General features: G+C 44.0%; 1 protein-coding gene, 1 long non-coding RNA gene and 1 other non-coding gene across 4 annotated transcripts; 1 reads left to right on the forward strand and 2 right to left on the reverse strand.

Annotated features, from left to right (window-relative positions):
* Positions 1 to 31,495: 31,495 nt before the first annotated feature.
* Positions 31,496 to 32,947, reverse strand: LOC139830645 (uncharacterized). Of its 2 annotated transcripts, none has more exons than XR_011743605.1 (3): positions 32,618 to 32,947; positions 32,145 to 32,530; positions 31,496 to 31,851 (listed from the first exon to the last, which is right to left on the reverse strand). It is a non-coding gene; the product is annotated as an uncharacterized lncRNA (long non-coding RNA). The 2 variants fall into 2 exon arrangements; XR_011743606.1 differs by having other exon boundaries at positions 32,654 to 32,939.
* Positions 32,948 to 32,966: 19 nt separating this feature from the next.
* Positions 32,967 to 33,721, forward strand: LOC127294926 (uncharacterized). The gene has a single exon (XM_051324831.2). The coding sequence runs from the start codon at positions 33,147 to 33,149 to the stop codon at positions 33,507 to 33,509; it is 363 nt and encodes a 120-aa protein (XP_051180791.1). The 5' UTR covers positions 32,967 to 33,146; the 3' UTR covers positions 33,510 to 33,721.
* A 214-nt stretch (positions 33,722 to 33,935) lies between these two features.
* Positions 33,936 to 34,053, reverse strand: LOC127297858 (U5 spliceosomal RNA). The gene has a single exon (XR_007849540.1). It is a non-coding gene; the product is annotated as a U5 spliceosomal RNA (small nuclear RNA).
* Positions 34,054 to 72,089: the final 38,036 nt, after the last annotated feature.

Raw genomic sequence — 72,089 nt, forward strand, 5'->3', positions numbered from 1 at the left:
ATTTGTTTTCTTACAAGATTCGGTTGCATAGAAATTGGGTTAGACTTAAATGTGTTTGGTATTTGCTTTTTGATGCTCTCTTATATTCAACTCTCATCTTTATAAGAGCATCATGAAAATTATCATGCCTAGCTAAAAGGCTTTAAAGAAAAGCGCTCTTGGGAGACAACCCATTGTTTTATTTCTGCAATTTTTGTTTATTTTTGAGTCAAGGTACTGCCTACTACTGTAGCAATACCTTTGTATCTTTATTTTCTTGCATTGTTGTTCCAAGTAAAGTCTTTGATAGAAAGTTGATACTAGATTTGGATTTCTGCGCAGAAACAGATTTTTAGCTGTCACGGTTTCGAGTTTTTCTCTTTGTAGAAAAATCTAAAAATCCTGAAAAAAATTCATGAGTAATCCTCAGATATGTACGCAACTTCATTCAACTGGAGATTTTCCATCTGAGCATGTTAAGTGCCTCGAAAAAATTCGTCTTTACAAACTGTTCTGTTTTTGACAGATTCTGCCTTTTATTTCGCATTGCCTCTTTTACTGTGTTGAGTGGATTTCTTTGCTCCATTAAATTTCAGTAACCTTGGGTAATGTCCAGAAGTGTTGGAAATGATTGTGTCCTTGCTGAACATGTGAATTTTTGATTATTCACTAACCCTCTAATGAGATTGCTTTGAGTTTGGTGTGAAGGAAGTTTTCAAGGATCAAGAGAGGAGGATGATATAATATGAACAAGAAGATTGAAAAGTCTAAGCTTGGGGATGCCCCCGTGGTTCATCCCTGCATATTTCGAGAAGACTCAAGCGTCTAAGCTTGGGGATGCCCAAGGCATCCCCTTCTTCATCAACAACTTATCAGGTCACCTCTAGTGAAACTATATTTTAATTCCGTCACATCTTATGTGCTTTATTTGGAGCGTCTGTGTGCTTTTATTTTTGTTTTGTTTGTGTCAATGTTTTATAGCTCATGAGGAAGTATGTGGTGTTTTATCTTTCAATCTTGTTGGGCAGACTTTCACCAATGGACTAGTGGCACATCCGCTTATCCAATAATTTTGCAAAAAGAGCTGGCAACGGGGTTCCAGCCCCAATTAATGAACTTTCATTAATAATTCTCTTCACATGTTTTGCCCTGATTCATCAGTAAGCAACTTAATTTTGCAAATAGACACTCCTCCATGGTATGTGAAATGTTGGAAGGCACCCGAGGATTCGGTTAGCCATGGCTCTTGAAAGAAAAAGGTTGGGAGGAGTGTCATCCATAAATAAAACTAAAGTACATGTGTAAACAAAAGAGAAGAGGGATGATCTACCTTGCTGGTAGAGATAACGTCCTTCATGGGAGCCGCTCTTTGAAAGTCTGTTTGACAAGGGGGTTAGAGTGCCCACTACCATTCGTTGACAACAACAAACACCTCTCAAAACTTACTTTTATGCTCTCTATATGATTTCAAAACTTGAAAAACTCTAGCACATGATTTAATCCCTGATTCCCTCTACGAAGGGCCTTTCTTTTACTTTATGTTGAGTCAGTTTACCTACTTCCTTCTATCTTAGAAGCAAACACTTGTGTCAACTGTGTGCATTGATTCTTACATGCTTACTTATTGCACTCATCATATTACTTTGTGTTGACAATTATCCATGAGATATACATGTTGAAAGTTGAAAGCAATTGCTGAATCTTAAATCTTCCTTTGTGTTGCTTCAAAACCTTCTATTAAGAATCTATTGCTTTATGAGTTAACTCTTATGCAAGACTTTTTGATGCTTGTCTTGAAAGTACTATTCATGAAAAGTTTTTGCTATATGATTCAGTTGTTTAGTCATTATCTTTTTGTTAGCAAACTATAGACCATTTCTTTGAGTCACTTCATTCATCTCATATGCTTTACAATAGTATTGATCAAGATTATGTTGGTAGCATGTCACTTCAGAAATTATCCTTTTTATCGTTTACCTACTCGAGGGCGAGTAGGAACTAAGCTTGGGGATGCTTGATACGTCTCCAACGTATCTATAATTTCTTATGTTCCATGCTAGTTTTATGACAATACTTACATGTTTTATTCATACTTTATATCATTTTTATGCATTTTCCGGGACTAACCTATTAACAAGATGCCGAAGCACCAGTTCCTGTTTTCTGCTGTTTTTTGTTTCAGAAATTCTACACAGGAAATATTCTCGGAATTGGACGAAACAAAAGCCCACAACCCTATTTTCCACGGAGTGTTCCAGAAGATCGAAGAAGAGTCAGAGAAGGCCAGCAGGGGGGCCACCCCATAGGGCGGCGCGACTGGGCCCACTGCCGCGCCCATGTGTGGGGAGGCCACCCCCTGGCTCCCCCGACGCTGCCCTTCCGCCTATATATTCTCCCAGAAGTAAAAACCCTAAAGAAGCCAGTCATATTCCACCAAGGGTTCCGCAGCGCCACCGCCATCGACGACAAGTTTCGGGGGACAGAATCTCTGTTCCGGCACGCCGCCGGGACGGGGAATTGCCCCCGGAGCCATCTCCATCGACTCCACCGCCATCTTCATCGCCGCTGCTGACTCCCATGATGAGGAGGGAGTAGTTCTCCCCCGAGGCTGAGGGCTCTACCGGTAGCTATGTGGTTCATCTCTCTCTCCCATGGTGTGATCTTTATGTGATCATGAGCTTTGTAATCTAGTTGAATATGTAGATGTTACTCTTGTCTATTATGCACTCTAGAGGTTACTTTAATATGAACTCCGGAGTCACTCTCCATGGTGTGATGGTGACAGCGTGCGCATCGTGTGTGATTCCTTTATGACGTTGTACTCCGACTTGAGGTGTGCTTTTGCAGCCCTACACAATGAATGGTGTTTGTTATCCAACAAGAGAGTGTTTGATGGTACCATTTATTTATTCAATTATGTGATCATTGTTGAGAGTTTCTACTAGTGAAAATATGATCCCTTGGCCTTGTTTCTAAGCATTGAAACACCGTTTCCAACAAGTTCTGCTACATGTTCGCTTGCTGCCATTTTTATTTCAGATTGCAATTACTACTTATAATCATCCATATTACTTGTATTTCACTATCTCTTCGCCGAACTAGTGCACCTATACATCTGACAAGTGTATTAGGTGTGTTGGGACACAAGAGAATTCTTGTATCTTAATTGCAGGGTTGCTTGAGAGGGATATCTTTGACCTCTACCTCCCCGAGTTCGATAAACCTTGGGTGATTCGTTTAAGGGAAACTTGCTGCTGTTCTACAAACCTCTGCTCCTGGAGGCCCAACACTGTCTACAGGAATAGAAGCGTGCATAGACATCAGGGTCTCATGAAGCAAGAGTTCAAGCAGAGTTTTCATACCAAGGATCCGTCATGGAAGCCTATTTATAAGAAAATAGGTTGTAGTAAAGGCGTCGCTCCAAAACCGAAAGGGGACAGAAGCATGAGCTAGCAAAATTAAACCAGTTTCAACAATGTGACGATGCTTTCGTTCGGCTAAACCATTCTGTTGATGTGTATGAGGACAAGCCACACGGTGTGAAATCCCAAGTTTCTCGAAGAAACTACTAAGATTGCGGTACTCACCCCCAAATCCGATTGTACATGAATAATTATGTGCTGTAGGAGACGCTCAACATGTTCTCGAAATTTAAGAAAAACATCAAACACATCAGACTTGCGCTTAAAAAGATAAATCCAAGTAAAACAACTATTAGCATCTATGCAACTGACATAGTACTCATGACCACTAATAGATATTTGGGCAGGACCCCAAACATCCGAAAACACAAGCTCAAGAGGAGTTTTGACTACATGACTAGAAACAGAAAAAGGTAACTGATGACTCTTTCCGTGCTGACAAGTATCACAGACTAAAACATCTGTAGTACTAGACACAGACGGTAACTCATGACGATGAAGAATATGGCGGACAATGGCAATGGCAGGATGGCCAAGACGGGAGTGCCACTGTGATGGGGACACTCGAACACCACTGAGAACTTGGGAGACAGCTGGGGAGACAGAACACGGCACATCAAGCGCATATAGTCCATGGAGAAGTCGACCTCTAAGAAGTACGTCCCTCGTAGCCCGATCCTTTATAAAGAGAGCAAACGGGCGAAACTCACAAAACACATTATTGTCATAAGTAAGTTTATGAACAGAGAGCAAATTACGTGCAACGGTGGGGACTCGAAGAACATTCTTAAGATGCCACTTTCTAGATGTATGTGTATGAAGGGATGCATGGCCAATATGAGAGATGTGCATACCTGCCCCGTTGGCTGTGTGAACCTTGTCATTCCCGTGGTAGGCCTCACGCATAGCAAGCTTGTCCAGCTCACTCGTCACGTGATCAGTAGCACCAGTGTCCATGTACCAGGTGGGATCAACGGTACATGATGGAGTGTGTCCCTACTGCTGCGTCATGTTGGCTTGACGCTCATTGCCCTTGCCATTGTTACCAAGGCCAAGAAACTCAGTCTTGAAGCGGCGATGACAGCGAGACGCAATATGGTTAGCAAGACCACGTAGCTGACAGGGTGCAGCAACTCCGCAAGCAGCGCAGCAAGCGCGCGAGCGCCCGTTCTCGAGGACGATGTTGGGGCGCAGCTGGGCGGGAGCGGGAGCAGCAGGCGCAACTCCCTTGCCCCCTGCAGGAGGCGTCGGTGGTGGTGCAGAGGGACGGCCACCCCCTTTGCCGCCACGATAGGCAGCATTGGCTGAGGGGTTCCCGTCCGGGTGTCGTCCAGCAAGGCACTGCTCCGTCGGGAGAAGGCACTGATAGAGCTCCTGTGGCTTGATGGGGATTGTGCGCTCCTTGATCACCTCCACAAGAGAATTATAATCAGCATCAAGACCTTTGAGGATGTACGCAGTGAACTCCGTGTCACGAAGGGGCTTGCCAATAGAGGCAAACATGTCAGCCAAGGGCTTGATCTTGTTGAAGAAGACGGTGCCGGAGTGGTGATCCTTATGGGTCTCATTGAGCTGGGTACGGAGCGCCATGGACTGGGACGACGACTGGGCGGAGAAGCTAGACTCTAGCACTTCCCACGCATCATGAGACGTGGTAGCAAAGAGCACCATGCCGGCGACGCCCTCGGTGAGAGAGGACTGGATCGCCGAGAGGATCACTTGATCTTGAGCAACCCATGGCCGGTACATGTGATGGGCCGGCGAAGGACACATCAGGGTGCCATCAACAAAACCCTCCAGGTAGTGACTACGAAGAAGGGGAAGAATCTGCGCGCGCCAAAACAAGTAGTTGTCCATCTTTAGTTTCACCGGGAGAAGGTGACTGAAGTGGAACGGCGGAGACATGATGACGTCGAGGGCAAAGTCATAAGGTGGTGCAGGTGCAGCATCATCATCGGCAGGGGCCACGGCCGCCACGGCAGAGGCCAGGGGCGCATCTGGAGGAGGCGGTGGTGGCGGAGGCGCACCGTAGAGGGCATGGCCCGGGAACGCCGCATAACCGGCGCCATACGGAGCACCGTAAGGGGCGCCATGGGGAGCACCATAGGTAGCACCATAACCAGCGCCGTAGGAGGCGCCGTAAGGAGCACCATAGGGCACGCCATAGGGAGCACTATGGTAGGCACCGTAGGCGGCATGGTCGTATGCAATTGGCGGCTGCGGCGCGTAGGGCACCATCGTGCTGTAGGAGGGCCGCAACGCCGGGGATCCGAAAGGAACCGAGGAGGTCGCCCTGGAGAACAGGGCCCCCGCCGATCTGGTTAGTAGCGGTATAGACGCAGTTCCTACAAGGAGGTTGGATAGGAACGGTGGGAGCGGCAGCGCATGGGCCGCTGGGGCGCCGAAGAGCACATCCCCGATCACGGAGGCGATGGGAGACGCTGACGAAACCGGGCGACAGAGTCGGCCGGCAAAGTAGCGGCGACGAGCGTGACGGAGGTGGCCGGAGGAGAGGCGGCGGCGTGTGTCATGACATCGGCCTCCGTGAGGGCAGCAGAAGACGAGGAGGACATGGCGGCGGCTAGGTCTAGGTCAAGATCGAGTCGCGTCTGATACCATGTGAGACAAACAATATTTGGGTGTTGTGGGCTTCAACATCTCTTGGGGTCGGCCACGGAACATATATATGGCAGGTACCTCATTGGGTACAATTACAATGTTACAAGAGTTACAATATAATTACAAATATAACATAGAGCGTTCACGGAGACGCAAACCTGACGCATATTTGAGTCAGGTTTACTTCACCGCAGACACTCCAGTTACTTTGCGTCATATCGCTGAAGCAGGACCCGACGCTCGCCCCCTTGGAGATGCCCTAAATGGCAATAGCCATTGTGCCCCCAGTTGTCCAGAATCTCCCGCTCCCACTCCCGGAACCGACACCTACAACTGATCCTATCCCTACAGTATACAGTCACCCAGGGCCGGCTCTGGCCCAGGGCAAGAAGTGCGACGGCCCGGGGCCCAACCAAAACGGAGGCCCATTATTTCTGGCATAGTACATATAGAAAAAGGTAGAGAATTTTTTTTAGGTCCATCTAACATGCACGCAGCCTAAATAGGGCCCATTTATAAAGATTGCCCTGGGACCCTCCAAATGGAGCCGGCCAGTCACCTAGGCCCAACCGGTCGATCCTGCACGAGCAATCGAGCATGCAGTCCGTTTGCCACCGGCGAATCCTATTTCCCGCTTATAGCGGGATATATCTGGGGCTCCGCTGTTGGGGGGATAACCCCCGGTATGCCAAAGGCATGCCAAACCGGATGGTTTGAGCCATCGAGATACCGGTTTAACATTCTTACCGGAATACAAAGGTAAGAGTTTGGGCTAAGTGAAGCTAAGCCGGTATCCCCAAGGGGGTATGCTGGAATCCGGTAAAGAAGATACCGGAAAGAAGGGCCTGTCGGCGGGACTGGTCAAAGATTCTCTTCAGAGCAAGAAGACAAGGATGAGCTAAGCAAAGCGGCTTTAATCAGAGCCCTGGCGCCAAAGAGAGAGATGACGCTGAAAGAAGCCGGAGGACGTCAGCGTCCCTGATTAAAGAAGACTCTGGCGTCATCTATGATTAAAGTAGCTTTGTAAAGTAGTTTGTCCAGTCAAAGATGCCATTAGGGTTTCTTGTTCTGTAAGCCACCCTCTCCCCTATATAAGGAGAGGGGGTACTGCCTCATACAGGCGCGTGTCCACAGAGGAGATTAGATGATAGAATCTGTATCCAAGCACTTGTAATCGTGTTGAGATCAATGAAGCAAGCGATCTAATAAAGAGTTCTTCCTCTTGTCTCTCTTCTTGCATACCGGCCTTTGGTTGTGTAACCCTCCCCCGAATCCTCTAGCGTCCATTCGGCCCCAATCTAAGCCATCCTATGGCATCTGTCTGTTCACCACGACGACAGTTGGCGCCCACCGTGGGGCATGAAGTGGCGCTTGCAGGAGTTCACATTCGGGCGGGCATCCTCGAGGTCGCCGGCGAGCGCACGGTGTCCGCGCTCGTGCAGCGCATCTACGACATGGACTTCATCAACGACAACGCGGGCTGCTTTGCCAACGGCGGCATCTTCCCCAAGAACGGCCGCACCATCGAGTTTGGCAGCCACCGCGTCTACTTCGGCACCGTCCCTGTGCGCCAGCGCCTCTCGCCGGTGCTGGTGGCACCGGACCCGCCAAGGTGGCTCTGTGCTGGCCGCGCCGCCGGCAGCGTCGAGGTAATGATGACTGGCGTGGTTGGTGCAGGAAAAGAAGCTGTGGATGAAGGTGCTGGTCGTGCGGCCTCGACCCGTGCGGCCAAGCCACCGCTAGAGCGCGACGCTGGCGCTGCGGGAGCATCTTCCGCACCACCGGCAACACCACTCCAAGCGGCGATGAACATGCTGGCAACGCCCATCGCGCAGAACATCGACCCGGCAGCGGCTCAGGCGGAGCTGGAGGCACAACGCCAGAAGCTGCTCGCAAACGGCGCCGACATCGTCCGGGCACAGCGCGAGCTGAACCTAACCCTACGTGAGTATAACGCTACCCATGGCTTTGCTTCTGTTAGCGCTCATGCTGCTAGGATGCCGGAGAACCGGCTAAAAGCTCGCAACCTAGATCAGGATTTGCGCAAAGAAGTTCTTGCCGGCAAAAGTACCTCTGCATCTGTTAGCATCGTGGAAAAACCCAAGTACAGTAGCCCGGATAAAACTATAAAAGCTGCTAAAGCTGCAGTAGAGCTATGTGAATCGCTTTCCGGAGATGCTTTGGCAAAATAGCAAGAGCGTGTTAGAGAGCTGCTAGAAACTATTGAGCAGCAGAATGCTGAGCAACTGGCTAAGCTGAACAAGGCCGCGGCCTCAAAATCCACGCGTTCAACAAAGAATCCGGAAGCAAGTCCCATGGGCAGGCATCGTCCCCCCATCCGGACAGAAGAAGAGAAAAAGAGATGAACGCACATCAGATGACTGTGTACGATCCGGTTCTTGCCGGAAAACAACAAGCCGGGCAACACGATGCCGGTAGAAAAAGCCAAGGGGCAGGTCGAGGCTACGCCAGAGGAGGCTATGCCGGAAACAGTCATGCCGGTAAATATGAAACCGGGCAAAATTATCGAGCTGCAAGGGCAGCGTATGAGGAAATGCCACCACCAAGGTACTGGCAGGCAAGAGCCGTGGAACCGGAAAGATACGGAGAGGGAGATTCCGAAGTAGAACGAACAAGAGTCTACCGGAACCCCTTGGGGGATCGCCTGGGGGAAAGATGTTTGCCAGACCAGGATGCGAGGCACGGGCTGGACAGAGTACATCTTTCTGAAATGATCGAGTCTGAAGGTCCTCCTGGCCCGAAATGTTTTGGCCCACGGATCATGGGAGAAGAGCCACCGGTACGCAATTTCCAGCTGCCCCGAGACACAAAAACGTATGATGGCACGACCAAGCCGGAAGATTGGCTGGCGGACTATGTCACAGCTGTTTATGTAGCTGGTGGTGGAGTAAACCGGCGTTGGGCGGTGAGAATCATACCGTCCTACCTGGTAGGCCCTGCACGGATTTGGCTTAACAACTTGCCGGCAGGAAGCATTAACGGATGGCTGGACTTTGAGGAAGCCTTCGTGAACAACTTCAGTAGCACTTACAAGAGGCCAAACCGGCCCCAACAGCTCGCTTTGTGCCAGCAATGTGCCGGTGAGACAGACAGGGATTATCTTACCCGATGGAATTCCACGAGAAACACGTGTGAAGGAGTGATTGAAGCACAAGCAATTGCTTGGTTCAGTCAAGGATGCCGGAGAGGATCACCGCTGTGGCAAAAGCTGCAGAGAAGCATGCCAGCAACCTTGGCAGAGATGATACGTGTGGCGGATAGCTATGCATTGGGAGACCCATTGCAACCAGCAGTACAAGCTGAGCCGGAGCAGCGACAGGAACAATACCGGGACAACCGGAGCAACAAGAGAAGGGAAGATTTCCCGGATCGAAGGTACGCTCCGCAGCACGTTGCTGCCGTGCAAGAAAATTATGATGCCGGCAGCAGCCAAAGGCAAAAAACCGGATCGCAGCCATGGGCGGGTCCAAAAAAGCAGTGGGTCGAAAAGAAACTCTGGGGCCAGAAAAAGAATTGGCAGGAACCCGTAAAATACACCATGGAAGCCGCCATGGATCAACCTTGCCAGTGGCACACGCCAAACCCGGATCACCCGTCAAACCACCTGACGAAGGATTGTTCTTGGACCAAGTACTTGATGCAAAAGGGAGCGGTAAAGGACGCGCAGGCACAAGGGTGCTCAACAGTGTTGCCACCGTCGCAAGATATGCTGCGTCAGCAACAGCTACCACCACCGCCACCACTCACCGGAGCAAATGCTTTACCGGTACAGAATCAGCCAAATAGGCAACAATACCAGCAAGTTAACCGGGTGGAGCAAAACGATGATCAACCACCTCCACCGGTACCTTTAGGCCGGAATGTTTACGAGGGGCCCGCATCTGTGCTGTGTTGTCTTTGTCACTGAGCCGACAGACAGGCAAAGTGTGCATCGCCGCTCCATGGAGGTAAACGCCGTGATGCCGGCAGTCCCCAAATACATGCTGTGGTCAGATCAGGAAATTACCTGGTCATTTAAGGATCACCCCAAAATCATGCCGAATCCGGGTGGATATGCTCTTGTTGTGGACCCAATCATGAAAGGGCCGCAAACCCGAGTAAAATTCAGCAAGGTGCTGATAGACAACGGCAGCAGCATAAACATCATGTACAAGCATACCATGCATACGCTGGGCATAACAGAAAACATGCTTCAGCCAACACGTACAACGTTCCACGGAATCGTTCCGGGCTTGTCCTATGCTCCGGTAGGAAAAGTTCGGGTGGACGTAGCGTTTGGAGGACGTGACAATTGCCGGGTTGAAAATGTTGAGTTTGAGGTGGTGGACCTAGACAGTCCTTACCATGCGTTGCTGGGAAGACCAGCGTTGGCAGCTTTCATGGCTACGACTCATACAGCTTACCTCAAGATGAAGATGCCGGCACCTCGTGGACCCTTGACTGTGGTGGGGAACTACAAAGTCTCACTGGAAACTGCATCTGCCGGATCAAACCTAGCGGAATCGCTGGCGATCGCGGAGGAAAAAAGAAGAATGCAAACCGCGGTTGCGCTGGCTCAGTCCTCACAGTTGAGTTTAGCGGCAATGAGTGGAAGCTTGGGCTCACCGGCATTCAAGCCGACAAATGAAACAAAGGACATTGTGCTGGATCCGGCTTACCCAGAGCGCACCGTTCGCATCGGTGCCGGACTCGATCAAGCATAGGAAAACGCGCTCGTCAGCTTCCTCCGTGAGAATCGGAATATCTTTGCCTGGTCAACTGATGACTTGGTGGGTGTTCCGAGGGAGCTGGCTGAGCACTCTTTAAATGTCCGGAAAGACTCTAAGCCGGTGCGGCAACCCTTGCGCCGGTTCGCTGAAGATAGGAGGAAGATCATAGGAGAAGAAGTGACCAAACTGCTCATTGCCGGATTCATTGTGGAGGTCACGCACACAGAGTGGCTGGCCAATCCGGTAATGGTCGAAAAGAAAAAAGATGAGAACCTGGAGGCAAAAGCTCCAAAGGTATGGCGCATGTGCATCGACTACACCAACCTAAACAAGGCTTGCCCAAGAGATCCTTTTCCTTTGCCACGGATCGATCAAGTGATTGATTCAACTGCTGGGTGTGAGTTGTTGTCCTTCCTGGATGCGTATTCCGGTTTCCACCAAATTCCCTTGAAAAAGGAAGATCAAATAAAAACTGCGTTCATTACCCCGCATGGGGCTTATTGCTATGTCGCTATGCCCTTTGGTTTGCGCAACGCTGGTGCAACGTACCAGTGCTGTATGCAAAAATGCTTGTTTGATCAAATCGGAAAGAATGTGCAAGTCTATGTAGACGACATTGTGATAAAAACTAAGGTAAAGAACACCTTAATCGATGACATCCGACAAACATTCGATAACCTAAGACGGTTCCGGATGAAGCTTAATCCGGCAAAGTGCACTTTCGGTGTCCCTGCCGGCAAGTTGCTCGGTTTCCTTGTGTCAAGCCGGGGCATTGAAGTCAATCCGGTAAAAATCCGTGCAATAGAAAGAATGACTATTCCACGAGAACTAAAAGATGTGCAAAAATTTACCGGAAGCTTGGCATCGCTAAGCCGGTTCATAAGCAGGCTAGGAGAGAAAGCCCTGCCATTATATGCTCTAATGAAAAAATCCGACACGTTCATCTGGACCCCTCAGGCAGATGCAGCGTTTAAAGAACTGAAAACAATGCTGGCCACAGCACCTATACTGGCTTCACCTCTAGAAAGAGAGCCGATGCTATTATACATAGCAGCAACAAACCGGGTTGTGAGCGTAGTGGTTGTAGTTGAAAGAGAAGAGGAAGGAAAAACCGTCCAGAGGCCGGTATACTACCTGAGCGAGGTGCTCTCCCTCTCAAAACAAAACTACCCTCACTTCCAAAAGATGACTTATGGCGTGTACATGGCCGCCACAAAACTCAAGCATTACTTTGAAGAACATCCTATGAAGGTGGTGAGTGAAGCACCAATCTCCGATATCATGTGCAACAAGGACGCTAGCGGAAGGATTGCAAAGTGGGCAATCCAGATATCACCATATGTGCCAGCGTACGAAAGAAGAGATGCCATAAAATCACAGGCTTTGGCTGATTTCCTCGTCGATTGGGCGGAGATGCAATACAAACCGCCAGATCAGAGGATAGAATACTGGAAAATGCACTTTGATGGATCCAAACTCAAAGAGGGTCTAGGTGCTGGTGTGGTGCTTACCTCCCCAAAAGGAGATCACCTCCGGTATGTTTTGCAAGTGCATTTCAGGGCATCGAATAATGTCGCTGAATATGAGGCCTTGATCCATGGGCTTAAGGTCGCAAAAGAAATCGGTGTACACCGGATCATTTGCTATGGAGATTCAGATCTTGTGGTACAGCAGTGTTCCGGGGATTGGGATGCAAAAGATGCCAACATGGCCTCTTACCGGTTTCACGTACAAAAGATTGCCGGATTCTTCGAAGGGTGTGAGTTTCACCATGTGCCGCGCGCAGAAAATGAAGCCGCGGATGCTTTGTCCAAGCTGGGCTCATCCAGGCAAGAAATTCCTCCCGGAATAGCTTTAGCTCACTTAAGAGTACCATCGATCAAACCAAGCCCGGAATCGGAATCAATTTTCGTACCGGAATCGCATGTAGTACCCATGGATATCGATGAAGGAAACTCAGGGACTGCTCCGGCAAGCTCGGGGACTGCTGCAGCCGTACCGGAAGAAACGATGCTGGTAGATAGCATGGAGATAGATGCACCGGTGCTTTTGGTTCGAGAGACACCGTCGTGGGTTAAACCTATTAAGGAATTCCTGATCAACGGCACCTTGCCGGATGACGAAAATGAATCAAGGAGAATCCAAAGAAGGTCCAAAGCATATACATTCATCAATGGTGAGGTGTACAAGAGAAGCGTTACCGGCGTCCTTCAAAGATGTGTGGAACCGGAGGAAGGGAGAGAAATGCTTGAGGAGATTCACCAAGGAGAATGTGGCCATCATGCTTCATCAAGGGCACTGGTAGCAAAAGTATTCCGGCATGGGTTTTATTGGCCCACTGCTTTGGAAAACGCTGAGGATTTAGTAAGAAAATGCAACGGGTACCAGAGGTACGCCAAGCAAAATCATACCCCAGCGTCCGGTTTAAAAACAATACCATTAACATGGCCGTTTGCCGTTTGGTGCCTCGATATGGTCGGCCCATTCAAAACTGCAAGGAGCAGCATGACTCACATCTTGGTTATGGTGGACAAATTCACCAAATGGCTAGAAGTGAAACCTATCGCAAAATGTGATGGGCATACAGCGGTGAAGTTCTTAAAAGATGTCATTTTGCGGTATGGATACCCGCACAGCATAAACTCTGTCCTGGGAACCAACTTTGCTCAAGGTGAGTTCAAAAGGTTTTGTGAGGACAACAACATCCGGTTGGATTTGTGCTCAGTGGCACACCCACAAGGCAATGGCCAAGTGGAAAGAATGAATGCTTTGGTACTTTCCGGTATCAAACCAAGGCTCGTTGAGGCGGTAGAAAAGTCACCGGGGCGTTGGCTTGATGAGCTACCATCAGTGTTGTGGAGCATAAGAACAACTCCAAACCGGTCCACTGGGTACACTCCATTCTTCATGGTATACGGAGCAGAAGCAGTTATACCAACTGACATCATTCATGATTCACCAAGGGTACAGCTCTATACTAAGCAAGAGGTCAAAGAGGCCAGAGAAAATGATGTGGACTTGCTAGAAGAAGCAAGAGAGCTGGCTTTGGCAAGAACAACCATTTACCAGCAAAATCTTAAACGCTATCATAGCCGGAAAGTTAACCCGAGAGTTTTCCGGGAAGGAGATCTTGTGCTACGCCTAGTGCAGCGCACTGAAGGCCGGCATAAGCTCTTACCACCATGGGAAGGTCCCTTCATTGTAAGCAAAGTGCTTCACAATGATGCATATTACTTGATCGATGCACAGGAGTGGAAAAAAGGAAAGGCGGACAGGTCCGGAGAGGAGAGCAAGCGTCCATGGAACGTAGCTCTGTTGCGTCCTTTCTACTCTTGAAGTTGTGGTGTAAGAAGTTCCTTTTTGTACCTTAATTGCTATGAATAAAAGATGTCGGAACCTCAAATGAATCTCGGGGACTACCCCAATAAGGTTGCATGTAACTTGTTTCTTTTTTCAGTTTACCGGTTGCTTATTGAACGTTTTTTCTTTTCGGTTTAGTAGCGTGCTAAACCTACCGGAGTCTTCGACTCTGCTGCTGTCCGCAAACCGGCTTCATGGCAAGCAAGATAAACCGGTAGCAACTAAGCACGCTGATACGTCTCTGACGTATCGATAATTTCTTATGTTCCATGCCACATTATTGATGTTATCTACATGTTTTATGCACACTTTATGTCATATTCGTGCATTTTCTGGAACTAACCTATTAACAAGATGCCAAAGTGCCAGTTCCTGTTTTCTGCTGTTTTTGGTTTCAGAAATCCTAGTAACGAAATATTCTCGGAATCGGACGAAATCAACGCCCAAGTTCCTATTTTCACCGGAAGCATCCAGAACACCCGGGAAGGACCAGAGGGGGGGGGCACTGGGCCCCCAGACCATAGGCCGGCGCGGCCCAGGCCCTGGCCGCGCCGCCCTATGGTGTCGTCGCCCCTTCGACCCTCCTGCGCCGCCTCTTCGCCTATATAAAGCCCCTGGATCGAAAACCCTGATACGTTCGACGAAAACCACAGAAACCTTCCAGAGCCGCCGCCATCGCGAGGCCAAGATCTGGGGGACAGGAGTCTCTGTTCCGGCACGCTGCCGGAACGGGGAAGTGCCCCCGGAAGGCTTCTCCATCGACACCGCTGCCATCTCCACCGCCATCTTCATCACCGCTGCTGCTCCCATGAGGAGGGAGTAGTTCTCCATCGAGGCTCGGGGCTGTACCGGTAGCTATGTGGTTCATCTCTCTCCTATGTACCTCAATACAATAATCTCATGAGCTGCTTTACATGATTGAGATTCATATGAGTTTTGTATCACAATTCATCTATGTGCTACTCTAGTGATGTTATTAAAGTATTCTATTCCTCCTGCATGGTGTAAAGGTGACTAGTGTGTGCACCGTGTGGTTCTTGTCGTAGGCTATGATCATGATCTCTTGTGGATTGTGAAGTTAACTATTACTATGACGGTATTGATGTGATCTATTTGGTTATGTTGATCTATCTTACACTATAAGGTTACTTAAATATGAACAAATTGTGGAGCTTGTTAACTCCGGCATTGAGGGTTCGTGTAATCCTACGCAATGCGTTCATCATCCAACAAAAGTGTAGAGTATGCATTTATCTATTCTGTTATGTGATCAATGTTGAGAGTGTCCACTAGTGAAAGTGTAATCCCTAGGCCTTGTTCCTAAATACTGCTATCGCTGCTTGTTTCTTGTTTTTTGTGTTACTACTGCTGCAATACTATCACCATCAACTACACGCCGGCAAGCTATTTTTACGGCACCGTTACTCTGCTCATACTTATTTATACCACCTGTATTTCACTATCTCTTCGCCGAACTAGTGCACCTATTTGGTGTGTTGGGGACACAAGAGACTTCTTGCTTTGTGGTTGCAGGGTTGCATGAGAGGGATATCTTTGACCTCTTCCTCCCTGAGTTCGATAAACCTTGGGTGATCCACTTAAGGGAAAACTTGCTGCTGTTCTACAAACCTCTGCTCTTGGAGGCCCAACACTGTCTACAGGAAAAGGAGGGGGAAGTAGACATCACACGCGAACCGCGAAGAGAGAGAGTGGGAACAAACAATCCGGAAAAATTTAACTAACCCCGGTTAAACCGGTTTTTTTGCAAAATTTCGAAGTTATTTCTAAGTTCAAGAAAATGCTTGTTTGGTGAAAGAACCTTGTGCTCATACGCCAAAGAACGCCCAGAGAAGGCAGGCAGAGCCAAGGCAAAAGAACCAAGTGTGCATCGAATTGGATGCGGAAATAATTTGGAAATCTTTGCAGTGCAGGATAAAAGCAAAACCAAAAAGCAAATATGCTAAGGCAAACTTAAGATAATTAACTACCGGTATAACTTACCGGCATAAACTGTTGTACGGCAACCAAAAGCGAACTTAGAGTTTTACATCATAAACCCCGGCATACCGGGGTAGAATTTAACGGGACATTGTTTTGAGATACGCAGGACCAAATAGCATAACATAGGTAAATTTTCAACCAAGTGAATGATCAGGCAGCGGGGGCTTCAGGAGGGGCATCGCCAGCACCGGCATCGCCCAGAGGCTCCTCCTCGGCTTCATCCTCCTCCTCGTCGAGATAATCTTGGACGTCAGGAGGGGGAGGGATGAAGGTGCGCATGTCAGCGTACTCCGCGATATGGTACGCACGATCCTGCTGCTTAGCGGTAAGAATCGGGTCCAGATCGGTTTCCGCGCCTTCGCGCACTCCGGTGAGGGCATCCAAGTTCAGCTCCGGATACCATGAGCAGGCAACGCGGAGGGCAGAGTCTGCTCCAGCACGGGCAGCAGAGCACTGCCACTCGCGGATCCTCTTGCCGGCGCCCTTAAGGCGGTCGCTGATCAGTGAGAAAGTATCCGGCACCTCCTCGCCAGGCCACAGAGTCCTGAAGAGCTGGGTAGCTACGTCAGGAATGTCAGACAGGTTGCGATCTATGGCGCGCATATGAGACACCCGCGCACTCAGCGCGACCAGATGGTCATAGGGGGTCCATGGCACGCCAAGATTCTCTTGGCCCTGGGCAGTGCGGCGCTCGTCAACCTTCTTAACAGCAAACCTCTGAGAGTCCGGGAAGAGGCCTGTGCAAGGAAAGAAAAAGGCTAAGGAAAAGAATCCGAAAGAAAAGGCAACCGGAAGGAAAGATAACGAAAAGAAAATGTGATCGGAAGAAAAAAGGCTTGTGGGTAGTAGTCAGGAAGTGCAAAAGGAAAGGACTTACGGTAGGCAAGTGTGTCAGTTTGCAGGACCAGCCGGTTGCACTCCTTCTGCTCCTCCTCCAGCCGCGCAGCTTTCTCCTCGGCAGCCTTCCGGGCTTTGGCCAGCTCCTCCAGCTCAGCTAGCAACACCATGTTGGTGTTGCCGGCATCTTCAAGAGCCTCATTCATCTTGGCCGCCGCATCAGCTTCAGCAGCCTTGAAAGCCTCAGCATGATCAAGCCCCAGCTGGATGAACTGGGACTTGAGCTCCTGGTAGCTGGTCTTTTGGGCGCTCAGCTCCTCCTGATGCTGCCGGATGAGCTGGTCCTTCTCCCCTGGAACCCGGAAAAGAGGATGTTAACAAAATTGTGCTGGTTAAGATGAAAAGAAAACCAAGCTAACAGGAAAGAGGAAAAATTGTACGTTGGGCGGCGGTGAGCTGCTCCTTGAGAGCCTCAATGGAAGCTTCCGGGATCACTGTTAAGCAAAAAATTATAAATGTTAGGAGGAAAAAAGTTTTCCGGTAAGAAGATGCCGGTGGTACAGAAACTTACCTTGGCACTTATCGTGTGCCTCAGCGAGGTCCCGATGTTCCCATAGAAGCTCCTCAAAGAGGGCCTTCCGAGCGTCAGCCGTGAGCTGTTCAAGAAAAAGAGATTAGCTAAGTTTTGCGCTAAGAACAAGGTTCTTAACCCGAAACTCGGGGACTGGCAGTGCTAGTTTTGCGCGTTTTAAGCTAAGTTTTGCGCTAAGAACAAGGTTCTTAACCCGAAACTCGGGGACTGGCAGTGCTAGTTTTGCGCGTTTTAAGCTAAGTTTTGCGCTAAGAACAAGGTTCTTAACCCGAAACTCGGGGACTGGCAGTGCTAGTTTTGCGTGTTTTAAGCTAAGTTTTGCGCTAAGAACAAGGTTCTTAACCCGAAACTCGGGGACTGGCAGTGCTAGTTTTGCGCGTTTTTAAGCTAAGTTTCGCGCTAAGAACAAAATTCTTAACTCGAAGCTCGGGGACTGGCAGTGCCGGTTTCACGCTAAGTTTTTAGGTTAGAGTTTTGTGCTAAAAGCTGCGCTCTCACCACAAAACTCGAGGACTGGGAAGATAGACAAGAGAGAAACCGGCATGAAACTAAAGAAAAGATAGAAAAAATCCGGAAGCAAGGAAACCGGTAAAAGTTGAAAAGAGTTAGTAAAGCGTACCATCAAGTTGTTCATGGCATCATACCACGCGCTGTCGAGCTCCTTCACGGCGCTGCGAAGCCGCATGAAGTGCTCCTCGGAAGACCGGTCCCCAACAGGGTCAGGTGCCGGCAGCCTGTCCTTGCCCAAACCGCGGGTCGCCGGAGTCATATCTGCGGCGTTCAACTTCTGGGCGTAGGGCAGCAGATGCCCCAGGTCCCGGCCCCTGCGCTGGAACTCATTGATACGGCCAAGCAGGCCGGTGGCCTTCGTGGCCGTATCTCTGGCGGCCTTGGAGACGTGCAGCACCAGGGGCTGCTGGCCGCCGGAAGGGGCGTTGGAGGCCGTCGCCTTCCCCTTGATAAGCTTGGAGATCTTGGGCGGCGGCGTAGTTGGAGCGGCCCCGGTGGGCTTGGTGCGAGGAGCATCTGGCGGTGGCATTAGAATAGTTCGTGGAGAAGGGGGAGCGCTAGGCGCGTCACCCAGGTTGGAACTTTCCGGCGCGGAAGTTCCCGGCCCGGAAGTTGTTTTCTTTTCAAGGACGGGAGGAGCCGAAGACTCCGCCCGCCCGGCAGCTTCTTCCTCGGCGCCGATGTTGCCGGCGCCGGTATCCTCGTTCTCTGGAAGGAAGGAAAGATCCTTGATGGCGTGTAACTCACACGTTCGTTGGGAACCCCAAGAGGAAGGTATGATGCGCACAGCAGCAAGTTTTCCCTCAGAAAGAAACCAAGGTTTATCGAACCAGGAGGAGCCAAGAAGCACGTTGAAGGTTGATGGCGGCGGGATGTAGTGCGGCGCAACACCAGGGATTCCGGCGCCAACGTGGAACCTGCACAACACAACCAAAATACTTTGCCCCAACGAAACAGTGAGGTTGTCAATCTCACCGGCTTGCTGTAACAAAGGATTAACCGTATTGTGTGGAAGATGATTGTTTGCAGAAAACAGTAAAACAGTATTGCAGTAGATTGTATTTCAGTAAAGAGAATTGGACCGGGGTCCACAGTTCACTAGAGGTGTCTCTCCCATAAGATAAACAACATGTTGGGTGAACAAATTACAGTTGGGCAATTGACAAATAAAGAGGGCATGACCATGCACATACATATCATGATGAGTATAGTGAGATTTAATTGGGCATTACGACAAAGTACATAGACCGCCATCCAACTGCATCTATGCCTAAAAAGTCCACCTTCAGGTTATCTTCCGAACCCCCTCCAGTATTAAGTTGCAAAGCAACAGACAATTGCATTAAGTATGGTGCGTAATGTAATCAACAACTACATCCTTAGACATAGCATCAATGTTTTATCCCTAGTGGCAACAGCACAACACAACCTTAGAACTTTCTGTCCTTTGTCCCGGTGTCAATGCAGGCATGAACCCACTATCGAGCATAAGTACTCCCTCTTGGAGTTACAAGCATCTACTTGGCCAGAGCATCTACTAGTAATGGAAAGCATGCAAGATCATAAACAACACGTAGATATAACTTTGATAATCAACATAACAAGTATTCTCTATTCATCGGATCCCAACAAACGCAACATATAGAATTACAGATAGATGATCTTGATCATGTTAGGCAGCTCACAAGATCCGACAATGATAGCACAATGGGGAGAAGACAACCATCTAGCTACTGCTATGGACCCATAGTCCAGGGGTAGACTACTCACACATCACACCGGAGGCAACCATGGCGGTGTAGAGTCCTCCGGGAGATGATTCCCCTCTCCGGCAGGGTGCCGTAGGCGATCTCCTGGATCCCCCGAGATGGGATCGGCGTTGGCGGCGTCTCTGGAAGGTTTTCCGTATCGTGGCTCTCGGTACTGGGGGTTTCGTCACGGAGGCTTTAAGTAGGCGGAAGGGTAGGTCAAGAGGCGGCGCGAGGTGCCGGACCATAGGGCCGCGCGGCCGGGCAGGGGCCGCGCCGCCCTATGCTCTGGCTGCCTCGTGGCCCCTCTTCGTTTCATCTTCGGACTTCTGGAAGCTTCGTGGAAAAATAGGCCCCTGGGCTTTGATTTCGTCCAATTCCGAGAATATTTCCTTACTAGGATTTCTGAAACCAAAAACAGCAGAAAATAGCAACTGGCACTTCGGCATCTTGTTAATAGGTTAGTTCCAGAAAATGCACGAATATGACATAAAGTGTGCATAAAACATGTAGATAACATCAATAATGTGGCATGGAACATAAGAAATTATCGATACGTTGTAGACGTATCAGCATCCCCAAGCTTAGTTCTGCTCGTCCCGAGCAGGTAAAACGATAACACAGATAATTTCTGGAGTGACATGCCATCATAATCTTGATCATACTATTTGTAAAGCATATGTAGTGAATGCAGCGATCAAAACAATGTATATGACATGAGTAAACAAGTGAATCATAAAGCAAAGACTTTTCATGAATAGCACTTCAAGACAAGCATCAATAAGTCTTGCATAAGAGTTAACTCATAAAGCAATAATTCAAAGTAAAAGCATTGAAGCAACACAAAAGAAGATTAAGTTTCAGCGGTTGCTTTCAACTTGTAACATGTATATCTCATGGATATTGTCAACATAGAGTAATATAATAAGTGCAATAAGCAAGTATGTAGGAATCAATGCACAGTTCACACAAGTGTTTGCTTCTTGAGGTGGAGAGAAATAGGTGAACTGACTCAACATTGAAAGTAAAAGAATGGTCCTCCATAGAGGAAAAGCATCGATTGCTATATTTGTGCTAGAGCTTTGATTTTGAAAACATGAAACAATTTTGTCAACGGTAGTAATAAAGCATATGCATCATGTAAATTATATCTTATAAGTTGCAAGCCTCATGCATAGTGTACTAATAGTGCCCGCACCTTGTCCTAATTAGCTTGGACTACCGGATCATCACAATGCAATCGTTTTAACCAAGTGTCACAAAGGGGTACCTCTATGCCGCCTGTACAAAGGTCTAAGGAGAAAGCTCGCATTGGATTTCTCGCTATTGATTATTCTTCAACTTAGACATCCATACCGGGACAACATAGACAACAGATAATGGACTCCTCTTTTATGCATAAGCATGTAACAACAATTAATAATTTTCTCATATGAGATTGAGGATATATGTCCAAAACTGAAACTTCCACCATGGATCATGGCTTTAGTTAGCGGCCCAATGTTCTTCTCTAACAATATGCATGCTTAACCATAAGGTGGTAGATCTCTCTTACTTCAGACAAGACGGACATGCATAGCAACTCACATGAAATTCAACAATGAATAGTTGATGGCGTCCCCAGTGAACATGGTTATCGCACAACAAGCAACTTAATAAGAGATAAAGTGCATAATTACATATTCAATACCACAATAGTTTTTAAGCTATTTGTCCCATGAGCTATATATTGCAAAGGTGAATGATGGAATTTTAAAGGTAGCACTCAAGCAATTTACTTTGGAATGGCGGAAAATACCATGTAGTAGGTAGGTATGGTGGACACAAATGGCATAGTGGTTGGCTCAAGTATTTTGGATGCATGAGAAGTATTCCCTCTCGATACAAGGTTTAGGCTAGCAAGGTTTATTTGAAACAAACACAAGGATGAACCGGTGCAGCAAAACTCACATAAAAGACATATTGAAAACATTATAAGACTCTACACCGTCTTCCTTGTTGTTCAAACTCAATACTAGAAATTATCTAGACCTTAGAGAAACCAAATATGCAAACCAAATTTTAGCATGCTCTATGTATTTCTTCATTAATGGGTGCAAAGCATATGATGCAAGAGCTTAAACATGAGCACAACAATTGCCAAGTATCACATTACCCAAGACATTTATAGCAATTACTACATGTATCATTTTCAAATTCCAACCATATAACAATTTAACGAAGGAGAAACTTCGCCATGAATACTATGAGTAGAAACCAAGGACATACTTGTCCATATGCTACAGCGGAGCATGTCTCTCTCCCATAAAGTGAATGCTAGGATCCATTTTATTCAAACAAAATAAAAAACAAAAACAAACCGACGCTCCAAGAAAAAGCACATAAGATGTGATGGAATAAAAATATAGTTTCAGGGGAGGAACCTGATAATGTTGTCGATGAAGAAGGGGATGCCTTGGGCATCCCCAAGCTTAGACAGCTTGAGTCTTCTTGATATATGCAGGGGTGAACCACCGGGGCATCCCCAAGCTTAGAGCTTTCACTCTCCTTGATCATGTTGCATCATACTCCTCTCTTGATCCTTGAAAACTTCCTCCACACCAAACTCGAAACAACTCATTAGAGGGTTAGTGCACAATAAAAATTAACATATTCAGAGGTGACACAATCATTCTTAACACTTCTGGACATTGCATAATGCTACTGGACATTAATGGATCAAAGAAATTCATCCAACATAGCAAAAGAGGCAATGCGAAATAAAAGGCAGAATCTGTCAAAACAGAACAGTTCGTATTGACGAATTTTAAAATGGCACCAGACTTGCTCAAATGAAAATGCTCAAATTGAATGAAAGTTGCGTACATATCTGAGGATCATGCACGTAAATTGGCTTAATTTTCTGAGCTACCTACAGGGAGGTGGACCCAGATTCGTGACAGCAAAGAAATCTGGAACTGCGCAGTAATCCAAATCTAGTACTTACTTTTCTATCAACGGCTTAACTTGGCACAACAAAACACGAAACTAAGATAAGGAGAGGTTGCTACAGTAGTAAACAACTTCCAAGACACAAAATAAAAACAAAGTACTGTAGGTAAAAACATGGGTTGTCTCCCATAAGCGCTTTTCTTTAACGCCTTTCAGCTAGGCGCAGAAAGTGTGTATCAAGTATTATCAAGAGACGAAGTGTCAACATCATAATTTGTTCTCATAATAGAATCAAAAGGGTACTTCATTCTCTTTCTAGGGAAGTGTTCCATACCTTTCTTGAGAGGAAATTGATATTTTATATTACCTTCCTTCATATCAATGATAGCACCAACAGTTCGAAGAAAAGGTCTTCCCAATATAATGGGATAAGATGCATTGCATTCAATATCCAAGACAACAAAATCAACGGGAACAAGGTTATTGTTAACGGTAATGCGAACATTATCAACTTTACCCAAAGGTTTCTTTGTAGAATGATCAGCAAGATTAACATCCAAATAACAATTTTTCAGCGGTGGCAAGTCAAGCATATTATAAATTTTCTTAGGCATAACAGAAATACTTGCACCAAGATCACATAAAGCATTACAATCAAAATCTTTAACCTTCACCTTAATGATGGGCTTCCAACCATCCTCTAGCTTTTTAGGAATAGAGGCTTCGCGCTCTAGTTTCTCTTCTCTAGCTTTTATGAGAGCATTTGTAATATGATGTGTAAAAGCCAAATTTATAGCACTAGCATTAGGACTTTTAGCAAGTTTTTGCAAGAACTTTATAACTTCAGAGATGTGGCAATCATCAAAATTCAAACCATTATAATCTAAAGCAATGGAATCATCATCCCCAATGTTGGAAAAAATTTCAGCAGCTTTATCACGAAGCAGTTTCAGCTGATTTTAGCGATTTCGGCAGTTTTTCGCGCTTTGCATTAGAAGTGGAAACATTGCTAACACCAATTCTTTTATTATTATTAGTAGGAGGTGCAGCAACATGTGTAGCATTAGCATTACTAGTGGTGGTAATAGTCCAAACTTTAGCTACATTCTTCTCTTTAGCTAGTTTTTCATTTTCTTCTCTATCCCACCTAGCACGCAGTTCAGCCATTAATCTTATATTCTCATTAATTCTAACTTGAATGGCATTTGCTGTAGTAGTAATTTTATCATCTAAATCCTCAGGTTTAGCAGCCATTTTATTAATTAAAGAAGATTGTGATGCAGACATGTATGAGATTCGGGTTTCAGCATTAGCAAGTTTAGTTTGCAACCCCGAGATCTCCCTATTCAGATTTTCAAGTTGATTCCCTATATTCTTCAACAAGGTAGATTGCTCATTCATAGTTTTAGTAAACAATTTATTTTGCTCATATTGTGATTGCATAAAGCTCTTGGTGGATCTTTCAATTTCTAGCATCTTTTCTTCATTAGGTGAAGCATATCTACCATAAGAATTACCATTAGCAGGGTATGGCCTAGAATCATTGTGATTGTTATTTTTAATGAAATCCACATCAACATATTCTTTTTGAGCAACTAATGACGCTAACGGAACATTATTAGAATTAACATTAGGCCTACCATTTACAAGCATAGACATAATAGCATCAATCTTATCACTCAAGGAAGAGGTTTCTTGAGCGAATTTACCTTCTTACCTTGTGGAGCTCTTTCCGTGTGCCATTCAGAGTAGTTGATCATCATATTATCAAGAAGCTTTGTTGCTTCACCAAGAGTGATGGACATAAAGGTACCTCCAGCAGCTGAATCCAATAAATTCCGTGAAGAAAAATTTAGTCCTGCATAGAAGGTTTGGATGATCATCCAAGTAGTCAGTCCATGGGTTGGGCAATTTTTAACGAGAGATTTCATTCTTTCCCAAGCTTGAGCAACATGTTCAGTATCTAATTGTTTAAAATTCATTATGCTACTCCTCAAAGATATAATTTTAGCAGGGGGATAATATCTACCAATAAAAGCATCCTTGCATTTAGTCCATGAATCAATACTATTCTTAGGCAGAGATAGCAACCAATCTTTAGCTCTTCCTCTTAATGAGAAAGGGAACAATTTTAGTTTAATAATATCACCATCTACATCTTTATATTTTTGCATTTCACATAGTTCAACAAAATTATTAAGATGGGCAGCAGCATCATCAGAACTAACACCAGAAAATTGCTCTCGCATAACAAGATTCAGTAAAGCAGGTTTAATTTCAAAGAATTCTGCTGTAGTAGCAGGTGGAGCAATAGGTGTGCATAGGAAATCATTATTATTTGTGGTTGTGAAGTCACACAACTTAGTATTTTCAGCGTTGGCCATTTTAGCAACAGTAAATAAAGCAAACTAGATAAAGTAAATGCAAGTAAACTAATTTTTTGTGTTTTTGATATAGCAAACAAGATAGCAAATAAAGTAAAACTAGCAACTAATTTTTTTGTATTTTGATTTAGTGCAGCAAACAAAGTAGTAAATAAAACTAAGCAAGACAAAAACAAAGTAAAGAGATTGAGAAGTGGAGACTCCCCTTGCAGCGTGTCTTGATCTCCCCGGCAACGGCGCCAGAAAATATGCTTGATGGCGTGTAACTCACACGTTCGTTGGGAACCCCAAGAGGAAGGTATGATGCGCACAGCAGCAAGTTTTCCCTCAGAAAGAAACCAAGGTTTATCGAACCAGGAGGAGCCAAGAAGCACGTTGAAGGTTGATGGCGGCGGGATGTAGTGCGGCGCAACACCAGGGATTCCGGCGCCAACGTGGAACCTGCACAACACAACCAAAATACTTTGCCCCAACGAAACAGTGAGGTTGTCAATCTCACCGGCTTGCTGTAACAAAGGATTAACCGTATTGTGTGAAAGATGATTGTTTGCAGAAAACAGTAAAACAAAGATGCAAAGAGATTGTATTTCAAGTAAAGAGAATTGGACCGGGGTCCACAGTTCACTAGAGGTGTCTCTCCCATAAGATAAACAGCATGTTGGGTGAACAAATTACAGTTGGGCAATTGACAAATAAAGAGGGCATGACCATGCACATACATATCATGATGAGTATAGTGAGATTTAATTGGGCATTACGACAAAGTACATAGACCGCCATCCAACTGCATCTATGCCTAAAAAGTCCACCTTCAGGTTATCATCCGAACCCCCTCCAGTATTAAGATGCAAAGCAACAGACAATTGCATTAAGTATGGTGCGTAATGTAATCAACAACTACATCCTTAGACATAGCATCAATGTTTTATCCCTAGTGGCAACAGCACAACACAACCTTAGAACTTTCTCACATCGTCCTGTGTCAATGCAGGCATGAACCCACTATCGAGCATAAGTACTCCCTCTTGGAGTTACAAGCATCTACTTGGCCAGAGCATCTACTAGTAACGGAAAGCATGCAAGATCATAAACAACACGTAGATATAACTTTGATAATCAACATAACAAGTATTCTCTATTCATCGGATCCCAACAAACGCAACATATAGAATTACAGATAGATGATCTTGATCATGTTAGGCAGCTCACAAGATCCGACAATGATAGCACAATGGGGAGAAGACAACCATCTAGCTACTGCTATGGACCCATAGTCCAGGGGTAGACTACTCACACATCACACCGGAGGTGACCATGGCGGTGTAGAGTCCTCCGGGAGATGATTCCCCTCTCCGGCAGGGTGCCGGAGGCGATCTCCTGGATCCCCCGAGATGGGATCGGCGTTGGCGGCGTCTCTGGAAGGTTTTCCGTATCGTGGCTCTCGGTACTGGGGGTTTCGTCACGGAGGCTTTAAGTAGGCGGAAGGGTAGGTCAAGAGGCGGCGCGAGGTGCCCAGACCATAGGGCCGCGCGGCCAGGGCAGGGGCCGCGCCGCCCTATGCTCTGGCTGCCTCGTGGCCCCTCTTCGTTTCATCTTCGGACTTCTGGAAGCTTCGTGGAAAAATAGGCCCCTGGGCTTTGATTTCGTCCAATTCCGAGAATATTTCCTTACTAGGATTTTTGAAACCAAAAACAGCAGAAAACAGCAACTGGCACTTCGGCATCTTGTTAATAGGTTAGTTCCAGAAAATGCACGAATATGACATAAAGTGTGCATAAAACATGTAGATAACATCAATAATGTGGCATGGAACATAAGAAATTATCGATACGTTGGAGACGTATCAATCCTCCTCCGTGCGGTGTTCTGGCGGTGTAGGGGCCGCACGCCCCAAACTTGTTGTGCCCCCCGAAGGGGAGGCAGAGGTGTTGCCGGCACCAGATGGTGCCGGGCTTGAGCGAGGAGGAGGGGTTGAGGTCCTTGCGGAACCTTCAGAGCCCGCTGGCCTTGAGCCAAGCTTGAGTGCAGGGCTGAGAAAAAGAAAGAAAAACAGTTGGAGAAAAGCAACCGGAAAAAGAACTTGGCAAAAGAGGCAAGCAAGAAAACAAGAAACTTACCCGGAGGCAGTCGGCATCTGCTTGCGCCCATAGCGACGCATGCCCACTTCCTTCTCCCCCAAGGGCTCAGTCCGGAAGCGCTTGGAGGGAGGGGCCTGACTGGAACCGGCATCAGATGCCGGCATCTTGTTCTTTTGGCCCTGGGCCATGAGTTTGTCCACAAACTCGGAGCCGGCCTCGGCGCACAAGGGCGGCACGTGCTCATGGACCTATGAGTTAAAAATGGCTAAGAAGCGATTCGCGAAAAAGTAACAATGAAAGAAGAAGAAGAAACCGGAAAAGAAGAATACCTCAAGCATGGTCAAATCATCCGAAGAACCGGTTGGCTTCGGCGGAGACCTGCCAAGGCGCGAGGCTGGGGTCTTGCCCATCTTCAGATCTTTCCAAAAAATGTAGGGATCTGGGTCGACGGAGTCAAGGGCGCGCTTCACGCAGATCCCACGCCGCTCTGCTTGAATGAGGGGGAAGCGGTCCTTGGCCTGAAACACGAAAAAAGAGGGTTAACAAGAGCAAAAAAGTTACCGGCAAAACCGACCCTAATTGCGCAATCTCTTACTTCTTGGGTCGGAGGGTTAGTAGTGCTGAGGGGAAGGAGGCCCCATTCCCAGTCAAACGGCATGGCAGTTTGGCAGATCTGCTTAGCCTTGCGGACGACGTCTTTCTTGCTAAGGGGACGGCCTGTGATCTTGGTGGGATCGCCAGGACCGTACATCTCGCTCATCCTATGCACCCGGCGCTTAAGAGGAAGCACCCGGCGCGAAATAAAAGTGCGGATGATATCATCCGAACAGATGTTGGTCTCCTTCTTCAAAGAGGCCATGAAGCGTACCACCCGGTTGGTCTCGATATGATCCGTCTTCGGGTTATAACTCCAGTTGGCTCTACTGGGAGGCCCCACTTTGAACGGCGGAAGATCAATGAGATTAGCGCGGCAGTTGTTCTTCACGTAGAAGAAAGTTCCTTGCCAGGCGCCACAGGACTCGAGGCCAGTAAACTTAAAGAAAGGACTCCCCTGGCGGGAGCCAACGATGCAGGACCCGCACTCCACAGGCGGCTTGGGCTTAGGAATTTCCTTGCCCTGAACGGAGTTAATCCGCAGAGAAAAGAAGCGGGCAAACGTCTCACGAGTGGGACGAATGCCGATGTAGGCCTCCATGAAGGTGGCATAGCAGGAAAGGTAAAAGATGGCATTGCCAGGAAGGTGATGAGGTTGGAGTTAATAGAAATCTAAGAACTCCCGGAAAAAAGGCGAGGCAGGAAGGCCGAAGCCACGCTCAAAATGAGCAAGGAAAACAACATGTTCACCGGGCTGGGGCTCCGGTTCAATTTCGTCACCGGGAAGCCGGCAGGTTACTCCTTCCGGAATCCTGCGGGACCGGTATAGCCAATCGATCTCGTATTCGGTAACGTTGGAGCCCATCCAGGCTCCACGAGTGATGGGGGAAGGCTCTTCGCCGGATGCTTGGCTAGAGCTACTCGATTCTAGGTGGCTACCGGATGCTTGGCTAGAGCTACCGGATTCTAGATGGCCACCGGATTCTTGGCGGCTACCGGATCCCTGCTGGTTGCCGGAATCGGTATCCATCGGATCTGAAGCCGTAGATCCACCGGAAGATTGTCTACGATGGCTACCGGAGGAGGAAGAAGACAAAGCAGAGGAAGATTCCTCGCCAGACATGGGTTTGGAGGCGAAAAAACAGAAATCCCACAGTTGAACCCCGCGCGAAGATCTACGAGTAAGAAGAAAATCAAAGAAAAAGAGGAAATAAGAACACTATCGACCCAAGATCTAGAAAACAAGCAAATGGCAAGCAAAATGAGATTGGCACTAACCTCGAGCGGCGCAGTCGCTGGGGAAGACGTTCGCCGGAGAAGGAGCGGACCTACTGTCGCCGACGAGCACCGTCGACGGCGAAGCAGAGAAGGACGTGAAGAAGCAAGAATGTTGCGGGCGCGACGGAGGTGCTGCGGAAGATTTCCGCACGGCGAGGTCCGGCGGGAACGCGGCGTGAGTTCGCCGGGCGACAGAGCTCAAGCGAACGACGGCGGACGAACAGCGGCGAAGGCGCAGAGGCGAGGAGTACTGTGCGCGAAGGTTGGGGAATGCAAGAAGAGGAAGAAGAAGGGGCAGTTCTCCTTATAAAGAAGAGAGGAGATGGGCCGAAAACCGCCGGGCCGCGGCGGTTCGCCTCGCGGCCCGCGACGGTTCGCACCACGGGCCGCCACGTGGCGAGGAAGTACACGCGAAAAAATATGAAGCCACACGGAGGCACACACGAGATCCGAAGTGGCTAGTGGGATCCGCAGCGGTGCATTTAATGAACGCGCGGGAGTCGAAGCGAAGTGACATGTGACACTGGCGCGCCAGTTAACAGTGCGCATGTCACTGACAGGCGCGGGGCCCGAAATATTCTCGACTTCGCCGAGGAAAGAGTAAATGCGAATGATACCGGAGAAAAGAGATGCCGGGGGATGCCTTGCAAAGAGAGAGAAGACAAATAAGGGCAAAGATGCCGGATCCAAGTTCGAAGCCGGAGAGATTAAACCGGTATCCTAAAAAGATAAAAACCTGGCATGGTCTGTAGGATAGAATCCGCCAGACTATACCAGCTTCGGGGACTAATGTTGGGGGGATAACCCCCGGTATGCCAAAGGCATGCCAAACCGGATGGTTTGAGCCATCGAGATACCGGTTTAACATTCTTACCGGAATACAAAGGTAAGAGTTTGGGCTAAGTGAAGCTAATCCGGTATCCCCAAGGGGGTATGCTGGAATCCGGTAAAGAAGATACCGGAAAGAAGGGCCTGTCGGCGGGACTGGTCAAAGATTCTCTTCAGAGCAAGAAGATAAGGATGAGCTAAGCAAAGCGGCTTTAATCAGAGCCCTGGCGCCAAAGAGAGAGATGACGCTGAAAGAAGCCGGATGACGTCAGCGTCCCTGATTAAAGAAGACTCCGGCATCATCTATGATTAAAGTAGCTTTGTAAAGTAGTTTGTCCAGTCAAAGATGCCATTAGGGTTTCTTGTTCTGTAAGCCACCCTCTCCCCTATATAAGGAGAGGGGGTACTGCCTTATACAGGCGCGTGTCCACAGAGGAGATTAGATGATAGAATCTGTATCCAAGCACTTGTAATCGTGTTGAGATCAATGAAGCAAGCGATCTAGTAAAGAGTTCTTCCTCTTGTCTCTCTTCTTGCATACCGGCCTTTGGTTGTGTTCTTGAGGAAAGCATCCGGAAGTTCATCCCATCTAGTCGCAAACCCTCCCCCGAATCCTCTAGCGTCCATTCGGCCCCAATCTAAGCCATCCTATGGCATCTGTCTGTTCACCACGACGACATCCGCTCAGGGAGCGATGATTTTGGGCCGGCCCATTACTAGCGAGTTTTCTGTTAGCGCTGATTTTTTTCTTGGTTTTAGGCTGTCAAGTGGCTGTTTGTGTGCTGGTTTCTCAACCGTTTTTGTCTTCTGTTTTCCCTGGTTATCTATCTCGGTCGGTTTTATGTGCTTTTTAAATTTTGAACCTTTTCGAATTTTGAACTTTTTGTAAATTCGAAAATTTTCAGATTCGAATATATTTTTTTAATCTGAACATTTTTTATTTTGAACTTTTTTCAAATTCGAACTTTTTCAGATTTAGACATTTTTTTAATCTGAACATTTTTTAGTTCAAACCTTTTTTTACTTTGAACTTTTTTCAAATTCGAAGTTTTTTAGATTCGAACATTTTTTTAATTTGAAGTTTTTTGATTCGAACATTTTTTTAATCTGAACATTTTTTATTTTGAACTTTTTTTACTTTGAACTTTTTACAAATTCAAACTTTTTCAGATTTAGACATTTTTTTAATCTGAACATTTTTTATTTCGAACTTTTTTTACTTTGAACTTTTTCAAGTTCGAAGTTTTTCAGATTCGAACATTTTTTTAATTTGAAGTTTTTTGATTCGAACATTTTTTAATGTGAACAATTTTCTAATTTGCATTTTTTTTGAATATAGAATTTTTGAGATTTAATTTTTGTAGATCCGAGCATTTGTTAAATCTGAACATTTTGTAATCCAAAATTTTTTAGATTTGAATATTTTTTGAATTTATATATTTTTAAAATACTAGGAAAAATACCCGTGCGTTGCTACGGCGAAACAAAATTAAACCTATATACAAACATAATAAATTGGTCCAATAAAATTGAGCAAAAAAAGAATAGTTTTTTTTAAAGTTGAGCAAAAGATATTAAGAAAACACGAAGGTGAATGTTAATATTAGACTCTTTTCTGACATCGTTTTTTCCAAAATCTTCTAAAAAGAAGTTTTATGCAGGCTGTCAAAAATGTTTTTTTTTTTGCGAGAAGAAACATGTGATATTAAACCAGAGTCCTTACAGAACAGTCCCTGAAAAACAAAAAAATTACAACCCAGTCCTAAAGGACCTCAACGTCGTCGTCGTCGCCGAAGAAGACGTGCCGCTGGCGCGCCGCCGCCGCTCCTCCTCTGAAACCTTGGATTCGAAGGAGTCCCATGGCGGACGGGAAGTCGACGGACCTCGGCTCCGAAGAGCCTCCACCCTGCAACGCCGCCGACGCCGTCGATCTGGTTCGCATCACCCGCCGCTTCCGAAGCTTCAACAACCGGAGAATGTTGTGGAGTAATTTATTAAGGTGGTCAGAATAATTAAGGTTCATTGATGTATCTTTTCTTGAAAACAAACGTGTTGATGTATCTAGTTAAATACGTTTTTTATATACCAATTATATGCATTAGCATGCGTTGTAGCGTGTCTAAATGATAGTAGTAGAAGAAATAGCACCTAAGGAAAGAGTCCGGTCAGAATTTTTGCCACTAAACGAGTCAATAAAAAAGTGCAAGTATTTTTTTTCCACGACTCAGCCCAGATATCCTCAAGTACACTTACCTGTTTTTTCCAGCAAGCACTGCGTGAAAATATCCCCAAAATCTCATCTGCCCATAGATCCATTTTCCCAGCCATCTATCGCTCGTTTGGTCGTTGCCACACGGAGATTCAGAGAGAAATCTCTCCCTTTCTCTGCAACTCTCGCAAGCTGGCCACCACTGCCATGTAGAGGCAGACGCACCGGAGCCTAGCTACTCACTCACCAGATCAGCATCCATCGCCACTCCACCACCACTCAACTTTTCTTCCCCTGTCCTCTGTCCGTCTCACTGCCTCTCCCGTTCTTCCCTCAAATCCCGGGCGGCTGCTCTGGGCCTCCTCCGCGTCCTCGTCAGGTGATTTCTCGGGCCACCGTGTATTCCGCCATCCTTCTTTCCCTTCAGGATCTGGAAGATATATACAATCAACGCCTCCTTTAATTCATAGCAGATTTCATCAGACCAACTAATCAATGGTGCTACGTATTGATTCACCTTGCTGATATTCTAAACAAATCGAACGTATATAACCTGGTTGGAATCATCATAAGGAACCGATGTGGGACTATTTGAGAATATTTGTCGATTGCTCCCTTTCCTGAATACCAATAGACAAGCCCACCAAATGGCAGGCCCAAGAGGAAGGCCGATGTGTTAGGGGCGAGTACGACACCTGCACATAGGGCCTACCTGCACAACACAACGGACGCGGTGATATTTTTCTGCCTAGACGAAACGTTTTCTTCATAGAGCGGTGGCATTGCCTGTAATTTCACCTGGAAATAATGGGTAATTAAAAAACGGACGAAATTTTTGGGGAGAAACCTTACTTCCTTTATTAGTAGGTAAAGATAAACTGAAAGGAGAAAAAAGAGAGATAAGCAACATCTTTTGTTGGGCCGCATTTGGAGCAGCCCAGGAGGAAGCTCCTCAAGCGGAGCGTACGCTCGCTCCCGCTAAAGGCGGAGCATAGGCGCTCCCTTTGCCACCGCTGCGTGACGTTCCGCGCGCGCTCGCTCCGGGGATGGCTGGGCGCCAGGCTGGCCTTCATATGGGCCGCGCCGCGCGTGGTGGCACTCCCGCCACGGCGCTCCGCGCGCAGCGCGGCGACGGAGCGGAGCCAACGGCGGAGGCGCGCAGCGACACGAACGTGCTTTCCGATGGCGTCCAAGAGCACGAGCACGAGGGCCTGCCGCCGGAGCAGCTGGAGCTGCTGGAGGACGAGTCGATGGGCGGGGAGGACGAGGGCCGGAGCGCCACGGACTACGACCGCCGCGCGCACATCTTCGAGGAGAGCTCGCGCGTGTTCCGGGACCTCAAGCACCGCCGCGACGGCGAAGGCGACAGCGGCGTGAAGGTCGGCGCTGGAGCCGAGGGGCACGGATGAAGCAGCACGCCGCCGACAGCACTATTTCAGAAGCGAGAAAGTCAGGAAAGTGCTCTAGATCAGTGTGTGCCCAGCACGTGTTTTTCATGTATCTTCTCTATGCCGATCGCTGTATGGAGGTTCCTTTCACGCCATCGATATGGTAGAATGAGTGCGACACCGTGATTAGAAATAATCGGTGCGATGAACTGTGTACATCGATCGAAGATTCGAAGCAGCTTAATACTCTGAAGCACTGTACATGATATAGCAAGCACGAGGTTCCGCCACACAGTTGTGAGTCACAATCAGATGGCCTGCCTAACCTCGAGTCTTTACCTGCGTGTGCACAATCTATCCATTTGCACTTCTTCCATCCTCCCCGCATCGAAGTTTAACTCACCAAGAAGCAAACTTTCCATAATTATTTAGGCTTGCATTATTGGTTCCCTCCAAACAAGGAGAATCCCCTCTAAAAATTAGAGTATGCTGCTAATTGAAGTGTGCACACGGTATTCTTTAGTAAAAGGCGAAAGAATCAGCTGCTTGCTCTTTCAGCGCTGGCCGGCCCTCCTAATATAGCATTCACTCCAAGCACTCAAACATCCAAGTACCGATGCTTTTTAGGGAAATCTAAATCGAAGCTTTGGTTTGGCTATTTGTGTCAGTTCCACCAAGGTATACATCTTTGAACTTGGACGTCTACCTCGGTCTCTCCCCTGAATGCCTCTCCTCACTGCCCACAAGTGCATCAGCTGAATCGAAGTTTCGTTTGGTGTTTGTGCGATCGTGTTAGATCCACCACAACATTCATCTTTGCCTCTGGTGTGTGAGTATGACAGCAAAGATCAATCAGAAGAGAACCCAATTAAGAGGAGAAAAGACTCGAGAAACAATAGATCTAACAAGATCCAAGCATATCGACAACAAGATGATTCGCTATGCACGTATACACTGAGGGAACATTCAGAATAACACCATGCATACTTCAAAACATTCAGTTGGAACATTTCGTGAGCACTCACGATGAATTCTTAGGTATTTGGTGTAGGAGATAATAGAAAAATCCCCCATGGCAAAGTAGCTATATAGTATCATAAAGACGTTTAATCAAATTTTAGCCATTATTCATGCACATGGTAGATAAATCTACATATAAGATATTTGCACGGAATGTTCTGGATATGTAATACGTTGTAAACATAGGGTTAGGATTTCTTACATGTGTTAAATATACAACAGTCTCGTTATCCTATGGGCCATGGGGTGCCCTTCCCCTCCCGTGTAACTAAGCAAGTAGCAAGACAAACAAATAAGGGATGGAGCAAACATGACTACGAGAAGTTGAGATGGTCATGAGGTTGCCACACTGGAGTTAGATAGCATCGATAAAACATTGTGTTTTGTACCAAGTTTATTCTTACTTTATACATGAGCTAGATGCTTGCATTTGAGAGATAATAAATCTTTCTCTGCAGTTCTACCTTGATTAAATTACTTTGTCCTTGCATATTGAATTCACCGTTCATCGCTCCATACGGATATTCAGATACATGCTGGGTTAAGTGTTAAGTGTTGCTATTCAAAGAATAAATTATTTGGTTATTTCTGTTGGTTACATTTGGTATTGCAGCCTCAGTGAAGTTTCCTTACCACTGTATGTCGCTTTAAGCTTAAAACCGGAACATAACTAAGCTTCCATTCCATGAATATCAATTTAACTTCTCCAAGTTTCACTTCGTTGTTCTGTTTTTTTAAACATAAGGCTATGAGCCCAGCTTTATATATAAAGCCCCAACGGAACCGCATAAGAGTCAGATACAACACACCCACAATCTCATCAAGTCTGCACGGCAACCCTGCCTAGGCCAGCACACATGCCCACACGAAGGTCTCGCAAAGATACATCAAATGGAAAGCCCTGGAGCGGGTCGAATAAAGTAGTAGCATAAGCAGTCTCTGATGGCGTCTTCTACCCTCCAGCTCTACTCCTCGCGTGTAGCAGTCGTACCGCCTCGAGCGCCTCGTCCAGCAGCGCCATGTCCCTCCGTCTGACCAGTACCCTCCAAGACTGCATGTGAAGCATCATATGGTAGAAGGCGTCAGTCGGGTTGTTAATCAGCTTTCCTTCAATAGTTAGTTTATTCCTAATATTCCAAAAAGACCAAGACATGGCCGCAAAGGTGAACCAAACTAAACTACGAAGAGGGCCTGAAATGCCCTGAGCTAGCGCAATGAAATCCCCTATCCCGCCCGGGTTCCATTCGCAGTGCAGCAGTTCCCTAACTCCCGCCCACATGAATCCCGCCATGTGGCAAGTGAAGAAGATGTGGTTGCAGTCTTCCACCTCTCCGCACAAGGAGCAACGGCCATTAGACGGGCCATGCCGCTTGGCCACTTGCTCAGACGATGGTAGCTTGCCCCTAATAAGCTGCCAAAGAAACACCTTAATTTTTGGAGGCACCCGTGCCCGCCAAACATCTCTAAAGTGTGACACCGACGCCCCCTGCGTCAGGCCGTAGTAAACCGATTTAGCCGAGAACACCCCTGAGGGCTCCAAGGACCAGGAAACTACGTCATGTTGGTCATCACAGGGTAAATCCTGTATCTCGCGACAAAGGTTGTCCCACTCGACCGTCTCCGCCAGGCTGAATTGCCTTCTAAAGCGGATGCGCCACGCTCCCGGCGCGCCGCCCCTAACCCTTGCCGCATCCACCGTAATGAACGGTTGATCACAGCAGTTATACAGCCTAGGGAATCTCGCCCTGAGGGGGCCGGCTCCCGACCACCAGTCGAGCCAAAAATAGGTCCTTTTCCCATTTCAGACCTTGTGCCTTGCTCCCAATTTGAAATACCACTTGATCTTGTGAATGGCGTTCCAAAACTGGGAGCCCCTAACTGGCACCTCCTTATCGAACAAGTCCCTATCCCCTAGGTACTTCGCGCGTATCAAATCAGCCCACAGCCCTTCTGCGTTCTGATAAAGCTTCCATATCCATTTTAGCATTAGCACCATGTTCATAAGCTTCGTGTTGAGGATACCCAAACCCCCCACTTCTTTCGGCTTACAGACCGTAGCCCAATCAACCATATGGTATTTACGCTTGTTTCCCACTCTTTCCCAAAAGAAGCGGGATCTCGATCTGTCCATGGCCAGATGGGTCGCGTCATGGAGCAAGTAAATGCCCATCACGAACATAGGTAAGCTGGATAAACACGAGTTAGTCAGCTCAAGGCGCCCGGCCGAGGCCAAAAAAAGGCCTTGCCATGGGTCGACCCTATGTCCCACCTTCTCGGGGAGGAAGCACCAGTCCGCTACCCTAAGCGGGCGATCGCTCACTGGCAGTCCCAAGTATTTCATTGGCAACGAGCTCAGCTTGCAATTGAGCATGTCCGCTACTCTATGCTTCTCCACAGCAGTGACCCCTGTCACAAAGACCTCACTCTTGTCGAAGTTGATTTTTAGCCCCGACATGTTCTCGAAGCTTAATAAGAGAAACTTGAGGTTAGCGATCCCCAGATCGGACGGCTGGATCAACACCATCGTGTCGTCCGCATATTGCAAATGAGTAACCCCCCCGGGGATCAGGTGCGGTGATGACGCGTCAAGCACACGCCCGTTGGGAACCCCAAGAGGAAGGTGTGATGCGTACAGCAGCAACTTTTCCCTCAGTAAGAAACCAAGGTTATCGAACCAGTAGGAGTCAAGGAGCACGTGAAGGTTGTTGGTGGCGGAGTGTAGTGCGGCGCAACACCAGGGATTCCGGCGCCAACGTGGAACCTGCACAACACAATCCAAATACTTTGCCCCAACTTAACAGTGAGGTTGTCAATCTCACCGGCTTGTGTCAACACCCGGATTTTTAAGTCCAGATGCCTGTTATGCCATTCATCGCAATCCCAGGAATATTGTTGTTGCGAGACATAACAGTTGAATATCATCAGTCATCATTCATTACATCCCATAGTCGTCTTACAAATAGAGATCACATGATCCAATATTACAAATAGTTGATCTACTGATCAACGGATACAAAGTTCATAGCGGAAGCGTAAGATAGAAGGGACTCTCTAGTCCACAGGTCAACGTCTGACGTCAGAAGATTCCCTAGTTGTCGTAGACATCTTGGTTGCCATCATCTTGATAGTTCTGCTCCTCTTCATAGTCTGGCCATTTGAATAGCCAGGGACACAGCCGTGAGTACTTTAAAGTAATCGCAAACTAATACTAGTGTAAGTGCTAACAATTCTAGTAAGGGGATGCTAAGCTCTAGTTTAATTTGCATAAAGCCAATTTTAGTTCACAAATATTTGAGAAGAGACTTATTCAAGTGCTAACTAACTCAAGTGGGAACATTAGTGTCATTCCCACTATTCAAGTTGTGATTCACAACAAGTCACCAATTCACGTTCACCATTCACTTCACCAAATATTTTCAAGACTCTGACATCGGAAACTGTATGGCCTTTCCAACCGTCCGTAACCGTGGACATGGCTATTCGAATAGGTTTACATTCTGCAGAGGTTGCACACTTGTGCCACAACATTTGATTTCATCCGTCGGGATTACCCCGAATCATCGTAACACAGTACGCGGATCATCAACCATAACCTTTCACTTACAAACCCTAGTATGAGCACCTCTCCCCATGAGCTTGGCCTCCCAGTGAAGACCAACTGTCAACCTGGGAACTGCACATGGCTTGGCCGTACAATTCACCTCAATTCACATCATTTCTCACAACGGAGGCAGCCTCAAGCATAACCGCTATGATGTGTGTTCAGAGGGAACCCATACTAAGATGCATAAATTTCCAGTTAAGCCCTACCCATAATCAGGTATTGTGGGGGTACTCAATATTGGAAAGGTATCGCATTCCAACCAATATCAGTTTTATCAAAAATCACCATCTTCTCTTGGTCATATTCACCTTCAAAATTCATTCAATGGAATGATTCATCATTCCAAGGTTTCAAATTCATTTCAAGTCACATGTTCCCATCTAAAGTAGTCAAGTTTTAGTATTTAGCACTAGCTCTAATCATGAGGGGTGCTATCTTGCTTTGCTAGCTTGAGACTAACTTTACTACTCTAGTAACCTTCTTTCACTTTGACCAAAGTTAACTATAAAAGTAACTCTTTGAATAAACAAGTAAAAAAACTTGTAAGGTAGAAACTTGGGATAGGCTTATGGTAAGAAAGGTAAGACTAATGGTGCCTTGCCCCAAGGGGCTTTGCACTTTGCAAGAATATCAGCTTGCAACCATAGAGCTTGCAAGAGTGTTAGCTTGCAACATGATAACTTGCAATAGTTGATGACCCACAAGTATAGGGGGTGTATCGTAGTATTTTCAATAAGTAAGAGTGTCGAACCCAACGAGGAGCAGAAGGTGTTGACAAGCAGTTTCGATGAAGGATTCACTGTAAATGCTCACAGACAAGTATTCAGGGGGTTTTGATGTAGCAGATGAATAAAGTACGAGTAAGTAAAGTGCGAGAGAAATAATTGCAGCGAGTGGCCCAATCCTTTTTAGCACAAAGGACAAGCCGGTTTGTTTACTTATAATGACCAAACGTTCTTGAGGACACACGGGAATTTAGTCTAGTGCTTTCGCTTCATATAGCTAATTAATCTTCATTGTTTTGATAAGTGTTGTGTGGGTGAACCTATGCTAATGCACCGCCCTTCCTAGGACTAATACATACTTGTGATTATACCCCTTGCAAGCATCCGCAACTACAAGAAAGTAATTAAGATAAATCTAACCACAACCTTAAACTCTGAGATCCTGCTATCCCTCCTGCATCGATATACCAACGGGGGTTCAGGTTTCTGTCACTCCGGCAACCCCGCAATTGGCAAACGAGTACAAGATGTATTCCCCTAGGCCCATAAAGGTGAAGTATCATGTAGTTGACGTTCACATGACACCACTAGAAGAATAACACCACAACTTAAATATCATAACATTGAATATTACTTAACCATAATTCACTACTAACATTTAGACTTCACCCATGTCCTCAAGAACTAAACGAACTACTCACGAGACATCATATGGAACATGATCAGAGGTGATATGATGATGAATAACAATCTGAACATAAACCTTGGTTCAATGGTTTCACTCAATAGCATCAATAACAAGTAGAAATCAATACCGGGAGAGTTTCCCCTATCAAACAATCAAGATCCAACCCAAATTGTTGCAGCGGTGACGATGTGCAGCGGTGGAGACGGCGGTGATGATGATGGAGATGATGATGATGATGGTGATGGAGATGATGTCCAGCTCGATGACGGTGACGATGGCATCGATTTCCCCCTCCGGGAGGGAATTTCCCCGGCAGATTTCAGCCTGCCGGAGAGCTCTTTTCTCTCTGGTGTTTTCCGCCCCGCAGAGGTGGCTGTGACTCTTCGCGACTATCCTCTGGAGCTTAGGTTTTCGGGACGAAGAAGTACGCGAAGGAGAGGAGGCCAGAGGGGGCTGTGGGCCCCCTCCTCACATGGCGGCGCGGCCAGGGCAGGGCCCGCGCCGGCCTATGAGGGGGGCCCATGGCGGCCCTCCTCGGCTCCTCCTTTTGGCTCCCTTCGTCTTCTGGAAAAATAGGATTTTTCATATAATTTCCGTCAATTGTTGATCTTCCGAAATATTGCCTTCTGACGACGCTTTTTCCACCAGAATCCTGACTCCGGTGCGCGATCCTCCAATAATCATGAAACATGCAAAATAGATGAAATAATATATGTATCACCTCTAAATATGAAATATATCAATGAATAACAGCAAATTATGATATAAAATAGTGATGCAAAATGGACGTATCAACTCCCCCCAAGCTTAGACTTCGCTTGTCCCCAAGCGAAACTGAACTCGGTAAACAGGACCACATGTTTATAGAGTGAAGAGTCGATAAATAAAATACGGACAAGAAGCATCATACTCATTAACACAAGACATTCTAGTGAACAAATTCCTCATATTCAACTTGAAACAAGTAGAAGGTAATCACAAATAAAGGTGCATACGAAATCATAATTGGTGATGGCAAACTTCGTTCTTGGTCAGAGAACAGATTATGTTAAAGTTTATATGGCACAACTTGCATACTCAATCATAATGGTCTCCTCATAATCATTGATAACTTTCAAAGCTATATTCATTCAGATAAAACTTGTACTAAACAAGGAAGAGTAAAAGACATGATGAAGTAAATCACAATATATATGGTTTGATCACAACAACTCAAATGCTTGCTTAAGATGGAGGGAAATAGGTTTACTGACTCGACATAAAGTAAAAGACAGGCCCTTCGCAGAGGGAAGCAGGGATTAAATCATGTGCTAGAGCTTTTTCAGTTTTGAAATCATATAAAGAGAATAAAAGTAACATTTTGAGATGTGTTTATTGTTGTCAACGAATGGTAGCGGGTTCTCTAACCCCCTTGCCAGACAAACTCTCGAAGAGCGGCTCCCATAAAGTTTTATTTTTGGTTGACACTCCTTCCAACCTTTGCTTTCACAAACCACGGCTAACCGAATCCTCGGGTGCCTTCCAATCATTCTCATACCATGAAGGAGTGTCTATTTATTTTAGTTTTATTTAGATGACACTCCTCCCCTCCTTTGCTTTCTCAAGCCATGGCTAACCGAATCCTCGGGTGCCTTCCAACAATCACATACCATGGAGGAGTGTCTATTTGTAAAATTATGAAGGTTAATTAATCGGGGCTGGGAACCCCATTGCCAGCTCTTGTTGCAAAATTATTGGATAAGCGGATGAAGCCACTAGTCCATTGGTGAAAGTTGCCCAACAAGATTGAAAGATAAAACACCACATACTTCCTCATGAGCTATAAAACATTGACACAAATAAGGGATGATAAATTTTGAATTGTTTAAAGGTAGCACACGAAGTATTTACTTGGAATGGCAGGAAATACCATGTAGTAGGTAGTTATGGTGGACACAAATGGCATAGGTTTGGGTTAAAGTTTGGATGCACGAGAAGCATTCCCTCTCAGTACAGGTTTTTTGGCTAGCAAGGTTAATTAGCAAGCATAAGAGTTGAGGGAAACAAACAAATATACATGTGATAGAAACAATCATGCATCTTCCTTATAAGCACAAACAATTTTAACTTCAGAATAATAAGCTAAGAGCTAACAAGAAAGGAAGACAATGAAACAACTACATGTATTTCTCTTTTCTACTACAAAGTGTTGTTGCTATTGACCGATGCTAAGTTTGCCAAAACCAAATAGATTTGCTCTATGCTCCCAAAGTGATACCAATACTAATAACAAGATCAATCATATAATAGAAATTGCAAACTAAAATAAGATGTGCAATATGTAAATGATAAGACTTCTCATTAATATTCCATAACGATAACTCACACCAAGGGATACATAGACAACCAACTAAGGAGAGATACTTCCACACTACAACCCATCTTATATGATAACTTCCCTACTCATGATATGACACTACTTGATAGTAAAAAGTAAAAGATAGTGATGATGTGGTACCGCGACACTCCCCCAAGCTTGGAACGAACCAAGGGGATGCCAATACCGATGATGAATTACTCCTTCGGTGGTGGTAGTGATGAATTCTTCCCATCATCAGACTTCCAAGGAAGAGGCTCTCCATCAACAAACGACATCTTGGTCTCGGGAATCCTGAAACTAGCAGCATAGCTTATGTGTTTAAACCTGTTTTCATACTCACATTTTTGATTCTGAACATCATAGAGTTGAGCTTGGAGTTTGTTGGTGGTGTCGTGAAGCGAGAAGATGTCGTCCCACAGCTTTGCAGTCTCCTTCTTGTGTTCATCAATAAGTTCAGACACAATCTTCTGGAAGATGTCCACTTCACGCTCGGCCATCTTCTTGTAGTTGAAGACCTCTTGTTCTAGCTTCTCCATCCTGTCTTCCAGGCTTCCTTCTCCTTTAGGACACTGGACATCTTTGATCTGCAACTCTCCATCAACGAGCAATTCCTTGGGGTGCATCTTCAGCTCGTTCATGTACGGGTTGACGATGTCCTCAAAGAAGCTGTCCTTCGGAGTTCCCGACGAAGACATGATGGCTCTAGATCCGAAGTAGATCCTGGCAGAAAACAGCTCGAAACAAAACACGTCGAGAAAACGATATACGGACCTCCAGGGGTCCGGGGGATTATATAGCAGAAATTTTTACGACATAAGGAAAGTACCAGGTCGAACCAGAGTCGGAGAGGGGCAACGAGGGGCTCACATCATAGGGCGGCGCGGCCAGGCTGGGGCCCGCGCCGGCCTATGGGGGCACGCCCTCGTGCGTCTCCTCCACTCCGTTTCGATCTCGTAATTTTTCATATTTTCCAAAAACAGCAAAAACATTGTTCGGAAAGTAAAACGCGAACTTTTTATTACCAGTACTGTTACCTATTCGAAATCGAACTCTGCCGGGCTGTCAATTTGACCTTTGATGAAAGCTTCCGGAGTCTCCACTCGAATAACATCAACATCTTCATTATAAGAATCACCTGAGATATAATGCTTAAGTCTTTGTCCATTCACCACTTGTGTGGCATCGCCTTGGAGAGAACTAATTTTAATTGCTCTCGAACGATACACCTCCTCAATGACATATGGTCCTTCCCATTTCGAGAGTAATTTCCCTGCAATGAATCTGAGACGAGACCGATACAATAGGACTTTATCCCCAATATTAAATTCTCTTTTGATAATTCTTTTATCATGCCATTTCTTAACTTTCTCTTTAAAGAGTTTAGCATTTTCATAAGCTTCACTTCTCCATTCATCTAGAGAACTCAATTGTAGCAATCTCTTCTTACCGGCTAGTTTAGGATCTTTATTTAGTTCTCTTACATCCCAATAAGCTTTGTGCTCTAGTTCTAAAGGTAAATGACAAGCTTTCCCATAAACCATTTTATAAGGTGACATACCCATGGGATTTTTATAAGCAGTTCTATAAGCCCATAGTGCTTCCTTCAATTTACTAGCCCAATTCTTTCTAGATTTATTAACAGTCTTTTACAAGATAGATTTAATCTCTCTATTTTATAGTTCTACTTGCCCACTAGTTTGAGGATGATAAGCAGAAGCAATTCTATGATTAATACCATATTTAGCAAGAGTTTTTCTAAAACCACCATGAATAAAATGAGAACCTCCATCAGTCATAAGATATCTAGGAACTCCAAATCTAGGAAAAATAATATCTAAAAGAATTCTTAAAGAGGTCTCACCATCAACACTTTTTGTGGGTATAGCTTCCACCCATTTAGTAACATAATCAACAGCAACAAGTATATGAGTGTTACCTTCTGAAGAGGGGAAAGGTCCCATGAAGTCAAATCCCGAACAATCGAATGGTTCAATCACAAGAGTATAATTCATAGGCATTTCATTGCGTCTGGAGATATTACCAACCCTTTGACATTCATCACAAGATAAAATAAACTTCCTTGCATCTTTGAAGAGAGTTGGGCAATAAAAACCTGATTGTAAAACCTTTTGCGCGGTTCTATCTCCGGCGTGATGTCCTCCATAAGCACTACCATGATATTTACTCAATATCTCTTGTTGTTCATATTCGGGAACACATCTTCGCAGAATACCATCCACTCCTTCTTTATATAAGTGTGGGTCATCCCAAAAATAATGCCTCAAGTCATAAAAGAATTTCCTTCTTTGCTGAGCTGAAAAGGTTGGAGGCAAGTATTTGGAAACAATAAAGTTAGCATAATCAGCATACCAAGGGCTATCTCGCGAGCTCACCTTTATTACAGCCAATTGTTCATTTGGAAAACTATCGTTAACAGGAACAGGATCATAAGCAATATTTTCCAATCTAGACAAGTTATCAGCAACAGGATTATCAGCACCTTTCCTATCTATAATATGCAAATCAAATTCTTGCAACAGAAGCACCCATCTAATAAGCCTTGGCTTAGCATCTTTCTTTTGCATAAGGTATCTAATTGCAGCATGATCAGTTTGAATTGTAACTTTTGAATCAACAATATAGGATCTAAACTTGTCACAAGCAAAGACTACAGCTAACAATTCTTTTTCAGTAGTAGCATAATTTTTTGAGCAGCATCAAGAGTTTTACTAGCATAATGAATAACATTCAATTTTTTATCTACTCGCTGTCCAAGAACAGCGCCTACAGCAAAATCACTAGCATCACACATAATTTCAAATGGTAAGTTCCAATCAGAAGGTTCAACTATAGGAGCAGTTGTTAAGGCTTTCTTTAGAGTTTCAAAAGCTTCCTTACAATCATCATCAAAAACAAAAGGTACATCTTTTCGAAGAAGATTAGTAAGAGGTTTTGAAATCTTGGAGAAATCTTTAATAAATCTCCTATAAAACCCAGCATGACCAAGAACACTACGAATACCTTTAACATCCCTAGGATAGGGCATCTTCTCAATTGCTTCAACTTTAGCTCTATCAACTTCAATACCTCTCTCAGAAATTTTATGTCCCAATACAATTCCTTCATTAACCATAAAGTGGCATTTCTCCCAATTAAGAACAAGGTTAGTTTCTTCACATCTCTGCAAAACTTTATCAAGGTTCCGCAAGCAATTATCAAAAGAATTCCCATAGACGGAAAAATCATCCATGAATACCTCCACAATATTCTCACAAAAACCATGAAAAATAGCAGACATGCATCTTTGAAAAGTAGCAGGAGCATTACATAAACCAAAAGGCATACGTCTATAAGCATAAGTTCCATAGGGACAAGTGAGCATGGTTTTCTCTTGATCCTTAGTTTTAACAGCAATTTGTGAAAACCAAGAATAACCATCAAGAAAGCAAAAATGAGTATTTTTCGACAACCTTTCTAACATTTGATCAATAAAAGGTAAAGGGTAATGATCTTTCTTAGTAACCTTATTAACTTTTCGATAATCAATGCACATTCTATACCCTACAACTACTCTTTGAGGTATGAGCTCATCATTATCATTAGGCACAACAGTCATTCGTCCTTTCTTAGGAACACAATGCACAGGACTAACCCATCTACTATCAGCAATAGGATATATAATACCAGCTTCAAGAAGTTTTAATACCTCATTCCTTACCACATCCTTCATCTTAGGAATTAGACGACGCCGATGTTCAACAACAGGCTTTGCATCATCTTCCATATTAATGGTATGTTGGCAAATAGAGGGAGAAATCCCCTTCAAGTCATCAAGAGTGTAGCCAATAGCTCTTCGGTGTTTCTTCAATATTTCCAATAACCTTTCTTCCTCAATCTCTGAAAGCTTAGAACTAATAATAACAGGATATATTTTCTTATCATCAATATGAGCATATTTAAGATTATCAGGCAATGGTTTTAAATCAAAAACAGGATCTTCCTTTGGTGGCAGTGTTGTACCTAGATCTTCTACCGGTAAATCATGCTTAAGTATAGGTTGACGAAGGAAAATTTCATCAAGCTCATTTCTTTCTTCCCTAAAAACTTCACTCTCACTATTCTCCAAATGTTGCTGCAAAGGATTATTAGGAGCAAGAGCAATAGATGCACAGTGTTCAACTCTAAAATCATTATTAGGCGAATCAGCTTTATAAGGAGTTTTGGCAAATTTAGAGAAATTAAACTCATAAGATTCACCAGCAAATTTAGTCAAAATTTTCTCTTTCTTGCAATCTATAATAGCTCCACAAGTATTTAGAAAAGGTCTACCAAAAATGATAGGACAATACTTACTAGCAGCAGAACCAAGTACCAAAAAGTCAGCAGGATATTTAATCTTACCACATAGAACTTCCACATCTCGAACAATACCAATTGGAGAGATAGTTTCTCTATTAGCTAGCCAAATAACCACATCAATATCTTCAAGTTCACAAGAACCAATTTCATGCATAATCTCCGTGTAAAGCTCATAAGGAATAGCACTAATACTTGCACAAATATCGCATAAACCATAATAACAATGATCACCAATTCTAACAGATAGCATAGGAACACTAGTTTTCCTAGACTTATTAGGATGTGAAACAATATTAGAAGCATCTTCACAGAAAATAGTATGGCCATCTTCCACATTTTCAGTCACAAGATCTTTAACTATTGCAATAGCAGGTTCAACTTTTATTTGCTCTTCAGGTTCTATAGGTTTCTTTTCACTTTTATTAACCGCACTATTTATAACAGAATACTCCTTCATTTTAGCAGGGAAAGGAGTTTTCTCAATATAAGCTTCAGGAATAACATGATCAACAGTTTCAACTACAACACATTTATTTATAGATGAATCAATTTTATCTTTATACGGTTCATGATCAAGGTTTAAAATAGCGCGCTATTTCTCCGCTAATACCACACAATAGCATATTTGGAGGGTCTACGCTAAATTTTAGTAATTTTGCTTGCTATGTCGCTATTTGTGAAATAGCATGATATATCGTGTTATAACTTCATAGCGTTAGCGTGCTATTTTTTCAATCTAAGTTGCTTTCACTTTTCGTGGTGATGAACTACAATATGTTGGTTCCTTTTCTAGATTAGAACTTAATATCGCTAATGCTGATGATTCTTATAAAGAATTTATATTATGTTGTTGCCTTGTGGAATACTGATGTTAGCCTTCTAAAAAATTAGAGATCTATTTGTTGTATGTGGTTATGTATGTATGATTCAGTCATTTTTTGGACTAAATATCCAACCTTTTTAGCGAAATGCTTTATTTTTAGACTATATTTAATATTTTTTCAAAACGCTATTTGAAATATAGCACGAAATTAGCACGGTATAGCGTCCATAGCGTTTGATGGAGGCCAACGCTATTTCATTTAGCACGCTATTTTAAACCTTGTTCATGATACTTATCAAAATTCTTCTTAGGCAATTCATAATGAGAGGCAAAAGCTTTATAAAGATTTGCAGCAACTTGAGAATCAAGACCATAAGTAGCACTCATATTACGAAATTTATCAGTATCCATAAAAGCTTCAATGCATTTATAATCATAGTTTATACCTGACTCTCTATCTTCGTCGTTCTCCCATCCTTCAGTATTCTCCTGAATCCGATCAAGAAGGTCCCATTTAAACTCTTCTTTGTTGCGTGTAAATGATCCAGAACAAGAGGTATCCAGCAAGGTCTTGTCTTGAAAAGAAAGTCTTGCATAGAAATTATCAATGATAATATTACCAGGAAGCTCATGAATGGGGCATTTGAGCATTAAAGACTTCAATCTCCCCCACGCTTGGGCAATACTCTCTCCATCATGAGGCCAGAAATTATATATGCGGTTCTGTTCTTTGTGAATTTCACTTGGAGGATAGAATTTAGAATAAAATCGGGGCACAATATCATTCCATTCAAGAGAATCCCCATTATTCAGTAATTTATACCAATGCGTCGCTTTACCAGACAACGATATAGAGAATAGCTTCTTCCTCACTTCATCCATAGCAATACCTGCACACTTGAATAAACCGCATAATTCATATAAGAACAGTAAATGATCTCCATGATGGACAGTTCCATCCCCTGTATAACAGTTATCCACAACACGTTCAATAATTTTCATAGGTATTTTGTATGGAACTTCTTCCTCACCTGGCGCCTCATCCACTACCTTTGCAGTAGTAGTAGATTTTCCAAATAAAAATTCAAGAGAAGATCTCTCCATAATGAATTATATCAGCAGGCAGAAATAAAATCAGCACTAACAGTAAAAGTTTCCCTTACCAATTCCACTTACCAATAGCGCTTCACTACCCGGCAACGGCGCCAGAAAATAGTCTTGATGACCCACAAGTATAGGGGGTGTATCGTAGTATTTTCAATAATTAAGAGTGTCGAACCCAACGAGGAGCAGAAGGTGTTGACAAATAGTTTCGATGAAGGATTCACTGTAAATGCTCACAGACAAGTATTCAGGGGGTTTTGATGTAGCAGATGAATAAAGTACGAGTAAGTAAAGTGCGAGAGAAATAATTGCAGCGAGTGGCCCAATCCTTTTTAGCACAAAGGACAAGCCGGTTTGTTTACTTATAATGACCAAACGTTCTTGAGGACACACGGGAATTCAGTCTAGTGCTTTCGCTTCATATAGCTAATTAATCTTCATTGTTTTGATAAGTGTTGTGTGTGTGAACCTATGCTAATGCACCGCCCTTCCTAGGACTAATACATACTTGTGATTATACCCCTTGCAAGCATCCGCAACTACAAGAAAGTAATTAAGATAAATCTAACCACAGCCTCAAACTCTGAGATCCTGCTATCCCTCCTGCATCGATATACCAACGGGGGTTCAGGTTTCTGTCACTCCGGCAACCCCGCAATTGGCAAACGAGTACAAGATGTATTCCCCTAGGCCCATAAAGGTGAAGTATCATGTAGTCGACGTTCACATGACACCACTAGAAGAATAACACCACAACTTAAATATCATAACATTGAATATTACTCAACCATAATTCACTACTAACATTTAGACTTCACCCATGTCCTCAAGAACTAAACGAACTACTCATGAGACATCATATGGAACATGATCAGAGGTGATATGATGATGATTAACAATCTGAACATAAACCTTGGTTCAATGGTTTCACTCAATAGCATCAATAACAAGTAGAAATCAATACCGGGAGAGTTTCCCCTATCAAACAATCAAGATCCAACCCAAATTGTTGCAGCGGTGACGATGTGCAGCGGTGGAGACGGCAGTGATGATGATGGAGATGATGATGATGGTGATGGAGATGATGTCCAGCTCGATGACGGTGACGATGGCGTCGATTTCCCCCTCCGAGAGGGAATTTCCCCGGCAGATTTCAGCCTGCCGGAGAGCTCTTTTCTCTCTGGTGTTTTCCGCCCCGCAGAGGCGGCTGTGACTCTTCGCGACTATCCTCTGGAGCTTAGGTTTTCGGGACGAATAAGTACGTGAAGGAGAGGAGGCCAGAGGGGGCTGTGGGCCCCCTCCTCACATGGCGGCGCGGCCAGGGCAGGCCCCGCGCCGGCCTATGAGGGGGGCCCATGGCGGCCCTCCTCGGCTCCTCCTTTTGGCTCCCTTCGTCTTCTGGAAAAATAGGATTTTTCATATAATTTCCGTCAATTGTTGATCTTCCGAAATATTGCCTTCTGATGACGCTTTTTCCAGCAGAATCCTGACTCCGGTGCGCGATCCTCCAATAATCATGAAACATGCAAAATAGATGAAATAACATAAGTATCACCTCTAAATATGAAATATATCAATGAATAACAGCAAATTATGATATAAAATAGTGATGCAAAATGGACGTATCAATAGTCTAGCTTGCCTTGGTTGTTGATGTGGTCAAAGTTCTCTTCTTCTTCTGGGTAGAATACTTCCTCTTACTGGTATTCTTCGGTACTAGCGTCTATACACGAATACAAGGATACAATCACCAAACAATACTTAAGTAACATTAATTAGCCTTAATGGCTGACTCCAAATGATCTAGCATCATCACTTAGCATTGCTACCAAGAATTAATCTAGGGTTTTCTTACTTAGGGTTGGAGAAATAATTTCCTCTCATTACATATGTAAATGATAGTTTCCATTTAGTTCTTGAGAATTTCCTCTCATTGAATCTTCTTAAGATTTAATTTCTCAAACAATCCTACATGATATCATGTTGACCTAAGTCAACCATTCATCATCATTATTTGAGAAAAAGATTTAAATGAGGTAGAATACCTCATACCATTTAATAATGCCTATTATGATTTAAAATCTCCAAGTATTACATGTGAGAGTATTTGACCAGGGGTTCAAACTTCATATGAAAGTAATTGAGACAAGATTTAAATGAAGTGAAACACCTCATATAATTTGCATAATAGTTTTGGACAATATCAACTAACTAAAATAGCCATATAGTCCTTTATTTAATTTGGGCCATGATCACTCAAGGTAACCATACCATATTTTTGCACAAACAATTAGTGTAAGTGAAATGTGAATTATAGCAATTGGATTTACTTAAAAATTCAAATTGGTTGATTTTTAAGATTTATTTGAAGTCACAAAAGTCCCTGCCTTGTTATTTATGTCACATTAATTCTACACAAGATTTCAAAGTGGGACCAGTGTGGTTGGATCAAGCATTTCATAAGCTTTCGAACAATATAAAATTCATCCAATTTGGTTGAGTAGATTTGAAACTATTCAATTTTTAAGATAGGACCAGTATTTGAATTTCTACTGAATTGATCTAACCAAATTTGAAAACTGGGCCTAGGCGGGAAAATTAGCTGGGCTGCACAACAGAGAAGGGTTGGGCCAGCCCAGCTAACGCTGCGGGCCAGCTGACAGCAGGCCCCACCCGTCAGTGAGCCAAACTTACCGAAGCGGTACGGTGAAACGTGGGCGGTTGGATTAGAGGCGGATCCGACGGTCGAGGCTCGTCGTCTCCGTCGATGAGAGGGGAGCCCTGGCACGGCGGAGGTAGGGGGTCGGCAGCGCTCCTGGACTCCGGCGAGGGGCAGCGTTGACGCGAGGTGAGGTTGTCGTCGACGGGGAGTCGATTGGTACCGACGGCGAGGCTTGAGGTGTCCTGTAGCGGTATATTGATCTGCGGTTGCTTGCGGGTCTCCGGCGAGAAATTGGCTGGCTAGCGGCGGCAATGTGCAGTGGCGAGGAGCGGAGGAGGTTCAGAGAGAGGAGGGGAGGAAGTTTGGTGTGGAGATGAAGGCGCGGGGATGGCTCCATTTATAGGGCGCGAGGTGGCCGTGAGGGGTGCGGCAGGGTCGACAGCAGCACATCGACTCCAGCGAGGGAAGGGGGTCGGCGACATCAGCGCGAGGTAGGCGGCGTCCAGGCGGTGCTAGGGAGCTCGATAGCTAGGTGGGGGACGGCCTGGCATGCTCTAGCAATGGCGAGTTCCGGCGACACGGGTTGCGGGAGATCGGTGATGATGTCGACGGCGACGGTGCTCGCGCGAGACAAGGGGCGTGTCTGGTGGGTTGCGGTCGTCTAGGGGAGCGTGTGTGCGAAGCGAGAGGGCGAGAGGGGGCCTGGGTCGACGGCGGCAGGTGGTGCACTGGCGCGTCCAGCGCGTGTCTGGCGCGCGCTCTGGCAGCTCTGGGCGCATCGGGGCACCTTCCGATCCCGGCGGTGCAGGGTTGGTCTCCAGCAAGGGCTAGGTTAGGCAGCAGTAGGGAAGTGTGGTGGAGCTCAGAGACATGGTGGCCAGGTTTGAGGGGAAGGAGAAGAGAGGAGCGGGTGCCATGTGTGACATGGCCGGTGATACGTCTCCGACGTATCGATAATTTCTTATGTTCCATGCCACATTATTGATGATATCTACATGTTTTATGCATACTTTATGTCATATTTATGCATTTTCCGGCACTAACCTATTAACGAGATGCCAAAGAGCCAGTTGCTGTTTTCTGCTGTTTCTGGTTTCAGAAATCCTAGTAAGGAAATATTCTCGGAATTGGACGAAATCAACGCCCAGGGGCCTATTTTCACACGAAGCTTCCAGAAGACCGAAGGGAAGACGAAGTGGGGCCACAGGGCGCCGCCACACTAGGGCGGCGCGGCCCAGAGGGGGCCCGCGCGGCCCTAGCGTGTGGGCCCCCCGTGACGCCTCCTGACCTGCCCTTCCGCCTACATATAGTCTTCGTCGCGAAACCCCCAGTACCGAGAGCCACGAGACGGAAAACCTTCCAGAGACGCCGCCGCCAATCCCATCTCGGGGGATTCAGGAGATCGCCTCCGGCACCCTGCCGGAGAGGGGAATCATCTCCCGGAGGACTCTTCACCGCCATGGTCGCCTCCGGAGTGATGAGTGAGTAGTTCAACCCTGGACTATGGGTCCATAGCAGTAGCTAGATGGTTGTCTTCTCCTCATTATGCTTCATTGTCGGGTCTTGTGAGCTGCCTAACATGATCAAGATCATCTATCTGTAATGCTATATGTTGTGTTTGTTGGGATCCGATGGATAGAGAATACTATGTTATGTTGATTATCAATCTATTATCTATGTGTTGTTTATGATCTTGCATGCTCTCCGTTATTAGTAGAGGCTCTGGCCAAGTTTTTACTCTTAACTCCAAGAGGGAGTATTTATGCTCGATAGTGGGTTCATGCCTCCATTAAATCTGGGATAGTGACAGAAAGTTCTAAGGTTGTGGATGTGCTGTTGCCACTAGGGATAAAACATCGGTGCTATGTCCGAGGATGTAGTTGTTGATTACATTACGCACCATACTTAATGCAATTGTCTGTTGTTTGCAACTTAATATTGGAAGGGGTTCGGATGATAACCTGAAGGTGGACTTTTTAGGCATAGATGCATGCTGGATAGCGGTCTATGTACTTTATCATAATGCCCAATTAAATCTCACTATACTCATCATATCATGTATGTGCATTGTCATGCCCTCTCTATTTGTCAATTGCCCAACTGTAATTTGTTCACCCAACATGCTATTTATCTTATGGGAGAGACACCACTAGTGAACTGTGGACCCGGTCCATTCTTTTACATCAAATACAATCTACTGCAATACTTGTTCTACTGTTTTCTGCAAACAATCATCATCCACACTATACATCTAATCCTTTGTTACAGCAAGCCGGTGAGATTGACAACCTCACTGTTTCGTTGGGGCAAAGTACTTTGGTTGTGTTGTGCAGGTTCCACGTTGGCGCCGGAATCCCTGGTGTTGCGCCGCACTACATCTCGCCGCCATCAACCTTCAACGTGCTTCTTGGCTCCTACTGGTTCGATAAACCTTGGTTTCTTACTAAGGGAAAACTTGCCGCTGTACGCATCACACCTTCCTCTTGGGGTTCCCAACGGACGCGTGCTGTACGCGTATCAAGCTCTTTTTCTGGCGCCGTTGCCGGGGAGATCAAGACACGCTGCAAGGGGAGTCTCCACATCCCAATCTCTTTACTTTGTTTTTGTCTTGCTTTATTTTATTTACTACTTTGTTTGCTGCATTATAACAAAATACAAAAAATTAGTTGCTAGTTTTACTTTATTTACTATCTTGTTCTCCATATTAAAAACACAAAAAAATTAGTTACTTGCATTTACTTTATCTAGTTTGCTTTATTTACTATTGCTAAAATGGGTACTCCTTAAAATACTAAGTTGTGTGACTTCACAACCACAAATAATAATGATTTCTTATGCTCACCTATTGCTCCACCTGCTACTACAGCAGAATTCTTTGAAATTAAACCTGCTTTACTAAATCTTGTTATGAGAGAGCAATTTTCTGGTGTTAGTTCTGATGATGCTGCTGCCCATCTCAATAATTTTGTTGAACTTTGTGAAATGCAAAAGTATAAGGATGTAGATGGTGACATTATAAAATTAAAATTGTTTCCTTTCTCATTAAGAGGAAGAGCTAAAGATTGGTTGCTATCTCTGCCTAAGAATAGTATTGATTCATGGACTAAATGCAAGGTTGCTTTTATTGGTAGATATTATCCCCCTGCTAAAATTATATCTTTGAGGAGTAGCATAATGAATTTTAAACAATTGGATAATGAGCATGTTGCACAAGCTTGGGAAAGAATGAAATCTTTGGTTAAAAATTGCCCAACCCATGGACTGACTACTTGGATGATCATCCAAACCTTTTATGCAGGACTGAATTTTTCTTCGCGGAACCTATTGGATTCAGTTGCTGGAGGTACCTTTATGTCCATCACTCTTGGTGAAGCAACAAAGTTTCTTGATAATATGATGATTAATTACTCTGAATGGCACACAGAGAGAGCTCCACAAGGTAAGAAAGGTAAATTCTGTCGAAGAAACCTCTTCCTTGAGTGATAAGATTGATGCTATTATGTCTATGCTTGTGAATGGTAGGACAAATGTTGATCCTAATAATGTTCCGTTAGCTTCATTGGTTGCTCAAGAAGAACATGTTGATGTAAACTTCATTAAAAATAATAATTTCAACAACAATGCTTATCGGAACAATTCTAGTAACAACTATAGGCCATATCCTTATAATAATGGCAACGGCTATGGTAATTCTTATGGGAATTCTTACAACAATAATAGGAACACACCCCCTGGACTTGAAGCTATGCTTAAAGAATTTATTAGTACACAAACTGCTTTTAACAAATCTGTTGAAGAAAAGCTTGGGAAAATTGATATACTTGCTTCTAAAGTCGATAGTCTTGCTGCTGATGTTGATCTTTTGAAATCAAAAGTTATGCCTAATGAAAATCATCATAATAATATTGTTACTACAGCAAATGCCATCCAAGTTAGAATTAATGAGAATATAAGATTGATGGCCGAATTGCGTGCTAGGTGGGAAAGAGAAGAAAATGAAAAAGAAGATAATATAGCTAAAGTTTGGACTATTACCACCACTAGCAATGCTAATGCTCCACATGCTTCTGCACCTCCTACTATTAATGTTAAAAGAATTGGTGTTAGCAATGTTTCCACTTCTAATGCAAAGCGCGAAAAACTGCCTGAAACTGCTAAAACTGCTGAAACTGCCTGTGATAAAACTGTTGAAATTTTTCCAACATTGGGGATAATGATCCCATTGCTTTAGATTATAATGGTTTGGATTTTGATGATTGTCACATCTCTGAAGTTATAAAGTTCTTACAAAAACTTGCTAAAAGTCCTAATGCTAGTGCTATAAACTTGGCTTTCACAAAACATATTACAAATGCTCTCATAAAAGCTAGAGAAGAGAAACTAGAACGCGAAGCTTCTATTCCTAGGAAGCTAGAGGATGGTTGGGAGCCCATCATTAAGATGAAGGTCAATGACTTTGATTGTAATGCTTTATGTGATCTTGGTGCAAGTATTTCTGTTATGCCTAAGAAAATCTATAATATGCTTGACTTGTCACCATTGAAAAATTGTTATTTGGATGTTAATCTTGCTGATAACTCTACAAAGAAACCTTTGGGGAGAGTTGATAATGTTCGCATTACCATTAACAATAACCTTGTCCCCGTTGATTTTGTTGTCTTGGATATTGAATGCAATGCATCTTGTCCCATTATATTGGGAAGACCTTTTTTTTCGAACTGTTGGTGCTATCATTGATATGAAGGAAGGTAATATTAAATATCAATTTCCTCTCAAGAAAGGTATGGAACACTTCCCTAGAAAGAGAATGAAGTTACCTTTTGATTCTATCATTAGAACAAATTATGATGTTGATGCTTCGTCTCTTGATAATACTTGATATACACTTTCTGCGCCTAGCTTAAAGGCGTTAAAGAAAAGCGCTTATGGGAGACAACCCATGATTTTACTACAGTACTTTTATTTTATATTCGAGTCTTGGAAGTTTTTACTACTGTAGCAACCTCTCCTTATCTTAGTTTTGTGCATTGTTGTGCCAAGTAAAGTCGTTGATAGTAAGGTTCATACTAGATTTGGATTACTGCGCAGAAACAGATTTCTTTGCTGTCACGAATCTGGGCCTAATTCTCTGTAGGTAACTCATAAAATTATGCCAATTTACGTGAGTGATCCCCAGATATGTACGCAACTTTTGTTCAATTTGAGAATTTTCATTTGAGCAAGTCTGGTGCCTCAATAAAATTCGTCTTTACGAACTGTTCTGTTTTGACAGATTCTGCCTTTTATTTCGCATTGCCTGTTTTGCTATGCTTGATGGATTTTTCGATTCTATTAACTTTCAGTAGCTTTGTGCAATGTCCAGAAGTGTTAAGAATGATTGTGTCACCTCTGAACATGTAAATTTTAATTGTGCACTAACCCTCTAATGAGTTGTTTTGAGTTTGGTGTGGAGGAAGTTTTCAAGGATCAAGAGAGGGAGATGATACAATATGATCAAGGAGAGTGAAAGCTCTAAGCTTGGGGATGCCCCGGTGGTTCACCCCTGCATATTTCAAGAAGACTCAAGTGTCTAAGCTTGGGGATGCCCAAGGCATCCCCTTCTTCATCGACAACATTATCAGGTTCCTCTAGTGAAACTATATTTTTATTCCATCACATCTTATGTACTTTGCTTGGAGCGTCGGTTTGTTTTTGTTTTTGTTTTGTTTGAATAAAATGGATCCTAGCATTCTTTGTGTGGGAGAGAGACACGCTCCGCTGTTGCATATGGACAAATATGTCCTTAGGCTTTACTCATAATATTCATGGCGAAGGTTGAATCTTCTTCGTTAGATTGTTATATGGTTGGAAACGGGAAATGCTACATGTAGTAATTGCTAAAATGTCTTGGATAATGTGATACTTGGCAGATGTTGTGCTCATGTTTAAGCTCTTGCATCATATACTTTGCACATATTCATGAAGAAATACATAGAGCTTGCTAAAATTTGGTTTGCATAATTGGTCTCTCTAAGGTCTAGATAATTTCTAGTATTGAGTTTGAACAACAAGGAAGACGGTGTAGAGTCTTATAATGTTTACAATATGTCTTTTATGTGAGTTTTGCTGCACCGGTTCATCCTTGTGTTTGTTTCAAATAACCTTGCTAGCCTAAACCTTGTATCGAGAGGGAATACTTCTCATGCATCCAAAATCCTTGAGCCAACCACTATGCCATTTGTGTCCACCATACCTACCTACTACATGGTATTTCTCCGCCATTCCAAAGTAAATTGCTTGAGTGCCACCTTTAAAATTTCTATCCATTACCTTTGCAATATATAGCTCATGGGACAAATAGCCTAAAAACTATTGTGGTATTGAATATGTACTTATGCACTTTATCTCTTATTAAGTTGCTTGTTGTGCGATAACCATGTTCCTGGGGACGCCATCAACTACTCTTTGTTGAATATCATGTGAGTTCCTATGCATGTCCGTCTTGTCTGAAGTAAGGGAGATTTACCACTCATTTAATGGTTAGAGCATGCATAATGTTAGAGAAGAACATTGGGCCGCTAACTAAAGCCATGATCCATGGTGGAAGTTTCAGTTTTGGACAAATATCCTCAATCTCATATGAGAAAATTATTTGTTGCTAAATGCTTATGCATTAAAGAGGAGTCCATTATCTGTTGTCTATGTTGTCCCGGTATGGATGTCTAAGTTGAGAATAATCAATAGCGAGAAATCCAATGCGAGCTTTCTCCTTAGACCTTTGTACAGGCGGCATAGAGGTACCCCTTTGTGACACTTGGTTAAAACATATGTATTGCGATGATAATCCAGGTAATCCGAGCTAATTAGGACAAGGTGCGGGCACTATTAGTATACTATGCATGAGGCTTGCAACTTGTAAGATATAATTTACATAACACATATGCTTTATTACTACCGTTGACAAAATTGTTTCTTGTTTTCAAAACCAAAGCTCTAGCACAAATATAGCAATCAATGATTCCCTCTGCGAAGGGCCTTTCTTTTACTTTTATGTTGAGTCAGTTCACCTATTTCTCTCCACCTCAAGAAGCAAACACTTGTGTGAACTGTGCATTGATTCCTACATACTTGCATATTGCACTTGTTATATTACTTTGCATTGACAACTATCCATGAGATATACATGTTACAAGTTGAAAGCAACCGCTGAAACTTAATCTTCCTTTGTGTTGCTTCAATACCTTTACTTTGAATTATTGCTTTATGAGTTAACTCTTATGCAAGACTTATTGATGCTTGTCTTTAAGTACTATTCATGAAAAGTCTTTGCTTTATGATTCATTTATTTACTCATGTCATTTACATTGTTTTGATCGCTGCATTCATTACATATGCTTACAATAGTATGATCAAGGTTATGATGGCATGTCACTCCAGAAATTATCTTTGTTATCGTTTACCTGCTCGGGACGAGCAGAAACTAAGCTTGGGGATGCTGATACGTCTCCGACGTATCGATAATTTATTATGTTCCATGCCACATTATTGATGATATCTACATGTTTTATGCATACTTTATGTCATATTTATGCATTTTCCGGCACTAACCTATTAACGAGATGCCGAAGAGCCAGTTGCTGTTTTCTGCTGTTTCTGGTTTCAGAAATCCTAGTAAGGAAATATTCTCGGAATTGGACGAAATCAACGCCCAGGGGCCTATTTTCACACGAAGCTTCCAGAAGACCGAAGGGAAGACGAAGTGGGGCCACGGGGCGCCGCCACACTAGGGCGGCGCGGCCCAGAGGGGGCCCGCGCGGCCCTAGCGTGTGGGGGCCCGTGACGCCTCCTGACCTGCCCTTCCGCCTACATATAGTCTTCGTCGCGAAACCCCCAGTACCGAGAGCCACGATACGGAAAACCTTCCAGAGATGCCGCCGCCGCCAATCCCATCTCGGGGGATTCAGGAGATCGCCTCCGGCACCCTGCCGAAGAGGGGAATCATCTCCCGGAGGACTCTTCACCGCCATGGTCGCCTCCGGAGTGATGGGTGAGTAGTTCACGCCTGGACTATGGGTCCATAGCAGTAGCTAGATGGTTGTCTTCTCCTCAGTATGCGTCATTGTCGGGTCTTGTGAGCTGCCTAACATGATCAAGGTCATCTATCTGTAATGCTATATGTTGTGTTTGTTGGGATCCGATGGATAGAGAATACTATGTTATGTTGATTATCAATCTATTATCTATGTGTTGTTTATGATCTTGCATGCTCTCCGTTATTAGTAGAGGCTCTGGCCAAGTTTTTACTCTTAACTCCAAGAGGGAGTATTTATGCTCGATAGTGGGTTCATGCCTCCATTAAATCTGGGACAGAAGTTCTAAGGTTGTGGATGTGCTGTTGCCACTAGGGATAAAACATCGATGCTATGTCCGAGGATGTAGTTGTTGATTACATTACGCACCATACTTAATGCAATTGTCTGTTGTTTGCAACTTAATACTGGAAGGGGTTCAAATGATAACCTGAAGGTGGACTTTTTAGGCATAGATGCATGCTGGATAGCGGTCTATGTACTTTGTCGTAATGCCCAATTAAATCTCACTATACTCATCATATCATGTATGTGCATTGTCATGCCCTCTCTATTTGTCAATTGCCCAACTGTAATTTGTTCACCCAACATGCTATTTATCTTATGGGAGAGACACCACTAGTGAACTGTGGACCCCGGTCCATTCTTTTACATCGAATACAATCTACTGCAATACTTGTTCTACTGTTTTCTGCAAACAATCATCATCCACACTATACATCTAATCCTTTGTTACAGCAAGCCGGTGAGATTGACAACCTCACTGTTTCGTTGGGGCAAAGTACTTTGATTGTGTTGTGCAGGTTCCACGTTGGCGCCGGAATCCCTGGTGTTGCGCCGCACTACATCTCACCGCCATCAACCTTCAACGTGCTTCTTGGCTCCTACTGGTTCGATAAACCTTAGTTTCTTACTGAGGGAAAACTTGCCGCTGTACGCATCACACCTTCCTCTTGGGGTTCCCAACAGACGCGTGATGTACGCGTATCAGCCGGCATGGCCATGTCCATGCTAGGTTTGGCCCCCCTCTTAGGGTTTCTGTGCAAGGGTTGGATGTAGAGGGGACAGGGGAACATGTAGAGGCCTAGTGGTGGTCAAGGTTGGGCAAAAACACTATTTCAAATAGTGTTGAATTTATTCCATATTTGCCCAAGTCAATTTCTTGCAAACTTTGGTTGAGTTCAAATGGATTCAAAATTTGAAATTAGTGGGTTTGGTTGAGTTGCAAATGACCATAGACAACCATGTGTGGTGGTGGAATTTTAAAAATCAAAGAAATGCAAAAAATGCTAAGTGGGAGATTGTTGCATTTGATAAAAAAGTTCCAACTTGGCATGAGCATAGAATTTGATCCAAGATGAATTTGACCAGGTGGTCTTGACCAAAGTTGTTCTCCTTCATGTGCTCTTGTATGTGGTGCAAAGAATTGGGAGAGTTTAGTTTGAAAAACTTGAAATGCAAAGGCTCAAAGTAGGGAACAGATTATAAATGGCAGATTTGACCATTATCATATGTGATCCCATTTTGAGTTTGAATTTGATTTGATTTGATTTGTGTTTCTTTGATTCCAAAAGTTGTAATAAGTGTTTAGTAACATAATACAACTAATGGTGAAGACCAAAATGGTCTAGGGTAAAGATTTGGAAAAATGGCATAAACCATATGTGAGGGTTTTGTGATTTTCTAACCTTTATTCTTTTCTTTTTCTTTGCTTCAATTAAGCAAGTGTGAGGTTTATTTGGTGTTATAATGAGTTGGGTAAAGGGTTCAAACCATTTTGAGGCAATGGGGGTGCCTAGGTCAAGATTTGAGATTTTGGCTAAGTGCCACATATGCCTATATGCATATGTTTGGTTTTATTTTGTTTCTCACTTGAATTGGTTGGTAATTACTTGGTTGAGTGTGTTGAGGTATTTCCAAACCATCTACCAAGGTATACAAACAAAGTTTTAGCATTTGCAAAAAGTAGCCATATGCTTGCATATGCCTTTTTCTTAATTAAGATCTTTTCTTTTTATTTTATTTTTTTTCCAAAGATTGGTGCCAAGAGGGATGAGGTTTAGGGTTTAGTAAGTTTTGCAATGGTTCACCACCATTTATCAAAGTAAGAAAGGTAGAGTTCAAAATTTACACCTTAGAGCTATATGCCCACATATGTCTTTTTCTTTATTTTGGGTTTCTCAAAATAGATCCTATTGATTTTTGAGAAGGTTAGGGTTTAGGGTTTTTCTTATTTGATTTCTTTCTCTTTTATTTTATTGGTTTGTGATCTTCACTTGATCACTTTAGGGTTTTAGGGTTTATCACATAAGCATAATAACACTCATCATGGCAAATACCAAGTATTAGCTATGAGCACTATGCATAGCACTCTATGTAGAAAAAGTTTTTGTTGGTTCTCATTTTTGGAAAAAGGAAATTCATTTTCTCTTTGTTTTGAAATTTGGGGTGTTACAGCTTGCTGTAACAAAGGATTAAATGTATGGTGTGGAAAATGATGTTTGTATGCGAAGAACAGTAAAGAACAATGTTTGCAGTAGATTGTATTCAGATGTAAAAGAATGAACCGGGGTCCACAGTTCACTAGTGGTGTCTCTCCAATAAGAAATAGCATGTTGGGTGAACAAATTACAGTTGGGCAATTGACAAATAAAGAGGGCATAACAATGCACATACATATCACGATGACTAGTGTGAGATTTAACTGGGCATTACGACAAAGTACATAGACCGCTATCTAGCATGCATCTATGCCTAAAAAGTCCACCTTCGGGTTAGCATCCGCACCCCTTCCAGTATTAAGTTGCAAACAACAGACAATTGCATTAAGTATGGTGCGTAATGTAATCAACACAAATATCCTTAGACAAAGCATTGATGTTTTATCCCTAGTGGCAACAAAGCACATCCGTAACCTTAGAACTTTCTCACATCGTCCTGCATTCAATGGAGGCATGAACCCACTATCGAGCATAAATACTCCCTCTTGGAGTTACAAGTATCAACTTGGCCAGAGCCTCTACTAGCAACGGAGATCATGCAAGATCATAAACAACACATATATTATAGATTGATAATCAACTTGACATAGTATTCCATATTCATCAGATCCCAACAAACACAACATGTAGCATTACAAATAGATGATCTTGATCATGATAGGAAGCTCACAAGATCTAACATGATGGCACAATGAGGAGAAGACAACCATCTAGCTACTGCTATGGACCCATAGTCCAGGGGTGAACTACTCACACATCAATCCGGAGGTGATCATGGTGATGAAGAGTCCTCCGGGAGATGATTCCCCTCTCCGGCAGTGTGCCGGAGGCGATCTCCTGAATCCCCCAAGATGGGATTGGCGGCGGTGGCGTCTCTGGAAGGTTTTCCGTATCGTGGCTCTCGGTACAGGGGTTTTCGCGACGAATGCTTTAAGTAGGCGGAAGGGTAGGGTTGGAGGCGTCACGAGGGGCCCACACCATAGGGCGGCGCGGGGCCCACCCTGGCCGCACGGCCCTGTGGTGTCGGCGCCTCGTCGCCCCACTTCGTATCCCCTTCGGTCTTCTGGAAGCTCCGTGGAAAAATAAGACCCTGGGCGTTGATTTCGTCCAATTCCGAGAATATTTCCTTTGTAGGATTTCTGAAACCAAAAACAACAGAAAACAACAACTGGCTCTTCGGCATCTTTTCAATAGGTTAGTGCCGAAAATGCATAATAATGATATAAAGTGTGTATAAAACATGTGATTATCATCATAAAAGTAGCATGGAACATAAGAAATTATAGATACGTTTGAGACGTATAAAGCATCCCCAAGCTTAGTTCCTACTCGCCCTCGAGTAGGTAAACGATAACAAAGATAATTTCTGAAGTGACATGCTATCATAATCTTGATCAATACTATTGTAAAGCACGTGAAATGAATGAAGTGATTCGAAGCAATGGTAAAGACAATGATTTAAACAACTGAATCATATCGCAAAGACTTTTAATGAATAATACTTTCAAGACAAGCGTCAATAAGACTTGCATAGGAGTTAACTCATAAAGAAATAGATTCTTAGTAGAAAGCTTTGAAGCAACACAAAGGAAGATATAAGTTTCAGCGGTTGCTTTCAACATCAACATGTTTATCTCATGGGTAATTGTCAACACAAAGTAATATGATGAATGCAAATAAGCAAGTATGTAAGAATCAATGCACACAGTCGACACAAGTGTTTGCTTCTAAGATAGAAAGAAGTAGGTAAACTGACTCAACATAAAAGTAGAAGAAAGGCCCTTCGCAGAGGGAAGCATGGATTACTATATTTGTGCTAGAGCTTTTATTTTGAAAACATAGAAACAATTTTGTCAACGGTAGTAATAATTCATATGTGTTATGCATAAGACATCCTATAAGTTGCAAGCCTCATGCATAGAATACCAATAGGGCTCGCATCTTGTCCTAATTAGCTTGGATTTACATGGATTATCATTGCATAACATATGTTTCAACCAAGTGTCACAAATGGGTACCTCTATGCCGCCTGTACAAAGGTCTAAGGAGAAAGTTCGCATTGGATTTCTCGCTTTTGATTATTCTCACTTTAGACATCCATACCGGGATAACATAGAAAACAGATAATGGACTCCTCTTTAATGCATAAGCATTCAACAACAAATAATATTCTCATAAGAGATTGTGGATTAGTGTCCAAACTGAAACTTCCACCATGATTCATGGCTTTAGTTAGCGGCCCAATGTTCTTCTCTAGCAATATGCATACTAAAACCATTTGATCATGATAAATCACCCTTACTTCAGACAAGACGAACATGCATAGCAACTCACATGATATTCAACAAGGTGTAATAGTTGATGGCGTCCCCAGAAACATGGTTACCGCTCAACAAGCAACTTATAAGAAATAAGATACATAAGTACTGATACGCGTACAACACGCGTCCGTTGGGAACCCCAAGAGGAAGGTGTGATGCGTACAGCGGCAAGTTTTCCCTCAGTAAGAAACAAAGGTTTATCGAACCAGTAGGAGCCAAGAAGCACGTTGAAGGTTGATGGCGGCGGAGTGTAGTGCGGCGCAACACCAGGGATTTCGGCGCCAACGTGGAACCTGCACAACACAACCAAAGTACTTTGTCCCAACGTAACAGTGAGGTTGTCAATCTCACCGGCTTGCTGTAACAAAGGATTAGATGTATAGTGTGGATGATGATGTTTGCAGAGAACAGTAGAACGAGTATTGCAGTAGATTGTATTCGATGTAAAAGAATGGACCGGGGTCCACAGTTCACTAGAGGTGTCTCTCCCATAAGAATAAGCATGTTGGGTGAACAAATTACAGTTGGGCAATTGACAAATAAAGAGGGCATGACCATGCACATACATGTTATGATGAGTATTGTGAGATTTAATTGGGCATTACGACAAAGTACATAGACCGCTATCCAGCATGCATCTATGCCTAAAAAGTCCACCTTCAGGTTATCATCCGAACCCCCTCCAGTATTAAGTTGCAAACAACATACAATTGCATTAAGTATGGTGCGTAATGTAATCAATAAATATATCCTTAGACATAGCATTGATGTTTTATCCCTAGTGGCAACAGCACATCCACAACCTTAGAGGTTTTTGTCACTCCCTCAGATTTAATGGAGACATGAACCCACTATCGAGCATAAATACTCCCTCTTGGAGTTACAAGCAAAAACTTGGCCAGAGCCTCTACTAGCAACGGAGAGCATGCAAGATCATAAACAACACATAGATAGATTGATAATCAACATAGCATAGTATTCCATATTCATCAGATCCCAACAAACGCAACATGTAGCATTACAGATAGATGATCTTGATCATGTTAGGCAGCTCACAAGATCCAACAATGATAGCACAATTAGGAGAAGACGACCATCTAGCTACTGCTATGGACCCATAGTCCAGGGGTGAAATACTCACACATCACTCTGGAGGCGACCATGGCGGTGAAGAGTCCTCCGGGAGATGATTCCCCTCTCCGGCAGGGTGCCGGAGGCAATCTCCTGAATCTCCTGAGATGGGATTGGCGGCGGCGGCGTCTCTGGAAGGTTTTCCGTATCGTGGCTCTCGGTACTGGAGTTATTCTCGACGAAGGCTTAAGTAGGCGGAAGGGTAGGTCAGGGGGCGCCACGAGGGTCCCACACCACAGGCCGGCGCGGCCAGGGCTTGGGCCGCGCCGCCCTGGTGTGTGGCTGCCTCGTCGCCCCACTTCGTTTCCTCTCCGGACTTCTGGAAGCTTCGTGGAAAAATAAGATCCTGGGCGTTGATTTTGTCCAATTCCGAGAATATTTCCTTACTAGGATTTCTGAAACCAAAAACAGCAGAAAACAGCAACTTGCTCTTCGGCATCTCGTTAATAGGTTAGTACCGGAAAATGCATAAATATGACATAAAGTATGCATAAAACATGTAGGTATCATCAATAAAGTAGCATGGAACATAAGAAATTATCGATACGTTGGAGACGTATCAGCATCCCCAAGCTTAGTTCCTACTCGTCCCGAGTAGGTAAACGATAACAAAGATAATTTCTGAAGTGACATGCCATCATAATCTTGATCATACTATTGTAAGCACATGTAATGAATGCAGCGATTTGAAGCAATGGTAAAGATAATGAGTAAACAACTGAATCATATAGCAAAGACTTTTCATGAATAGTACTTTCAAGACAAGCATCAATAAGTCTTGCATAAGAGTTAACTCATAAAGCAATAAATTCAAAGTAAAGGCATTGAAGCAACACAAAGGAAGATTAAGTTTCAGCGGTTGCTTTCAACTTGTAACATGTATATCTCATGGATAGTTGTCAATGCAAAGTAATATAACAAGTGCAATATGCAAGTATGTAGGAATCAATGCACAGTTCACACAAGTGTTTGCTTCTTGATATGGAGAGAAATAGGTGAACTGACTCAACATAAAAGTAGAAGAAAGGCCCTTCGCAGAGGGAAGCATCGATTGCTATATTTGTGCTAGAGCTTTGATTTTGAAAACAAGAAACAATTTTGTCAACGGTAGTAATAAAGCATATGTATCATGTAAATTATATCCTACAAGTTGCAAGCCTCATGCATAGTATACCAATAGTGCCCGCACCTTGTCCTAATTAGCTCGGATTACCTGGATTATCACCGCAATACATATGTTTTAACCAAGTATCACAAAGGGGTACCTCTATGCCGCCTGTACAAAGGTCTAAGGAGAAAGCTCGCATTGGATTTCTCGCTTTTGATTATTCTCAACTTAGACATCCATACCGGGACAACATAGACAACAGATAATGGACTCCTCTTTTAATGCATAAGCATTTAACAACAATTAATATTCTCATAAGAGATTGAGGATTGTTGTCCAAAACTGAAACTTCCACCATGGATCATGGCTTTAGTTAGCGGCCCAATGTTCTTCTCTAACAATATGCATGCTCAAACCATTCAACTCATGGTAAATCGCCCTTACTTCAGACAAGACGAACATGCATAGCAACTCACATGATATTCAACAAAGTGTTGATGGCGTCCCCAGGAACATGGTTATCGCACAACAAACAACTTATAAGAGATAAAATGCATAAGTACATATTCAATACCACGATAGTTTTTAGGCTATTTGTCCCATGAGCTATATATTGTAAAGATGAAGAATAGAAAATTTAAAGGTAGCACTCAAGCAATTTACTTTGGAATGGCGGAGAAATACCATGTAGTAGGTAGGTATGGTGGACACAAGTGGCATAGTGTTTGGCTCAAGGATTTTGGATGCATGAGAAGTATTCCCTCTCAATACAAGGCTTAGGCTAGCAAGGTTATTTGAAACAAACACAAGTATGAACCGGTATAGCAAAACTCACATAAAAGACATATTGTAAGCATTATAAGACTCTACACCGTCTTCCTTGTTGTTCGACCCTTACTAGAAAATATCTAGACCTTAGAGAGACCAATTATGCAAACCAAATTTTAGCAAGCTCTATGTATTTCTTCATTAATAGGTGCAAAGTATATGATGCAAGAGCTTAAACATGAGCACAACAATTGCCAAGTATCACATTATTCAAGTTATTTTACCAATTACCACATGTAGCATATCCCGTTTTCAACCATATAACAATTTAACGAAGCAGTTTCAACCTTCGCCATGAACATTATGAGTAAAGCCTAAGGACATATTTGTCCATATGCAACAGCGGAGCGTGTCTCTCTCCCACACAATGAATGCTAGGATCCAACTTTATTCAAACAAAACAAAAACAAAAACAAAAACAAATAGACGCTCCAAGCAAAGTACATAAGATGTGATGGAATAAAAATATAGTTTCACTAGAGGAACCTGATAATGTTGTCGATGAAGAAGGGGATGCCTTGGGCATCCCCAAGCTTAGAAGCTTGAGTCTTCTTGAAATATGCAGGGGTGAACCACTGGGGCATCCCCAAGCTTAGAGCTTTCACTCTCCTTGATCATATTGTATCATCCTCCTCTCCTGATCCTTGAAAACTTCCTCCACACCAAACTTAAAACAACTCATTAGAGGGTTAGTGCATAATCAAAATTCACATGTTCAGAGGTGACATAATCATTCTTAACACTTCTGGACATTGCACAAAGCTACTGAAAGTTAATGGAATAGAAAAATCCATCAAGCATAGCAAAACAGGCAATCTACACTACTTAAAAAGAAGTAACTTGTTCCGTTTTCTGCCGATACGTTTGGTCGTTTGTCGTTCGCTTGGTGGATCAATCGTCCCGCTCCGTCTGTCGCCTTCTTATGGGCCTGGCCCAGTTTCATGTACTACACTCGGTTACTTTTTTTCCTCTTCCGAACACAAAACAAAATCACCTCTAGGTTTTCCCCGCATCCGTTCGGTCGATCTCATCGAGTCCGCGGACGCCGCCGCCTCCTTCTAGCAGCCCAGCGCCGCCCGCCCCCTGCCACCATGGATCCGGGCCGAGCTCCCCGCCTCCATGGATCCCGGACCTGTACCCCACCATCGACCTGGACTAGGCCGTGCACATCCTGTGCTCCACGAACAGCGGCATCCTCACGTGCCTCCGCAGTTTCCCGTTCCTCCGCATCCCTCCGGACCGCCGGACGACCTTGAGATGGAGTGGAGGCCGCCCAGCCTTCTCCCTCCCTGTCGCCTCTTTGTGTGGCAGCTGGAGATCGCGAAGCGCCTCCTCAGTGAGGACACGTCCGTGAGCGGCAGGGGCGTCTACACTGTGCTCGGCATCTCCAACGCCATCGCCAACCTCCACAGTACGGCCGTACTGATCCGTGTATGAGATATGGAATTTCAGTTTCCTATCAGTTGCCTCAAATCTGTATTATTCTCTCTGTATTTTTTTATCGGTCCGCGCCATCTGCAGGCGAGTCTCCGCCTCCTGTGCGACGCCATCCGTGATCCCCTCTCCTACACCGAGGGGTTGACGCAGCACAGCTCAACGCCACTGCTAGGTCCCCTCTCCTATGTTAATTTATGGTTTGAAGATTTGATGTGTATTTCAATAAAACATGGGTACATATATATCTTTGTAAAACATGGCATAATATGTGGTCTCTTTTTGCTCGAGATTTATTTATCTTTTCCATCATCGGTTAATGTTGTAAGCCCCATTTTCACAATGTCAACTGCAGATATTAGATATGTTCAGTGTTTGTAGTGCTAAATCATCAGCCTATGTTTGCCTAACTTCTGTATACACCATATGATCTGGTATGCAGTTTCATTTCAGAGATAGTATCTTATATGCATGTTCTCTAAACTCTTTGGTCATTTGAGAGTCATGAGTCTGTGATTGATATGACGTTATGAATTTGCTAACCTCAAATATGGCCACAAAAGATTGATTGTTAGTCATCAGATTTTAGATAGTTTTGAACCTTTTTCTGAAATGTTCAAAATAACATTTGATGTACTGATAATTTATGTATGGTTTCTGCTGCAATGCATTATTTGCTACCACATTAGAAATATAGTGGGTATTGTTTTTGACAGGGTAATTTCTTGTCGCAAGAACTGAGGCTGAAATCATGGAATTATTCTTCCGCTCTTTTTCGCATGAAGCAGCAGGACTGAACAGGCATCATTCACAACGAAGAGGAGGTATTTTATTGTTATCCTTAATTTTTTTCTTTTTCTCCAATCATGTGCCTTTAAGTCCTCTTACTTGAATCCTTTGACATGATGTTTCTCTGCAAGGGTTGTCATTCAAGCACGTGGTATATCATATATTCATACATGTAGCTGAGAAGATATCTTAGTTGGTGGTGCATTTTTATTTCAGAATAGTATGGATGTAATCTTCATGCTATCGTATGATTGATTTGGTTACACTCTACGCGAATGCTTACCAAGTTGTTACTGAAGTGCATCATTTCTGAAGCAATGAGGATTATTATTTGATTAGCATATACCTGCCACCAAGTTTATGCTGGGGCAGAGTACTGAAAGTCTGAAACTATTGTGTCGAGCTAATTAAGAAGTCTATTGTACCCAGCTTCAGTCTTGTGCGGAGATTGCGTACAAGCTTAGGTTTGATTGTCACTGATCCTTCACATAAAGGTAATAAATGACTGGGCAACTGAGTTTCCTTCGGCTTTGTTCATAATCTGACCCGAGTTCATTAAATGGATCATGCAGAATAATTTTTAGTCCAACAGTGGAGTTATTCACTTATTCTTATAGGACTCAAGGTGCAGCACTTCTGAAGGGGGTGGGGATTATTCTCCATTCACTGTGCCTAGATTGCAAATGTTCAGTAAGAAGCTTAGGTTTCACTAGCATGATCCGTCGCTGTAAGGTAATAAATGATTGTCTGTTGATATTCGCGAGTTCCCTTTTCACCTTATTCCCTTCAGTGTGCTTGGTTTGATGCTGCATGGTTGTCCAGGTTAGTGGAAAATCGACACTTGACACCAGTTTACAAAGTAGCGGGATGTGTTCCTTGAGAACTTTGTAGAGCGACGGTGGTGCAGTATATATGCAGCGCCGAGTTGAGAGGCATACATTTTCTTTCTGCATTCAAACATGCATCTAAATGGTGTTGAGGCGCGAGGTTATTGTGATTTTACCTCTGGGAGAAAAGGCAGGCGTGGCACAGTAGGCATGCTTTGCTTGTTTTTTATTTATTTCACATGTGTAAATTAGTGGAATTATGTTTCTTCATAGAGTAAATTCATTCCGTATGGGAACATGTAGAAACTTGATGGGCGATGAACTGCTCAGTGAAGAGGTGGTATTTTATTGTTATCCTTATAATCTTTTATTTTCTCAAATCAAGTGCCTTTGAATCCTTTGACATGATGTTTCTTTGTAAGTCTGGTACTTCAAGAACGTGGTATATCATATTTCATACATGTAGCTGAGAAACTATCTTTGCTAGCACAATCCCTGAATGTGAAATTCATTCATGTTTCAGGTACACATTTGCTTTTTGTTTCCTGTCTTTGTTCAGATTGCTTGGTCTTACACATCATTTCACTTGACTCGGAATCTTAATGTTATGGCATGTTTAATCTTACATGTCTGAGCTGGTTTTAACTGCTCACTAGAAAAACATGATGATTTTCTAAGAGGCTGAAGTCAATTAAATATCCATATGAACTATCAGGTTGATTGTTAAGATCCGCCTTCCTCTGTGAATACTAAAAAATTCTTCCTTGTGTACAACTGGTATGCAGGATTGCCTGGGGATGGGAGGAATCTGATTTCTACCTAGAGCATATAATAAGATGTCCACATGCTTCGTGAAAATTCCCTTCAATATAAGTTTCTTAATCCTACACTCCTTATGCAACTTATGTTGTTGATCCACATGTTGTGTATGTTATAAGCAACACTAGGCCCGAAGCTCTCTTAACATTTGCTTGTTTGGTAAAAAATGTACTCACGACTGGGAGCAACAAGTTAATACTCTGACCGTAGAATATGATCTAAAAGTTGCCCGTAAAGTGTATTCGGGACTGGGAGAATCTAGGGACGAGTGGGTGCGCATGCACGGCCTGCCCCTCCCGCCGGCAGCAGCACGACCCATCCGCACGCTTACCGTTGGCGGCAACCCGTGGGCCCGTATCTCCCGAAATACACCTATCATCAATGTGAGTTGTTGTAGTATGCATGATAAATATTCAGCGCACTTCAAGGTAGCCCCTAATTTCCTTTTTTTTTACTTTCTTACACTTTATGATGGGTCGTTTTATTGAATAGTCGCTAATGTCTGCTAAATATTCAGCACGCTGCAAGATATTTTGTATTCCAGTTGAGATTTGTGTTTCTTTATGCAATGACTATTAGCTAAGTGACAGGCAAGAGTCTGCCATGAGCAGATTCCAGATCAAATATAGTCAAACTATCATTATCTTCCTTTGTGTTTACTTCAGTTGTACAAATAGGACTTTGCTCAGTTCTGTGGATCAGCTATAGTTTATATACAAGGTATTTGTGATGGTGCATCACAAGAATATGACACCATTCTGTAAACGCCCTTTCTTCGTTGCTCTTTTGTTTGTATTATTTAAATCTTTCTCTATGACAGTATATATATTTGAGAAGCAGCAAAGTGATTTCAAGCTATATTAAAGCGTTCTACCCATATTTTAAAGGTTGAACCACTTTTTATGGTCTTACTTGTCTTTTCTTCTGTGCAATGGAAAAATATTGATGCTTTTTTGCTGTAATACCAAGGTTTCAAAAATTATAGGGATGAAAAAATTATTAATATTTTGTACTGGGTGATGGGTTATGTTGATCTAAATCATTTGTTGCTGACCTCCATCCAGGTTAATTTTGTGCAGGTTTGCTAGAAAGCGAGCAGCAGTAGCTGATTGCCATTCCTTGAGGATCTAGAACGCGAGCACCAGGAACCTCGACGAGCCTGCTCCTAAACGCCTCAAGAACATACTCACTGATTTCATTCCTCTTATGTGTCTGCATCACCGCAGGAGGATTTGAAGAAACTTTCTTCGATTTCTCCATCAAGGTCGACAACACGGTGAGCCACTTAGATCCTGGTTTTCTTCTCATATTCGCTTGAGAATGGTTTTGTCCTTTGTTTGCTACAAATATAATTTTCTCTGTGTATTTCCTTTATAGAAGACAAAGAAGTCCATCATCCAGAAGGAGAAACACAGAACTACTGAATCACA

The sequence above is a fragment of the Lolium perenne genome, chromosome 4 (assembly GCF_019359855.2).
Source record: "Lolium perenne isolate Kyuss_39 chromosome 4, Kyuss_2.0, whole genome shotgun sequence".
In the NCBI taxonomy this organism is placed as follows: domain Eukaryota; kingdom Viridiplantae; phylum Streptophyta; class Magnoliopsida; order Poales; family Poaceae; genus Lolium; species Lolium perenne.

Coding starts and splice junctions, on each gene's coding strand:
- LOC127294926 (XM_051324831.2), top strand. CDS start 33,147: ATGGCTGGGCGCCAGGCTGGCCTTCATATGGGCCGCGCCGCGCGTGGT.